Source organism: Brassica oleracea, chromosome C4, assembly GCF_000695525.1.
Source record: "Brassica oleracea var. oleracea cultivar TO1000 chromosome C4, BOL, whole genome shotgun sequence".
NCBI lineage: Eukaryota > Viridiplantae > Streptophyta > Magnoliopsida > Brassicales > Brassicaceae > Brassica > Brassica oleracea.
This window is the reverse complement of record NC_027751.1, coordinates 6,038,492-6,106,361: the sequence shown is the minus strand read 5'-3', so window position 1 is coordinate 6,106,361 and position 67,870 is coordinate 6,038,492. Positions and strand designations below refer to the sequence as shown.

Below are 67,870 nucleotides of genomic sequence, written 5' to 3'. Positions count from 1 at the left end.
GATAATTAAATAAATGTCCCAAAATAATTTATATCATTCTTATAGGTCATCAAGTATGTAACTTGATCATGAAACTCTATAAGTGAAAGATACTATAAATTATTGAGGTCCCTAGTCAAGGTTGTTAACGTGGGACATTAATGACCATGAATGGCTAGTATGTGAGGTGATTGATGACTAAGTTTTATGGAGTCATTCAATATGTGGTATTGAAGTGAATCACATGGATATGTGTTAGAGAACACATGATCGGACTGATCCGCTATTGGAACTCTACAAGATTGTTATATGAGTGTCATAAGAGTTTCTCATTACGACTATAGAGTATAGTCCTTAGACCTGAGTTCGTCATGATTCCTTATTTATGGAATAGTTCGCTTTAACCTTGTCAAACGTTAGCCGTAACTGGTGTTTATAAAGGCATTGATTAGGTGTTCGATGAAGTTTGTAAAGAGCAGGGATGGAACAAGATGGGATACTGAGATAAATATCTCTGGGCCTATCAAAGATTTGATACTGAGAAATGCATGGCCATGCTCAAACGAGGTGAATGTCAGTTGTTTGTTTGATCAGTATAAATCGGAGTTCGATAAACGTGATCTAGCCTAATAAGGATGACACTAGCTCTTGCCTTATACTGAGATCGAGATATAGAGACAAAGGGATTATGAGAATAGATGATTCTAGTACAAGTGGAAGATTGTTGGGAATGTCCTAAAATCATTTGTACTTACTCTTGTTAAAGTCGTAGTGTCGAGGTTGACAATCGTATAATATTAGGTGGTTATAATGTTTTGATAGAAGCCGCTTATAATCTATGAATTTAGAATTCATTATTAATATTATATGATCCTACATGATCACACACCTAAGCAAATTGGATCAATGATAGTTGGTTTTAATTTAGATTAAAATCAATGTTGGATTTATGAATAATCATATGATATATGGAATCTTATACGTGCACATTTATATATATATATATATATATATATATATATATATATATATATGTAATGGGTTACGATGGGAGGAAACTAATTAATTGGCTCAGCTCAATTATTAGACCGTAGTGTAGGTCAACGTCTCCCCCCCTCCCCCCATATATATATATATATGCATGTTATACGATGAACTTTCCAGTCGCTTTTCATTCATAAACCCTAGTACCAATGAATAGTTCATTGGACTTTTGAGATTTGATCTCAACGGCACTAGCATCCCGTATCGATCCAGTTTGTGTGCGTATGGATACCAGTAGAGGCACGACGTTTGGAGTGTTAGAACTCTCGACTTGATTTATTCATCCTTCCGGTACAGAATAACCAAGTATATTCGAAACTCTAAGATTTAAGTTTATTTCAGTATTGACATGAGATTCTAGGCATATAAATTCATAGGTTGATTTATAAATAGTTATAAAACGGTATGAATTCCTACGGCTTCCAAAGGTTGGGGACAATGTCGCTGACTATCTACCAATTCTCAAGACTCGCTTATAATATAACTTCAAACTCATCGTCAACGTGATCCCCATACTGAACCGTAGTTATTTGATTGCTTCAGCTACTGAGCTAAATTTACTTATTCACTTTCACTTGTTTTGAAGATGTAGATTCCACAAGTTGCATCTTGTTACATTTTTTATGTAGAAAATGTCATAATGAAGCTTTTGGACAATCATGCTGCTATAGCTCAGCCTTTTAGGTTTTCTTAAACTTCTCTCTTTTGGGCTTTCCAACAGTTTGCGACAGATAATTAATTAGTGCTGCCTCGTTTCAAAAAATCTATATTTTAAAAAAAAATTATTTCAAAAAAATACACCATCAGTCCTTAATATAAGATGTTTTGCCTTAAACCACAAGAATTAATAAACTTACGTTTTAAAAGATAGTCTTATTAAATAATATAAACTAAACATTAGTTAACTAATCTTAAATAATGCAGTAATACGTAATTGATTGACCAATTTTCAATAAAGTTAAAATATCTTAAAAATATCAAAATATTTTATATTTTGAAACATCAAAACTTCTCCAAAACATCTTATATTGTGGAACAGATGGAGTATATGTTTTACATTTTCAATGCATAAATTAATTGTAAATTGTAAACTTTAAAAAACATAATAGTGTTTATAAAAATTTTACTGGTTAAAAGTTGTGATAAATAGTTAATAACGAAAAATAATGCGGTAACTAAAATCTAATAAGTTTTTAATAAGTGTGCAAAAACTTAAAACATATATCTTTCTGAAACGGATAGAGTATTTGCTAATAGCAATGAATGTGGTCAGCTTTCAATTTGATTTTATAAAATGAATGCCTAAAAATATATTATATTCAAATAGAAGTTATGACTTCTTTCATTTATGATTTTTTTTTTAATTTGGACCATCATTTAGAAATTTTATTAAAACTAATAACACATAGAATCTTTGAACTACTTTAATCATAATATCTTTTGATATCTTTTAATTTTAAATATAAAATATATATTTTAAAAAATCTAACAAATCTGTTTGAAAAGATTTTAACAAGATCTTAATTTTCAAAAATTATATATAAATATTTTCACTAATTTCGTAATTAGTTTTGAAATATTATTATACATTAATATATTTAGTTATCGTTTATAAAATAAAAATAATAAAAAATTCTATCATATTTTTATCTATTATATAACCATAATCAATTGTATTAAAAATTATTATATTGAGCTATATATGGTAAAATTATATTAAACTAATAAATTTATATATAACTTATTTTTATAACTATAAATATTTATGGTCAAAAATATAATACGTTGATAAGACGAGTTAACATTAGCAAACTATATAATACATGTATAAAAAATTAACATATATTTCATTAAAGCTAATAATATAAATATTTGTAACTACTTTAATCATGATATATTTTCATTTTAAATATATATATATATATATTTAAAAAGTATTCTAAAAAATCTGTTGATAAATACTTTAACGATATTTTAATTTTCAATAAGTTTATGTAAATATTTTTACCAAGTTTGTAATTAGAAATGAACTATTATTATGCATTAATATATTCAATTATCGTTTATAAAATGAAAAAAACTCTATCATATTTTTATCTATTTTATAATCATAATCAATCATGTTAAAGTAAAATTATTATATTGAACTAAAAATGATAAATTTATATTAAATTCATAAATTTTACTTTTCATAAATATAAAAATATTCATGTTAAAAATATAATACGATTACAGAATGACTTAACATTAGCAAACTATATAATATATGTATAAAATTAAGATTTTTATATACAATATATTATCTAAAATGAATAAAAGTAAAAATATTGATAAAAGAAAATCTAGCTTTGAAAATCAGGTCAGAATTTAGCTTAAATTAAGTAATATTTTTTAAATATGTTGTTTCCTTCATATATTAATTTTTTTAATAACTAAATGCAAATACAATAATGTAAATATATAATAAAAAGCAACAAATACATATGACAATTTTAAACAATTGATTCACTGCAAAATATAAACTATAAAATTATATTAAATTATTGTATTTAAAATAGTTATATTAACATTTAAATATATGATTAAATCTGAAAATAAACATCCGTGTAGTTGCGCGGATCAAGATTTAGTAATAGTTTAAAAGTCTTTTCAGCCTTTGCTGTAGGCCTGGGCATTCGGGTCGTCGGTTCGTCGGGTCGGGTTCGGATCGGGTCCTTTCGGGTCCGGGTCTTTCGGGTCTAAGAGTTTAGGACCCGATAGGGTAATTTCAAATTCTCGGTTCCGGGTCAGTTCGGATCGTGTCGAGTCCGGTTCGGGTCGGATCTTAGATAGTTAGACCCATTCGGGTAACTAGAATTTATCGGTTCGGATTCGGTTCGGTTTCGGGTCGGGTTCGATTTAAAAAATACCTAAAAATACAAAAAAAATATTTGAAATTATTTATATATCCTAAAATATTCAAAATTTGTGTTTTTATTATATTAAAATGTGTATATATATTAAACTATGCGAGATACAACAACAATTTGTTGTCTCCTAGTGGTTGACCCCCATGTTCTCTAGACAAATAACCCGTCTTCGATTCTCCCTTGATGCATTTGATTTAATTTACATTATTAATTCGGATACCCATCGGGTTTCGGGTTTTGGTCGGATCGGGTCCAAGACCCGCGGGTCCTCTACAACAAGACCTGATAGGGTAATTTGATCGGGTCGGTTCCTACCCGAACCGGGTTTTTTCGGGTCGGATCTTCAGATCCGGGTAAAATGCACAGACCTACTTTGCTGAAAAGGAAAATAAAGAACAAAACTCTTCTGACAAATTTTAAATAATAAAAATACAAAACAAATTAAAAGTAGCTAATAAAGTAGCATGTAGAAAAAAATCAAAAGTCTATTTAAGCCGGAAGCACAGGCTCTTATCTTTTCCATTCATTGTCTGCCACCTCCTGTCCAATCCACTCGTGCAATACTAAACAGAATCTAATCGGAGCGGAAAGACAAAATCAACCAAGAAAGTAGATTAGGGCCTCTCACCGGTCGAGCCTACAATTCTTCCATCGATCTTAGGAAGATGGTGCTTCACAGATGGCTCTTGAAAAGAGAATGATACTTTCTCAGGACAAAGTTAGCTCAGTACTTTAGAAAGTTTTGATGGGCTGTTGGGGGGCGAGGAATGTCCGGGCTTGTCTCACTCCTCTGCATGCGGAGATAGAAGCTCTATTATGGGCAATGGAATGTATGAAAAACTTACGTCAATTTCAGGTTACGTTTGCAACGGATTGTTCTCAATTGGTGAAGATGGTTTTAAAACCAGAAGAATGACCAGCATTTGCAAATTATTTGGAATATATCAAGACCCAGAGAGAAAGTTTTATTAGATCAGAGATCATCTATGTACCAAGGACGCAAAACTCAAAGGCGGATAGTCTAGCACGCAGTGTCAGGAAACAACTGTCTTTCGACGTTCACATGGATCAGGATCTCCCGGTATGGTTCACAGAGTCAGTATGAGTCTGTAATTGATGACAGAAAAAAAATAGATTAGGGCCTCTCTATTTATTTTTCTCATATCTAGGGTTGAGCAAATAAACCGAACCCGAAAACCCGAACCGAATCCGATCCGATAAAAATGAATCCGAACCGATCCGAACCCGGCATAAATACCGAATGGATCTTGTTTTATGGTATTTCGGGTTATGGGTATTATCCGAACCGAACCCGAACCTAAATGGATATCCGGTAGAACCCGAAACATTCAAATTCCCAAAAATAACTTGTGTCAAACATGATCTCAATTCCTAATATGTATTCAAAAGATATTGAACATCTAAAATAATTACCTATTATATGAAGATTGATGGTTGAAGGTGGCGATTGAAGGTTGAAGTTTTTAGATTTTGGTTTTGTTTTCATTGAATATAGTTTTTTATTTCACGAGAACTTGGTTTTCGTTTTATGCTTTCATTTATTTGGTTTTCTTTCGATCAATAACTATGTTTACCTTTCATTTGATTTTGAATGATCACATTTGATGTTCCTTTCTTTTTTTTTGAACCGATTTTATTTATGTTTTGGTTACAAAATAGGTACAAATCAAGTATTTTAAAACCGAAGAACCGATTTTACTTATTTTTTTGTTACGAAATAGATATAAATCAGGTACATTTAAACCGAAGAATCGATTGGGACCCGAATCCGAAAGTACATCGGGTTGTACCGGTTCTTTGAAGATTTACTAACCCCGATCCGAACCCGATAGAACCCGAACCGGTCCCGAACCGAAATTTCATATAATCCGAATGGAGCTGATTTTGATAAACCCGAAAAACCGAAACCCGATTGGGACCCCGAATGCCCATGCCTACTCATATCTACAAAATACTTTTAGTTTAGCAATATTTCATTCTTTCAAGTTTTTGACACTTTTAAACAATATGAAAATGTCTTCATAACAAGTAACAACATCACACTTGTTCAGTAAAAAAAACTCAATCGTTAATTGTCTTGTGTAATTCTGAACTTTCTAATCAATATTCAGAATGATATCAACACATTGTGCTTAACTTTAACCAAAACCGGAATGAATGTACATGATATGAAAATATTTGTTAGCTCTCCATAAAAATGAAAAACTTTATAATGAATATTCAGAATGAAAAACTTTTTCAAAAAAATATTCAGAATGAAATCAATACATTGTGGCTAACTTAATCCAAAACCGGAATGAATGTGCATGATAATAAAATAAGTATTAATGAGCTCTCAATAAATACCACGCCATAGCCATGTGCTGTGATTTTGACTCTTCCTTCGTCTTCTGTCGTTCATCCTTTCCCTGAATGTTTGGTTTCAGTTCTTCTCAAGTCGTTAAAGTCTGTCCACGAAGTCCGAAAACAACCATTACAATGACATTATCACCCTTTGACATTCAACCAAGATGATATGGAAATATGATGGTGATTAGGTAATTTCTGATGTCAAATCATTTGTTGTGTTATAGTCGAATGGGCCCTCAAAGGTTACTTGTGGGTTTAGTGGGGTCAATTTGAGATAACGAGATTCCAAAGCGAAGATAAGGTATAAATTCTAGAAATTTTAATGATTTTAATGGAAGATACAATGTATGTAGAGTGTAACTCGTGAATATATACAAAAATGTATTTTTCTAAAATGTAATTTTTATACAAAAATATATTGATTCATTGCATTTATGCAAACTAATAAAATTATGAAATTTATCATCATTAAATTATACAAGTATAAACTTATAATATGAAAGGCCTAATATGAAATATCTTTGAATACCAAGGCCTAACTTTTTCTAATACGGAGGTAATCCAAAAATGTTCCACTCAACTCATTCTTAAAAATGAAAACATATTCTATAGAATAATCCATTCAACACGTTTTTAGTAAATCTAATTAGTGTAATTACTACCAATTTAACTAATCACATTTGAGTAAACAAGTTTCCAATAGAAATTGCTTCCAGAGAAAATTTTCATATTTTATCACTAGAACGTCACTATTTTTTTGTATATCGGATAATGGAAAAAATCGAACAAATCTTCTAAGAAGAGGTAGAGGTGTAGTGTAGTTCATGTTTAGTGTTAATATCATCTGACCCTGCACAATTAACATCACACACAATGCCACTATATGTTACTAACACTCATTTAGAGTAGTTAACCTCAATTTTTAGATAATTGGTTAATTTTGATTTTATTCCTCGTGATTATCTTTTTTACTAAATTTATCTTAATCCCTGTCGCAAAGACTCTCAAAAAAAATAATGAGAAACGACTGAAATTATTAGTACTAAAACTTTGAACATATGTGGATTATAAATATGTAGTCCCCACTTACCTACTACTAAAAGATGAAAGAGCACATTTATTCTCGATGAGAAACACTTTTCTTCATTTCAATTTTTTTTCTTCATAATGATGTTTATTTAAACTTCTTAATATTATTTTGTTGTTAATTATTATCTTGACCCTACACAATTAACATTACACACAACACCACTTTTGTTTTAATGGTCCTTCTTTTACGCCCCTCTGCAATGGATATTTAACTAACCGAAGGAATATCTTTTAATTCTCGTAACTTTGCAAAATTAAGCCCAGCTCATGGTTAGGTTTATTTCCTTTTCTCTGGATACACCCATAAATAAAACATTAGACCTTATCATATAAAATAATATTAGGAAAAACATTAAGAAATAGCTTTTGTTTAAAATTCTAACGTGTGTAATTATATGATTTTTTGGAGTTGGTTAGGAATTTATTAGAAAACGAAAGGTGGTGGCCTGATGCTCACATAGTCACATGAATCCAACTAGTAATTCAAAGGGTCTTTTGTTGAAATTTTACACAAGAAAGCAGGTGTGTACTCTTTTTAGTTTTTGTTTTGTTATCTCCGTATAGCTGTTTTAATTCTGTTTATGACCTTAAAGCGGGGTTTGTTTTATAAATAATAAGATCTAAAGCGGGGTTTGTTTTAATTCTGTGTACTCTTTTTAGTTTTTGAACGTTTTTAGGGGCCTAAGGCAATTTTTTTCTTTTGACAACATCTGAAGCAAAAAAAAAATTTCAAATGATCTCTTCATATAAGATTTCAATATGTTCACAGAAAACTAAAATGGTAGATATAGTGACTATGTTTATAACTGATCTAAAAAGAGAATCCAAACTAAAATCTAAAAAAAAGATATATACAATCAAACTCTTTATATACATACTAACATATATAACACTAACTAATGCATTTTATATATAAAATGGGGCCTAAATATTAACAAAAAATTATGGGGCCTAAGACCCGCACCTTGCACGGATTGAACATTATATATAAAAATTATTTTATGTATTATATGTTTTTACATATTATGAAAAAATAAATATATATTAAATAGTTAAAAGTTAGTAACTATTACGTATATAATTAAATTGGTGTGAACATATAAATCAATTTTATTAATCCAAAAAATAATTTTTTTTCTATTTGATAGGATATGTAATTAAAATTTAAATGATATTAACATACATAGTATATTTTTAATAGTAATGTCTATTAAATGATGCTTTCTACTCATATTATTTTTTGATCATTTGTATCTTTAATAGCAAAAACTTTATATTACTGATAACAAAATTTTCATTGTGAGATTAATAGTTTTAGTAATTTATAATATTCTTAAAAAATAAGTTGTTAATATTCGTTCAAAGCTTTATCAAAAAAATGTTCAAAACAAAATTTTGAGACTAAAATATTTATATATTTATTTTTTTAATAATTAATTAGATTAGAATTTTTACTTATATGATTTTGTAATCATCAGTATTTTGTCATAACAAAAATTTTAAACCATGGATCACAAAATTTGAATGTGCGACTTTTAAAAAGTTTAGTAATTTATAGTCCTTTTTAAAAATTCAAAATATAACATATACAGAAAAATCTAATTTTTTATTATATGGTTACTGTGTTTGTTTAATTTATTTTAATATTTTAAAATGAAACAAATATGAAAAAAGATACACTATTTTCTTATCAAATCTTTATTATTCAAAATCATTAATTGTCATATATAGGGGGTGATTGGTTGAGTTGTAACTGTAGAAATTTACTTTAGAATTTAGTCTGTAGAATTTTTTGATTTAGCTTTAAGAGATGTAACTTTAAAATTTCCTACAGCCAAAAATATGAGGCTTTAGAAAATAAGAATTTTACAGCTATATTTTTGTTTTTTTGGCTGTAGCTTTAATTTTTTTGTTGTATTTTTAAAAACTAATATAAAGCATGATTGGTGGTTTTAAAGCTGTAGATAAAAATTAAAGTTAAAGCTACTTGCTACAGCCCAACCAATCACCTCCATACTTTAGCCACATTAGGTAATTATGTAACTTTTATTTAAGAAAATAATAAAGAACATTAATAATGAATTTATGGTTAGTTTAGTAAAAAACTTATTATATAATTAGATGAACCAACCTATTTTTTTAATGATTCTAAGAATCATCCTAGTGATGACATGTGTATAAAAAAAATTGTAATCAATTAATATATAAGGGATACTATATAGCTAAATTTTGGAAAGTAACATAGAATATCAATGAATGGCACTACTATGGCTGGTGCTTTTAAAAATTATTAGGCATACTTCTTAGGCATACAATATCAATTAATCTAAACTCTGTTCTTTTATATGCTTACATGGCTTATTGTATAAACACCAACCATGCCTTTAATTCTGTAGTCATCCAAGAGACCAAGACCATACTGTTTTGTAAAATCCATTATATCAAAAGTTATAACGTGGATGGTTACATATGCGTGCGTTCTTTCTATTTATCATCTAACACGACAGTCTGACACAGCCATTTCTTTCCGTGAAACCGAATGCGTCCGGCAGTAACACCAGAAAACAATTTACGAAGAAAAATCTCCTTTTTTATGGAAAAGTGTCATGGACTTCATGGGAGAGGGTTACTTCAGCTTGTGGAAAAAAATCCAATCATTTCATAACGACGGTTAGATTCTAACAATCTATTATAATTTGCAAAAAAAAACAAGTTATACGTTGATCTTCAAATTTGCAAAAAAAAAAAGAATTGTTTATCAATTTTTTTATTGAAAATCATTTCCAGCTTCCAAAAACTCAGGCCGGATAAAAAATCATGCAGTGAAGTTCATATAATATGAAGGAACAATAATAAACTAAGCACCTATTGGTTCAGAAATACATGGGACCAGTGGCGGAAGCAGCTCTTTGGTAGGGGGGTCACATGACCCATGTTAGGCCTGGACATTTTACCCGGACCCGAAGACCCGAACCGGAACCGACCCGAAAATACAGGTTCGGGTCCGGGTCCGGGTCCATGCTAAGTACCTATTGGGTCTTTTTTTTTGGACCCGCGGGTCTTGGTTCGGGTCCGGATCCTACCCGAGACCCGTTCGGGTACCCGAAGTACCCGCAAATAATTGTATATACTAGGTATATTTGGGTGATTGGGTATATTTTTGGTATTTCGGATTTTTTTAAAAGTTTCGGGTTTGGATTTTCGGGTATAATTGTAGGTTTTTGGTGAAATTTTAGATTTTTAGAAAATATAATTTGGATATTCAGGTAAAATTTGGGTATGTTTTGGGTTTTCGAGTCTGATTTTTGATAAATTTTTGGGTATTTTTGCGGTTCTTCGGGTATTTTTAGAGTTTTCGGGTCCAGTTCGGGTATTTCGGGTCTATTTCGGGTCCTAAATATACGAACCGACCCGGATCCGAAATATACCCAAATATTTTGGGTATTTTACGGGTATTGAATTTATAAACCCGAACCGACCCAGACCCGACAAGACCCGACCCGGAACCGACCCGAAAAGTTATAGGTACCTATATGGGTCTAAATTGCTAGGACCCGAAGGACCCGGACCCGACAATACCCGACCCGAAGATCCGGATGCCCAGGTCTAACCCATGTCAATTTTTATAAACAGAAAATTTTACTTGAATTTTGGAAAGAAAACTGAGAAATGTTACCAATTGACCCATGTAATATATGTATATATGATGAAATTGACCCCTCTAGAAGATTTTCTTGGCTCCGCCTGGGACACATATAAATCTCGAAATCATATTCGCATTTATATACAGTATTACCCAAGCCTTAACCCCAGCTTACAGAGCCAAAGACTATTGTCGATTGGCTTTCTAAGGAAACATAGCCCCCATGCAATATGGTTTGGCCAGGGAAGTAAAATAATTGATTTTTAATAATATTTTTATTTATTTATTTGATCTAAAATTTTATAAATATCATTTATATTCATAATTTTGATGAAAATTACACTATATTAAGTTTATATATTATTATTTGTGTGTTTTATACAATCTTAAACATGAAAATGTATTAATGTTATACACAATTAAAGATTAACATGTTTTATAACATAGTAAACCATCTAAAAATTCCGCTCCGCATAATTTCCGATTAGTCCCCGATTTTTTCTTTAGGCGCTAGGCCCAACCCGACCGCCCGACTAGCGCCTAGCGCGTTTCCGAACATGGGTCTTTGGGTATCAATTATTTTTCTCAAGCACGTCGAACCCTGGTTGCAAGCCACAACTGGCATTTGGTGCCTTGGTGGTACCTCCACCACTCGATCGATCCTATCAATATTAGTGTTTTTACTATTCATTGTTTTTATTATATGCTTTATTTGTAAAAATTATTCGGTGGTTCTATAAATACCAGCGATTTTACTATTCATCTTTTTTAAGCAAAAAAATAAATAGTAAAGTCGCTGGTATTGATAAAACCGACTGAGTAGTTTTTACAAATAAAGCATTTAGTAATTTACTGCTACTACCCAAATATATATATATATATATAACTATTTTTATTTTATCTTTTAGTGGAAAACAAAAATATTGGGTGACCACAGAAATTATCTACGTTGGAGTAGTGGAGATTAAAAAAGATTTTCGACTTATTTATTTTGTTCGCCTACATGTGATGAAATATAAGACTATGAATAATGGAGGTGTTGGATTTGTTTTTCAACAAACCCTACAATAAGGATGTTGAATAAAGAGAGTAATACATGTGGATTCAACCTTGTTGAAGAAATTCAACTAGTTGAAATACATGAGAGAATGACAAAAATGACATATGTCACTAATTGGTTGGATCAAAGAAAAATGATTTGAAAAAAAGAAGTTATGAACGTGTTGTTTTCTAATTGGTTAGACATCGCTTTTTATTTATTTTTTTCACCCCAATTATTTAGAATCAATCATATGATAGTAAAATATTATTTTTAATTTCTATGTCAAATTTCGTCATTTTAAAGCTCTATAAATAGATTTTTTTTTTAATTTAATTTGGATATATATATATATAACGATTTCTCTTTGTTATGAATAAATTCCAAAAATAATGTTTCATCATTTTTAAAGCTTTATAAATAGACATTTGTTTCATTTAATTTGGAAGCAAAAAATAAATTTGTCTTTGTGAGAAATAAATTTTGAAAATAATAATTAATTAGATAATTTATATTGTAGTTACAATCAAAAATATTATTAATATGTAGTTATTATAGTAAAGAATAAAAATATAAATTAAAGTGGTGGAGAAAAATGTTGAATTTTATCAAACAAACTATTGTAGAGAATAAATATGAAGTGGGTATTGAATAATTAGGTGGAAAAGAAACAAGATGACGTGGAATGCTAAAAAAGAAATAAAGAAATGTTGAATTGTTAAAACCATAGTAGATAGTCTAAGACGAACGAGGAAGGTTAGGAATCTGACATTAATAATCCAAAATTATGTATTCATATGCAGCTTTGTGTCTTGATATTAGTCTGATCAGTGGGCATTAATTTCTGCAGTTCCATTTTTCTTTTGGTGAATCATTGTTCATATCATTGCCTTTGGTTTGTTTATCAGCAAGGAGCGTATAATCATGGGTGCGATAAAGATACCAAGTTTTTCTGAGAAAAAGGCATATAAAGATACCAAATTTATTAATTCAGAAAATGTTATGTACTTGTTGGTATTGGCAGGGGTAACAACATACTCAAAAGTCAAAACTAGGCAACCCAAAAGGGAAAAACTTTTAAACTTAAGAAGACCAGAATTGTTATTAAGAACCACTCTTTGTCCCAAAAAAATAATAGAACCACTTCTTTTACGTAATACTTCAATGATCACTTGTTTTTATATATCCAACACGGAAGCTTGCGAATGTTTCCCTTTTGTTCAGTCAGTAATTATTACAGAACTTCCAAAAAGATAACAATTCTAGAAGCTTACACAAAAGTTTTTCATTTTTACATGGTAAAATGGTGAAAGATCAGAACATCGGTAGAATAAAAGGATGAAAACGAATTGTCCAAACAAAAATGTTCTGTTTGTAATGTTTCAAGTAGAAGTTAGAACCGCATACTCTTTTTGTTTTAGTGTTTTTGAAAACCGATATCGTTGCAAAAATGGAACTAAACTAACTAACATATCATTTTCAACATGATTATTATTATTCCATCTACATGATCGTGTCCATACATAATTTTCACCGTTCCATAAATATAGCAATTTTCAATGAAAGCCAAACTCATGTTAGTTTATAGCCTTATAGGCCTCTATCATTAACCGACACATCATATATCATTTAAAGAATGAATTACATATGTTTTCAATTAGTTATACATATTATTCTCTAAACCAGACTAACGCTTTTTGGTTTTTAATGAAAATTTAAATTTAGCTTTAAATTATTATAAGAAGATTAGAAGAAAGCTTTTTGATAATTTTATGGACATTTGAGTTAATTAGCATAAATTTTTAAACTCTTTTAAGAGTTATATTTTAGGTTAGTAAGAAAATTAAAATAACTTTATAAATGATATCCAATCATTTGTACTTTTTGTCACAATCATGTGTGCCTAGAAATGATTTTTGATTGTTGACAAAATGATTAATGTTATATATGAATGTTTACTGCTGCTATAAATAATAAAATATGTGCTATGTTACACTTATTCTATGTTTTCCTTACTAACGCGTAACTAAAAGCGTAGGATGAGGTCAAAATGAGATTCTTAAAGTTGTAAGGTACAATTATCACAAGTGCTTCATGCTTGGTCTAAATGTATTATTATGCCGACTCATGATTTTAGTTTACCGCATTAGTTTCATGTTAATGTAGTGCAACATGGAGCCCCTTTGAACTAAACATGTTTCTGAGTCATCATCCATTTTAACAACATATCAGACAATATCATCAGAAATTTCACCTCATTTTGAGCCATTTTGTTGACTAGATCTATCATCTTGAAAAAAATGGTCATCTTTATCGAACTTTATAAGCAAATTTGGTACGTGGAAATACTAAAATATATCTGGGACACGCTTATAGAGCTATGTACATCTGAAAAGCTAAAAGAATATGGCAGGACAACTTAGAGCATCATTAACCCTAGCAACTCATTAGGAGTGCTTAAATTTTTTTTTTTTAGTTTTTTTCTTTTCTGACTAAAAAAAAAAATTAAAAAAAAACCAATCGCGGGCCGCCGCGTGTCGGTGGGATCCGCAAACAGAACAAAACAACGACGCTTAAAGAAGCATCAGAAGCACCGCTGCTTCTTCTTCTTCTCTTTCTTTTTTTTTAATTAAAAAATTGTTAACCACTCCTTAAGCAACAATGGATAATGGTGGTCTTAGTATTCTAAATAATGGTGTGGAGTTTTCTACTAATAGTTAAACGCAGGTTCTGTTTTTTTTTGGAACTATTAAACACGTGCTCCTTCGTATTAAAAAAAAGTTTATTTGTCAAATTAGGTCTGAGCATTTTAACCTAGACCCGAAGACCCGAACCAGAACCGATCCAAAAATATCTTACCCGGAACCGGACCGAAAATTTACAAGTACCTTTTGGGTTTAAATTTTTTTTACCCGAAAGAACCGGAACCAAAAAGGAACCGACCCGAATAGACCCGGATCCGAAAATAACCGACCCGAATAGATCCGACCCGATAAGAACCGATTTGTACCCGACTTAAAAACATGTATATCTAAAACTATGATGTTTTTGTGTTCTATTTTATATATATTATTTTATGATTTACTTGAAATATCTTTTGTTAACAACATTTCTTATTATTTTTTAATATTTTTAAAGTAATATAAAGCTTTAAAATGTAAAATTTAGAGTTTTAAAATGTTTTATTTTAATTATTAATAGTTTCATTTAAGTTGTTTTGTAAAATTTTAGATATATATGCAAATATTCAACTAAAGTTGATGGAATTGGGTATATCATGTACTTTTCAGATCCTAAATACCCGAACCCGATCCGTACCGGATATGGACCCGAAAAATTACAGGTATTTTATGGGTATTTTAATTATAGACCCGATCCGATCCGGACCCGAGAAGAACCGACCCGAACCCGAACCAAAAATTTCTAAGTATCTATTGGGTCTAAATATTTAGGACCCGAAAAGAACCGGCCCGAATCCGACCCGAAGACCCGAACGCCCAGCCCTATGTCAAATTACCAAAAATAAATAAAAAATTAGATTTTTAGAAAGAAAGCAGAGAGAAATAAAAAAGGTCGAGAGTTTGAGTTTTAGTTAGTGTATTTATGTTTTTTTTATTGTATATAGAGTGCAATTTCTCTTAAAAGTATATTGAATTGGATTCATTTGCAAATTACTATCCGAAGTTAAGGCCGAATAACGGGAAACTACTTCTTTTATTTTTCTTAATCTCGATTCTTAAATAGTTCTGTCAGCATATTTCACAATGAATCATTCCTTATGTATGTAGATTGACCACGTCATGCTGCTGTCATTTTCGCACCTGATGTAGTTTGTTAGTAATTTGTTGAAAGTACACGTAGAAAAATCTTCTAGGGATTTAGCGAATCACTTTATTATTCCACTAGTTTTCTATCAGTTTACGAGGTTTTGTCTTTATTTGTGGATTGTTTTTAATTAACTTACTAGTATAATGTATTACGAAGATTATTTAATAAAACTACAAACAGAAATTAATCTGAGAATGATTGTTTTCTTTAGAGTATCAAATGTCTGATTTTAAATCATGGGAGATTGCTCTTAAGTCTTAAACATAAAACTAGGTTTGGATCCGCACGACCGTGCGGATTTTATAATAAAGTTTAAATTTATATGAAAAATGTTCTTAATTTTATTGAGATATTTTTTATTATATATGTTTTTTAAAAAATATTAGTAGAACCTATTTTTGTCATAATATATTTTAATTTTTTATTTCTCTTTAAATATATAATTTTCTTATATTGTTAATAAATCCGGTATGCTAAATATTTGACCGAAAAAATCGGTAAAAAGTGTAGAAAAATCAGATTTAGTTTGAAAAATAAAAGGGAATATGTATAATTAAATTTTTTAATAAATGTCGCATATTTTTGTGATAACAAAATTTGTGAACTGGGCTGGTATTCGTAAAATATTTTAACATATTATATTATCTAACATGTTAGCAATATTTATAACAAAGATTTGATGCTAGATCATTATTATGATCTCTAATTGTTATTCATATAAATTATGATAAATATAAAATCAAAGTAAATATCTTTTGTTACTCACTACGGTTACAAAATTTATAGTATAGCAAGTATGTAGGGATGGAATAGTTATATTTCATATGTATTATATTTTAAAATTTGAATCCATTAAATAAAAGAAATCAATATATATAGCAGTAGCACCGATTTTATCATGTTGCTCCAGCTATGGGTTTAATAATGACAGATTTTAAAACCTTTAAGGTGATTCATTGAGAATGGTTTTGTATGTATTTATTAGGTGATTCAATATTGCTGTTATAATAACTTTTTCAAGATGATAAACTATGGATCATTAGAGAGCTCGACAATGTTACAAATTTCATATATGTTACAAAGTCTTGGTATCGTTAGGAGTTCACTCATGATGACAGATTTTTGATTTCTTTAATGTGCTACTTGTATCGTTTAATTTGTATGTAGTATATATTAGGAGATTGTTACTGACGTCAATCTGTTACACAAAACGAACCGGTTTATAGGATAGAGTTGTTATGAGGTAAAAACTGATATATTATTGATTCATTAATAATTGATAAATGTTATTAAGATAAAAATGAAATATAATTTCCTAGGAAAGATCCATTTAAAAAAGTCACGTGAAGTTGTGACTTCTATTATAATAGAATACTAGATTCGAAGTGCGGGTTTTGTTTGGGTTAAAATAAAGTTGGATATGAATTAGTATTTTAGGTATTTTTCGTCTTTCGGCTTTTCGGGTACTTAAAATTTTTTTTTTGCTCCTAAATATCCAAAGTGAGCTAGACTATTACGTACCTAAATTACATGTATTTTAGGGTTATTTGAATTATGGACTCGAACTGACTCGATTCCAAAAGGAACCAAACTGAACCATAACAGGAAATATTTCAAATACCTAATTGGATCCAAATGTCGAGGACTCGAAGAATTCAGATTTAAAAAAAAAGAAAAAAAATTACCCGACCTAAACCGAAAACCGAACGAGTATTCTAAGATATCCAGAATGTAAATATATATTAGTTATATTTTAAAATTAGGTCGATTCAAGTATTACAAACATGACAAACATGTTTCAGATACATTGGTTATTTGGTTATTTTCAGGTTCATATACATCAGAACCGAACATAACTGTATGGGAGGACCGACTCGAACCCTACCCAAAAACTCAAAACTATAATACCCTAAAGAACTGACTCGTACCCAAATGGGTACCCGAATGCTCATTCATAAACTTAGGCCTGGATGTTTGGGTCTTTGGGTTGGGTTTGGTCCAAAAATTTTCAGGTCTGGGTCCTTCGGATCCTAGAAATTTGGATCCAATAGGTATTCGTAAATTTTTTTTGGGTTTGGGTCGGTTCTTCTCGGATTCGGGTCTGTTTTTTTCAGGTCTGGATTAGTTCTGGTCTATAATTAAAATACTTGTACAATACTCTTAATTTTCGGATCCAGATTGAATTCATGTATTTTCGGATCTTAAAAGTACATGATATACCTAAACCCTAAAAAATTTAGTCAAAATTTGTTATATATATTTAAAATTTTACAAAATAACTTAAAATAAACTATTAATAATTAAAATAAAATATTTTTAAACTCTAGATTTTACATTTTAAGCTTCATATTACTTGAAAATGTTACAAAATAATAACAAAGATTGTTTGTAAAAAGATATTTTAACTAAATCATAAAATAAATATAGAAAATAGAACACAAAAAAAATCATAGTTTTGAATATTCATGTTTTTAAGTCAGGTATTAATTGGTTTTTATCAGGTCGAGTTTATTTGTTTTTTTTTGGCTCATGTTCTTTTGGATAGAAGAATTTCCGATCCAATACATACTTTAAATTTTCGGTTTGGTTTCGGATCGAATATTTTTGAATCAGTTCCGGTTTCAGATTTTCGGGTCCGGGTAAAATGTCCAAGCCTGTTTGATTTTGATGATACAATAACTTCTTTAAATTTTATACTAAACCGTGGCAAATCTTCACTAATTATAGAAAATTTGTGGTAGTTTGAAGTTTATATGTGTATATTTTGGTCTATTTCATGTATAATGAATATGAGACTATATTTCACATATATTTTATGCTTCTTTATATTGAAAAATAATGAGATCATGCAAGTATATTATAGAGTTACGTTTACCAAAGTTGTTAGATATTTGGTAAGATCCAGTAATCTTAGTTTAAATAAAATCCAAATCATATCTAAAGATCTCAATTAAATTCAAATATTCAATCATTTGAAAATTATAAGAAATTATTTGATAAATAAGGTAATAGTAGATTTTAAGCTTTATATTAAATTATTGTAGTTAAATGGTCTGTTACGATTTTTTTCCATATCATACCAACATGAGCTTTTTTACAGTTTATCCAAATCTTCTCTGTTGATCTCAATTTTTTTTTTGGGTTTTATCATCATTTAGAAAACAAAGTAAACATAGTAATTACTGTAGTTTGTGTTATACCAGATAAACCTATATAGTATGATGCTAACATGTTAAAAATATGGAAATAGAAATCTACTTATATAATGAATCAAAATGTGATAACAATGTGATTATATGTATGCATTTTATGAACGTAAATACATTACTCAAGCTGTTAAAATGACGGATGGCATAATAATTTATCGGAGAGCTGATACAATTATTGTTTTGGTTCGTGTTTTAGTCGACCAAACCATTTTGTATAATACGTTAGCAAATTTACTAAAGTAATCTTAGAGAAATATTTGGTCAATTATATGATAACTCAAAAAAGGGAAGGAGTAAAAATCGGTAAATCTATGGTATAAAGTTATTGACTAACTTATTGTTACAAATATATAAGGTAAGACCAAAAAAATATCTAAGTCTAAGGAAAGGATGCAACGACCTTTTTTAAGTAGATTTTTTCAGAATTATTCTCTTTTAATAGTATAGATAGATAACAAATAACGTGTATTTCTGAGATCGAGCATACTGCTTTTCACTGATTATTTTCTGATGAAAGTCCAGACATTTTTCTTCTGCTAGTTTGGGTTTTTGGCGTTTTGCCAACACATAGTTAATTTATTTATTTTATCTAATTCGTTATTTTGTATCAAGTTATTTTTAGTTTTATATATATATATATATATATATATATATGTCAATAATGAAAATGATATAAATCTTATTCTTTTAACCAAAGTCGAATAATTATTATTGTATTAGATCATTATAATGTATAAAACACTCTATATATATTATACATGTACTCAGATTAATTATTAGCAAGACATCACATTCTTATGAGCTCTAGTAAAAAACAATATCCTAATTCCTAAACAAAATTGATTCGATTAAGATAAATGTTTCATGTCGTCCGATCTCAAAGATCTAATATCATCATTAGTTCATCAACCAAATCTTGCAAAATCGACAGCACCTTGAACATGATATCGTCCTTGATATCTTCGAAGCCTTACACGTCTCTTCCTTCTTTTCATATTTCTAAAATCTTTTAATCACTCATTCTATATCATGATTTAAATAAAGAGTAAGCTGAAATTTAGATATTTCAAAGGTTTGATTATAAGGTTTTAAGTCACGGCATATAACGAAGGAAAAGTACAATTGACACCTTAATAACATATTAAATCATGCTGCATGTCTCATGAATTCATTGTTTATATAAATTAGAGGTTAATAATCGGTTAAAGAATGGTAAAGTAAAATCCTTGAAAATTTGGAAAACCATTGTAAGTTTAATTGTGTCATGTTGCAGTCCCATTAGGCCATTACCCACAGTACAGGTGATCGATTGAGAATCTACAATAGATTCAAAGCTTTTGTTGACTTCTTCAAATCGCTCAAACAAAATATATTCATTAAAACCACTCAAAAGCCAATTCAACAATCCGTAAAGTAAAGCACGAGAAAATGATAAGATGTTTGTTTCTTGGTGTCGTTTCAGATAAATCACATGCACACAAAAACAATTTTCCAAACTAAAATCATTTTTCTGCACTCTTCCTTGTCGACAAACTACTTTATTTTCGAATGGTAAAGTACTAGTCTGAATTTCTCATCTTCTCATTTTGAAGGAAATTTTGTGAAAAATGTTTTTATATTGTCCACGTTTCTTACACTCTTTGTGTTTTAGAAAAAACAAAAATCTTGACTTCTTTAACTAAAATAGCTGAATTAAATGATTATTAGTCTTGTAGTAAGTACCAGTCTTCAAAAACCTTTGGCCATCAAGGCTGTAGTGGAATCCAGTAAGGATTCGTGTGACAATCGAATACTACTTTCAAACGATGTGGCGACATGTACAAAAAGTTACTATGGCTTGTTTTTTCTTGAAAATATGTGCCAAAATCAGTACGTATACACACCAGATCAGGGTTTGTGCTTTCAGATTTTGCAAATAATTTTTTTGCTAGACATAATTTTCTCTCAGATAACTGGGATGCTATTTTGAAATAATGATAATCTCACAAGTAATCTTCATTCCGATGTAACAAAATCATCAAGAGAAAATACTCTAGATACAGTCACATTTTGGCTTCACTTACTAATACACAATATAGACCATTTAGTAGTGGGATATGCTAATAAATCACTTGAAATGGAGAGAAAAACGTTATTAAGCACATGGAATCATAAGTAAAAATTGGTTGAGAAGAAAATAAAGAACTTTATGGTAAGAATAGTAATATTTTAATAAAAGAAAATAAATCAAAGAAATAGGAAAGGCCGCAAAAATAAGGTGGGGGCGAAGAGAATGGTGCAAGAGGGAACAAGGTCCGAAAGTTGATCCCCGTTGGAAGGACCAATCTCAGCTCTTGGTATCGTTCTTCTGTTCTCATGATTATTTCTCCCACTCTTCCATTCCTAATAACTTTTTTTTTTCTGGTAAACAGGGAAGCGATTTCACCTTTTTTGCCGGAAATCCAAACATTATAAATAATTTTTCTTATTGCGAATCGAGCCAAGATAGCAGTAGTTTCAGCCGGAACTTTTTTTACCACTTGGTTCAGCAGGTCTGGTTCCATTTCTAATCTTCATTACACCTTACTGCTTTTTGGAGTATTATATTTTTTAACAAAAAAAGATTATTCATACCAAAAAATTGCTATACTCTACTATGAAAGCGTAGTACTCCGTGCAGTATTTGTATATATATAAAGTATATGTATATATCTACTACGAATTACCAAATAATACCGTACCTTGACAATATAAGACCATCTTCAATGGTTTACTCTATTTTCTACTCTAAAATAGAGTAACCTTTTAATAGAGTTTTAGTTTGATCCAATGTTACTCTAGTTTAGAGTACAAAATAGAGTGATGAACAAAAAAAATAAGTTACCGTAGATTTGGAGTAAACCTATTTTTCACTCTATTATAGAATGAAAAATAGAGTATCATTGAAACATTTTTACTCTAAACTCTATTTCATAGTGAAAAAATAGAACGGGATTGGAGATGCTTTTAAGTAAGAAAAATAATATAAGCTCGTACAAGCAAGGGTTTTGTGGCGTTACAAATGTATAGTTCTCGTGTTCTTTCGTATTTTCAGTTTTATTGGTTCGTATATATTCGTTTCATCCGTGTTCTTGATTCAAGCTTGAACAATGTATAATGTACAAAGTTTTGAACCAACAAATATATGCTTAAACAATACAATAGTTTACTACTAGTTGTTGTTTTGAAAACTATGTAGCTAGAAGTTTCATTTTGAACTTCTGACGATTCCTTAATTATAATATATATGTATATATTTTCTGTTGGTATTATTCAAGCCATGGTCTGCTACTCTGCTTATACTAATATTGGTCCCCGGTTTCTATCTGTGCAAATATATGACTTGAAAGAGACAAATATCGAACAGATGTAAATGGTCAAAGTTAAGTTTTCTTAAACTAACTTAACGACAACTCGGCCCATACGTCTTAATTACTAGAGTGTAGTTAATATGATAACGTAAGCTCGCATAGTTTGTGTTAGCTGAGACCAAAGCCACACTAAACAAGGGGTTTGGCAGATCTGACTTGTAATAATTTGGAAGGAAATAATTATATAGTGTTGGTGGCAATGTGGCTCCACCATTTGAGCTTTAGTTAGGAGTGTAGTCTTTCCCATGTGACCAATGATACGAGTATATACAGTGCTAAAACATCAAATATATCTATCTTATTAAAGTAGAAATACATTTAGTATTTGTTTAGAAACATGGATAGTAGTAAAAAAATAAATATAATGCTGTTTGGAAACATGGATACCAGTAAATTAGGAAAAAAAAAGTAATTAGCTTTACATGGAGTATGTTTCAAAAAAAAAAAAAAAAAAAAAAAAAAAAAGCTTTACATGGAGTATTAAAAAGTAATGATATTATGTTACCTGATATACATATTCAAATTAAAATAATAATTTAAAATTGATTTATATCAAAAATTCATTCAAAAATATACATATATTCAAAAATTGATTTTTACTAACATATTTTCCAATAAGCATTATAAACATGTTTTCAATATATATAAGAAAAATATAATATATGTGATTATTTATATGATTGTATGTATAAAATATTATTAATTATATGATTACTTATTTGATGGTAGATATAAATTACGATTAATTATATGATAACACATATTATATGAGTCTGTAAAAGTCGATGACAAAAAAAAAAACACATATTTTTGTAACCTACGATGACACATATATGATACTCCCTCCGTTCCTAAAAGATGTATGTTCTGAAAAAAAAAATTGTTTCAAAAAGATACATTTTTTACTTTTTCAATGTATAATTTTATGAAAAATTGTAAGTTTCAAAAAAATTAATGGTGTTTATTGAATTTCTAGTGGCTAAAAATTATGAAAAATTGTTATTCACAAAAAACAATGCATATTTAATGAGTTTTCTTAATATATGTGAAAAGTCTAGAATATGCATCTTTTAAAAACAGAGGGAGTATATAATAGTGATTAGGGGTGGGCGTTCGAGTTTGTTTTCGGGTCTGTTTGGGATTTCGTGTTCGGTTCAGATCTTTGAGGATTCGGTTCAGATTTGGATAACCAAGTTAAATTATTAAAAAAAAAATTAAAATTTATTATATGCTTTAATTTTTAAAAAATCTATAAATAATAGAATATATTACATATAAATTTGAATAACATATGTCAGAGTAGCTAACTTAACATATAAATTGGTTTGGTTTAAATATTGGGCAATTCTCTCAAATAACCATTTTTAAGTTTTTGTCACAAAAATAACACTCAAGAAAGAAATGACCAAAATAGCCCATTTTTATTTTGAAATATTTAATATTTATTTTTTATATTTTAAAATTTGAAACTCTATCCCCAAAACCCCACCCCTTAACTTTAAACTCTAAGTCTAGATTAGTTAACCCTTGGGTAAAATATATTTTTACCCTTTAATAAAAATTATTTTGGTCATTTTCTTCGTTGAGGGCTATATTTGTGACAAGATCTTTAAAAAGGCTATCCTAATGAATTTCTCTTAAATATTTGGATAGAGAATTAATAGTTATTTAAGAATTTTTGGAGTTTTGATTATATTTTAACTATTTTAGATATTTACGTTTGATTATTTGTATATATTTTCAAGTATTTAAATGAACTTAAAAGTATCATATATATTTTTTGGATGTTTATATATATATATATATTAAATCTAAAAATAATTAATATATATAAGTATATAAATCTATTTTGGATATCCAAAATACTTCGGTTCGGATCGGATTAGGTTTCAGTTCTTCAGATACCAAAATTTTGAATAATTCGGATATTTAATCAATTTCGGTTCGGGTTTGGTACAACTTATTCGGATTGAGATCGGTTCGGTTCTTCGAATTCGAGTTTTTTGCCCAACTGTAAATAGTGACATAAAAAACAAATAGTCTCATATTTTTTAAAAAATTACATCCGCGCGTACGTGCGGATCAAAATCTAGTTCACATTAAAGAAAGGAGCCTCACTAACAAAATCTAAGGATTTGTAGAATTAAACACAAATAAAGATTCCCGAGATATGTCTTCGTGAGAAATGGACCCAATCGATTTGATATCTGTACAAATATATGACTAGAGCAACTATGTTTTTTTTTTTTTGTCACTACTAGAGCAACTATGTTAATGATCAAAAATTGTTGAACAAAATAAGAAATTAAACGGGGGTGTTCTAATAGACATACATAAAGCACGGTGTCGTGTTTTGTTTTATAATTTAATAAAAATATTTTTGTCACAATTTCTAATTCACATAGTACACATGTGAAAAAACGTATTATATCACGAGGGCGTGACAAAATTTGTAACATGATTTTATCCTAATTCCGTTAAAAATTAAAGTTTGTTAGAAGTGGTCAATTTAAGGTACCTAAGGAAGAAAAGTTAAAACTATGGGGAAAACATGGGAAAAAAGGAAAAATATTTGACCTGGACATATAAAAAAAAAAAAAAAAGGAAATGGACCTACTCGCCGATAAGGGGCTTAATGGAAAATCGTCCGATAAAAAGAAAGTATCTTTATAAATGATGAAACGGCGGCGTGTGGGGGCGCAGGTGTTCATAGTGCGCATGTTTCTTTTGTAAAGCCTCAAGCGTGTGAGTTCGTGGAGGGTCCGTTTCCGGCTTGGGTTGGCTCATCTTGTCTCGAAGCTCGAGTGTTTCGGTTCGGAGGCTAGGTCGATTAAGACCTGATTATATCTATTTGAAATTTCTTTTTTTTTTGTAGGAACATGAGATGGGAGAATGCCTTCTAATTTATTTAAAAAAGAAACTCAAATTTCAGCGGGTTTTTATTTGAAATTCTGAATGGAGGGTGCAAATAATTTATGTTCTTTTTGTTTTTAAAAAAGTTGAGATTTAGATTCATAATCTTTCCAGGCTAAAACTAGTATTTATTTAAGTATAAGGTGATGATTGTTTCTATTAGTTTTTGGTTTTTAGATTTTGGTTTTAGATTTTGGTTTTTGGTTTTGGTTTTTAATTTTCAGCTTTTGATTTTGATTTTTGGATTTTGGGTTTTAGATTTTGGTTTTGTTGTATTCTTATTTTTTTTCATAAAATAAGCAATACATTGTTTTAAAATAATAAAAAAAACAGTAACAAAATATTTTAAAATTACCATTAAAAATTATCAGAACATAGTGGTTGTTATTTAAAATAAAAATATTACCATGTTTTAAATTATTTTATTTTGAAGTATTATACTTAAATATAATTAATAAACTATCTATAAATTACATAAAATATTTTTTTTGTTTTTTAGAACTTGAACGGCTATTTTTTCAAATTAATATAAAATATTGTATTAATAAAATATTTTAAATTTTATAATTTTTAGTTGTTGTTTAGTGTGTATAATAATTATTAAAATTATTCAATAATTTTATTTATAGATATTAATAACTAATTGGCTACAACTAATACTAAAATTATCTATATTTATTTACATATATGAAGCACATAAATTATTTTACATTAATGTTAAATGATAAAAAATGTATGAGAATTTTATTGTTATGAAAATATTATTTATTTAATTATTAATTAATTAAAATATAGTATTTTATACAAAATAAACAAAATTCGTTTTTATATTGAAAACCCACAAAATTTGGTTTTTGGCTTTTTTTCACAAATTAGTTGAAATTTTTGAAAAACTAATTTCCCTAAATTTTAGGGAATCTATTTGTTAAAAAACTTGATTGACAAGTGAAATGGTTTTTGCAAAAACAAAAACTAAAAACTAAAACTTGATTGGATAAAAAATAGTTTTTACAAAAACAAAACCAAAAACAAAAACAAAAACAAAAACTACAAACAATCAACCTAAATCATTCATCATGCCACAAATTTAGAACCTATATGAATAAAGTGTGTATAATAAAGAAGAGTTTTGGTCCATAACAGTGTAAAGAAAAATAAATTTATGCATATATATGCATTATAATCACGTTTGATCATTTTATTTTATTTTCTTCAACGAGATTTGATCATTTTCATATTTTCTATCTATTTTTGTTATTTTGTTCAATGGTTAAAATATAATAGAAACATAATTTTGTAAATACAAAAGTTAACAGAAATAGAGTAATAATGTTAGTTATTAAAGGTGAAAACAACAACCATCCAGATACATTTATTTCAAAATGGAGATGAAACTGGAAATGCTACTCCCTCCGTTTTTTAAAGATACATATTATAGAGAAAATTTTTGTTTCTAAAAAATTCATTTTTTACATTTTCAATGCATGTTTTATTAACTAATTGCAAACTTCAAAAAACTTAATTGCACTAATTGATTTTTTATTGGCTTAAAATTATAGAAAGAAGATAAACACAAAAAATTATGCAAATTTAATGTGTTTTATTAAAATGTGTGAAAAAACTAGAATATGAATCTTTTAGGAACAGAGGGAGTATAATATAATACAATTTAAATTTGCGTTTCCTGGAAACCAACTCAGGCTCCGAGTGGTAACAGCGTGTTGAGCGGTGCGGATAAAGTGAAATGCATACTGCGGTGCGGTTTAACTGCGGTTTGTATAAGAGAAACGCATACTGCGGAACAACTGCGGTTCATCTAAATAAGCGGTTCAAAACAAAATATGAATGGTGACTATATGAATAGTGTAACTGCGGGAGACATATAATATATTTATATTTTAGAAACTAAAAAAATAAGTGATACTAATATAACTTTATATATATATAAATATATTTTTTTATTTTTAAAAATATTGTATTTATCTGAAATATGAAATGTAATATTATATTATTAAGATTTTATGGCCAATATTATATTTTATTAAAAAAATAGAATTGCTCTAGTTGGGATATTTAGAAAATTCAGTTAATTTTTTGAGACTCGGTTTGGTTTAGTTAAAAAAGTTAGAAACCGACTAATATTCGATATAATCTTGGATACCATTTGGTTTCGATTCGGTTACAGTTTTTCGGGTAATTCATGTTAAAAGTAAGAAAATTTGAGGTTTTATGGATTAAATATTAGATTTTTCGCATTTTTGATTAATTTTTTTAGATAATTCAGATAATTTTAAATGTTCTTAGATTAAAAAAGTATTCTGGTAGTTGTTTTAGGCATTTTAATTTATAAATATTATTTTTAAATTATTTGATTATTTTAAAAACTAAATATAGTTAATATTTATAAATATATAAATTAAAATATAAAAAAAATTGGATATCCACTCGGTTCTTGATTTGGTTTCAGTTTGATTTTAATTCTTTAGTTCTAGAGTTATAGGATCTGCTTGGATAATTGGTATAATCCAAACCTGAACCGAATCTCTTTTTTGGTTTGATTCTTCGGTGATCAGATTAATGTTCCAGATAATAAAATTATTTTTAGCATTATTAATTTTGTTACCCAAGTATTACTTATTTAAATTTTAGTTAAAAGTATGTTTATGTATATTATATATATAAAATATTAGTAGATGTATTTATGCTTTCGATATTTTAATAACTAAAACCTGAAAAATAAATTTATCTACATTAATATGTGTAACCACACCCCATTACTTTCTTTTCGGTTTAGGGAGCGGTCCACTAACAATTATGTCCCGCACTTGATTTTTACTTTTCTTATTTATTTAATTTTGACAAAAACAGAAGCAAAATATTTAGGCTGAATGGTAAACAAATTTTCGTCCCGCGGTGCGTTCTACTCGGACCGCAAAATATTTATAACCTCAATACTTGTTTTTCATTAACCAGTAAAAGTATAAATTTACATTAATTTTGCGTGAAACAGAAGCAAAAACAAGCATGTCCTTGGGTAAAATCTGTAGTTTCTGCACCAAATTAAAGAAGACCTGCAACATTGCCGCTTTTACATAAATTCACTCTGTATACACATTGACATAGGCTCTATCTATATTGTTTAAAAAATCTGCAAGTTGATTAAATTTCATGGATCGAGAGAGTTGTTGATTTTCTAAAGTTCCAAGAATTAGTCAAATTTCGCTGTTTACAAATAATTATACCGTTGCTTAAGAATGGGAACATTTATACAATAATCTATCCAAGATTTCAGTACTATCGATCGTGCTATATAATTAGAGATAATGAGAAAACTGAGAGGGATCAAGCGGTTTTCAACTTTTTAAACAGCTGAGGAAGCAAGTTACTTACAAAACTTAGAAACAAAGATTGCCACACTCGAATAAATAAGTGCATACTCGTCGAGTCCACGAATTTTTTTTCTAACTATTTATATATTAGACACAAAGTGTTCTACATAGGTAGTTGGAAGGGATCTTAAGTAATATATAAGATAGATGTGCCACTCCACTTATCACCAATTGGTTTCAGGTTGGAAGCCCATCTAGCTTAACATGGTATCAGAGCCCGATCCACGCAGTCCAACCCGATCCACATCGACCCGGCCCAAAGTTGGCCTTCGATCCTTGCCCGAGCATTCCGAGATTGACGTTCAAAGAGCCATCATCTCGAGGGGGCGTATTAGACACAAAGTGTCCCACATCGGTAGTTGGAAGAGATCTTAAGTAATATATAAGATAGATGTGCCACTCCACTTATCACCAATTGGTTTCAGGTTGGAAGCCCATCTAGCTTAACATGGTATCAGAGCCCGATCCACGCAGTCCAACCCGATCCACATCGACCCGGCCCAAAGTTGGCCTTCGATCCTTGCCCAAACATTCCGAGATTGACGCTTAAAGAGCCATCATCTCGAGGGGGCGTATTAGAGACAAAAGTCCCACATCGGTAGTTGGAAGGGATCTTTAGTAATATATAAGATAGATGAACCACTCCACTTATCACCAATTGATTTTAGGTTGGAAGCCCATCTAGCTTAACATTATAATGATATTGATATTTTAACTTATAACATTTAGAAAATAGTTTTTATATATATTAATTAAAGACATATTTTATGACTCTATCCTGTGAGAATAAAATGTTCAGATACTAATAAATCATATGCGTGAGTTGTAAACTTGAAAATAAGTAATCATGATTGAATTGCAGCTATAATAGAACCTCTATAAACTAATAATGTTAGAATTTTGAAACTTTATCAATTTATACATATATTAATTTACAAAATTTTCTCATTTAAATTTCTTATTTCAAAATATATTTATTCTATGATAAAAAATATTTGATTTTTTTGTGTATAAACATTAATTGTTATTTTTAAAATTTAATATTTATATTAATTTTATTTTATTATTTGGTGGATATGTGGTTTTAGATATAATATTATTAAATCTCATCAAAAATATATTAAATTTTAAGAAAATATAAAAATAATTCAATTGTGAATATACAACAAAAAATATAATAACATGTTCTTACTTATATAAAATATGTATACATATAAATTATTAATTTATAATTTTAATAGGACTATATATTTACATAATTTTTTTTAAAAAAAATTTATCTTATTATTTTATCGATTTGTATCAAATTTTGAACCGGACCAAGTTGAGACCGAAAAAAATTATTAATTTATAAATATTATTAATTTATCGAGTATTAATATATAGATGTTCTACTGTATATGTCAATTATCAATTATCTTTTTTTTTTGTCACCTGCCCATTTACGCTAGATCAAGTGGTGGTGAGACGAGCCGATTCTCCGAGGAACATCTTCGTTTGGCCGGATCTGATCTATATGGAAAAAAATAAAGCCTCTGATCCTTACTTATTTTGCTAACGCGTCCGCCTGACCATTCCTACTTCGAAGAATACGATACATGCTCACATCCTCGAAATCCTTTTGTAATCTCTGGAACACTTCGATCTATGTCGCGAATATTGGCCAATCCACCGGGTTTGTAGTCATGTCCACTAGGTCCGAGCCGTCCGTCTCAAACCGTATCGTGGTTATCCTCGTGTCTCTCATATATGAGGCTTCTATAAGTAAACCTTCCATCTCAGCATGTAAAGCTGAGAGGCTCCTGATGCACGTCTGTAATCCGAAATATTCAGAACCCATTTGATCCTTAAGACTCAACCCTAAGCCATTGACACTGCCATTATCGATCCATGACGCATCAATTTGATAGGTAAGGATTCAGGTATCCAAAGGGGCACTGTCTCAACCTCTGTAGTAGGAGGGTCGTCATGATCTTCATTTTCTTCCTCATTTTCGTTAGCCTTCCTCCAACATTCTGCCTCAATAGACGCGTGTTGGAGAGTGTCAATCAGGGATACGATTTTCCCATTAAAGAGTTTGTCGTTCCTCGTCTTCCAAATATACCAACAAATTCATGGAAATGTATCAAATTGTGGTCTTAATGGAGCCACATCTTTTCTCTTCCAATACAGAAAGTTTTTTTTTGGTATATAGATGTACTTAGAAAGTAACCCGGAAGAGACAGATAGTCCGATAATGCCCAAACCTGCAGGCCTGGGGGGCATTCAAAAAGAAGATGATTAATCGACTCCACTGGGCCAGCACATCTAGAACAACTCCTATCGGTGCCCAAGAGTTTATAAGTGAGCCTCTCTGTCGTCGCCACACAGCCCGAGATAGCCTGCCACAAGAAATGTTTCATCTTACTCGGGACTTTTAACTTCCACACATGGCTTTGAAGACACGTGATACTCGGTTCTAGAATCCCTTCATGTGTAAGACTCAGCTTGGTCGATCAGAGTAAAGTCATGACCGGTTTTAACTGAATACACTCCTGATTTTGTGTGGTTCCAAACATATCCATCTGGAGCAAGAAATTTTTAGCCCAAGTATCAAAGGGATATCATCTGGGTGAAAGAATTCTCATAAAAACTGTATATCCTACTCTTTGGTATCATTCCTAATAAAAAACTGAACAAGAAGTTGGGGTAGTCTGTAAACAATGTGGTCGGCAGGTCTAGGTGGTCGAGCCACTGAATCTGGAACACAAGACTCACTTCAAACCCTTGTATCTCGACCCGTACCAATCATTTTCCGTAAACCCAAAATGAGTAGCAGTTTTGCTGCCATGATACTACGCAATCCATATGATAGTGAGTATGTTCGTCAATCTTCCAAAGAAGATGTGTGATTATAGTACCTTCTTTTTAAAACACGTGCCAATAAAAAGTCCGGGTAATGAATTAGTCTCCATAATTGTTTTGCAAGAAACACTATATTGAAGTCATGGAGATCTCGAAAACCTAGTCCCCAAATAGTATTTGTATTTGGTAATGAGTATTTTGCATACTCGTCATTCAATACATGAAGCCCTTGGTCCATGATCAGGTATCTTACAGAAACTTGATTGCTCCTTAAAATTAATAATATAATAATATAAGCTGGATAAGATAAAAATACATATTAAATTTGAAATAAACACTCAAACATAAAATAAATATATTATTTTGTTATATGTTTTTCATAATTAATAGTTTATAATTTTAATATAATATTTTATATAAAATAAATACATAAAAAATATAATATTGATAAACCAAAAATATAAATATAAATAAAGTTTATAAACATAAAAATTACAAAATTTTAGTAAACATAATGTCTAAACGTGATAAACTAATTATTTATCTATCACAAATAATAAAAATATAAAAATTATTTAAACTAAAAAATCAAATAATATATAATATTATTTTCGATGTTATGGTTGGAGATGATAAAAAAAGTATGACACTAATGTACTAATTCTGGTGTAATTTTAATACCAAATTTAGTATTATGGTTGGAGATGCCCTTACAAATCTGAATTTCGGATCATATGAGATTCTAAGGTAAGTCGAGCTAGATTAAAATTTACGAGTTATTTTAATCTGCTGGTTAAGCATGTAAGTATATCTCACATGATTACGTTTTTGTTTCTTCAAAATTGATGGTGTAAAAACTAAAAAGGATGCTGACTATTAGATAGCTGTTGAAAAAACTAGATCTCTAAATCTAAGATGCTACAAGTCAAATAAATCCTTAAACTTTAATGTATTGCACTATTAATTTTGTCATCATGTCTTAATTTTTTTAATTGATAATTTTTTTTGTCATTCAAGTACAACCAATGATTTGTTAGATGAAAATGTATACTTTTTTGAACCCATATGGGCTTTATCAAATTGGTTTTATTTTATTAATCGAACCCGGAAATTCTGGATGTCAATGGTCACGTTAATTATGAATGCGAAAACGTAAAAAAAGGTTAGATGCTACCGGCACCTAGAAAAAAGTTAATGGCAGTGTGATTTCACAGCAGCTGTTTAGGCTTCGAATGGTGACTGCGGTTTGAACGGTACGAGACAAGCGGTTTGAGCGGTGTGGGACAAGCGATTCAACTATAGTGCGGTTCTAACAATTATAAAAATGTATAGATATATAGTATATGTAAAGATTTTTGTTACTGTTAACCGTGGGACGGGGGACGATGATCACCGTTTGAAGCCTAATCTATTTATGTTTTTATAAAAATAATAGTATAAAAGAAATAAAAAGAGAAGATATTGGTAAGTATATAAAAAGGAGAGGGGGTGAAGTTCGAAGCATCTTATAGTTATTTTAGCTACTTCATTCCTTTTTTTGCTCTGATCAAAGAAAGTCTTTCTCCTTCTTTCCATAACTCTCTCTCTCTCTCCTCTGCTGCCATCTTCTGGGTTCATGCTCTGTTTCTTGAAGTCAGAGAAAGATAGAGAGAGTGGATATTTGTTTATTTAAAAGAAAGAGCAAGTGAGAACTAAAGGACCCTATCAGTTTTGGTCTTTGTTTGCTTCTGATTCCTTCTCACCTTCTTCTTCTCTTCTCTAAAAGAGATAACGTAAGTCACTCTCTTTCTTACTAAAGAAGAGAAAAACGTGAACAAAGAATAATCATTTTACACTCTGCTTTAACTGATATTCGTCTCCCAAGTCTTAGATCTCTCTCACTACTACTCTGTTTCTTCCCGTCTCTTATGTTTAGTGTTCACTTGGGTTTTGATTTTTCTTTCTATAAGGTGTTCAGACATTTTTTTATTCCTTCATCAGATCTAAAGGCAAAAATGTCGGCGGGAGTGAGTCATGGTGAAGAGGCGATAGTCTCAAGCGGAAATGACAACGAAGGAGAACAGATCACCGGCAACCACACCGGAAAAACCGACGAGTACGACCCCTCTAGCGGTTCTGCACTAAGCAACTTCCTCTGGCACGGTGGCTCGGTCTGGGACGCTTGGTTCAGCTGCGCATCTAACCAGGTACAAGCTTCAATAACCCTTCAAAAAAATTGAAAATAAAAACAAGAAAATCTTTGATCAGAAAAAAAAAAAAAAAGATAATCTTGATTTTCAAGAACCATCAGGAGAGATGTATTTTTTTTTTCAGGTGGCCCAAGTGCTTCTGACGTTGCCTTACTCGTTCAGTCAACTAGGGATGTTGTCAGGAATAGTGTTACAGATCTTCTATGGTTTACTCGGAAGCTGGACTGCTTATCTCATCAGTGTTCTCTACGTTGAGTACCGAGCTCGTAAAGAGAAAGAAGGCAAAAGCTTCAAAAACCACGTTATTCAGGTTATAATACAAAACTTAATCACTCACTAATCGGTTATTAACTTTGACTAAATCTTAGTACTTAATAAAATACTACCAGTGGTTCGAAGTACTTGATGGACTACTCGGTTCATACTGGAAAGCAATAGGACTCGCATTTAATTGCACTTTCCTCTTGTTTGGATCTGTAATCCAACTCATTGCTTGTGCCAGGTCTCTTTAATCTCTCTTTTAATGATCTCTCTCTCTCTCTCTTTAATTATTATTGGATGATTATAATAAAATGATGATTGGTTGGTTGCAGTAACATTTATTACATAAACGATCACTTGGACAAGAGAACATGGACTTATATATTCGGCGCGTGCTGTGCAACCACTGTGTTTATACCATCGTTCCATAACTACCGTATCTGGTCATTCCTCGGCTTGGGTATGACCACTTACACCGCCTGGTACTTAGCCATCGCCTCCATTATCCACGGCCAGGTATAAATTATAATTATTATTTATGTATTTAGATTTTTTTTTTGTGCAACCTATTTAGATTTCTTAGAAAATATAATAATATAGATTATTACATTGTCGTTTTCATAATTTTATGCTTTGCAATGAAGTGACAGTATATGCCTTCATAAAAAAGAAAAAAATATATTCATTAAAAGGAAAAAATATTCGCATTTCTCTTTATGGCTAGGGAAAAGGAATTGAATTATTCTGTGCATCTAAACCCAAATTTGTATATATTTTTCTTCTAAAACTAGGCAATTTTAGCATTTTCTTAATATTCTCTCAGTCTAATCACTCTTTAAGATTTGTTTTTAATTGTTAATTTTGAATTTTTTAGACGGAAGGTGTGAAGCACACAGGTCCGACGAAGCTAGTGCTTTATTTTACCGGAGCTACCAATATCTTGTATACCTTTGGTGGTCACGCGGTTACTGTGTAAGTTTATTTCTTCTCATTTCTTAATGATTACTAATTAATTTATCAATTTTCTTATAGATAATTAGAAAAAATCATCAAATCCTGTCAGACGTATAGTTGAATAACTATTTAAGTTTTTTTTTTTTTTTGACAATGAATAGCTATTTAAGTTAAAAGCTCAAATAGCAGGAAAATTATATGATAAAATTGGTGAAATAATATTAAATTCTGAGTGCTGTATCGTTTCTTCGCCGCTTCTATTGCAGCTTTTGCCGGCAAATAAGGTGTAACTATTATTACAGTCATCACGATTATCATTATTATTTTTCTATCCTTAAAGTAGTAATAATATGTTATCTAACTTTTAATAAATAAGATTCTATGGAACTATAATAGTTAATATTCCTACCCTACACTATTGAATGCCATTTAAGCACTTCTACTAGTAATAGTACCCCTCTCTGAAATGTCAAATACACCCTTTTATGCCTTTACTTATCTGATAATTTAAGATCAATTATAGATATATCATACTTTCTCTCCCTCTGTTCCTGAAAGTAAGATTTTCTATACTATGCACGTTTATTAAGAATTTAATAAATGTTTATAATTTAATTTATTTTTTACTTTATTATACACTTTCCAATAACTTTCCAACAATGAAATTTAATCAATTCAAATATTCTCAATTAATGTTCCTCAAAAGTATAAAAATTTACTTTAACAATATAAAAAATATATCTTTGTGGAACAAGAAAAAAATCTAAAACATCTTACTTTCAGGAACGGAGGTAGTATATATTATTAACGGTAAATTTAATTATGCAGTGAGATCATGCATGCAATGTGGAAACCACAAAAGTTTAAGTACATTTACTTGATGGCGACGTTATACGTTTTCACACTGACGATTCCGTCAGCTTCCGCCGTTTACTGGGCCTTCGGAGACGCACTTCTCGACCACTCCAACGCGTTCTCTCTTCTCCCCAAGAACCGATGGCGTGACGCTGCCGTTATCCTCATGCTCATTCACCAGGTATGATATATAATAACACACCTTTATATTTCTTTCTAATTTAGTAAATTTAGATCATGATCAGGTTAACTAAGTTATTGTAATATGTTCATGCAGTTTATAACGTTCGGATTTGCTTGTACCCCGCTCTACTTTGTGTGGGAGAAAGTGATAGGGATGCATGACACAAAGAGCATTTGCTTGAGGGCTTTAGCTAGATTGCCTGTGGTTATACCGATATGGTTCCTAGCTATTATCTTTCCGTTCTTCGGTCCAATCAATTCAGCTGTGGGTGCTCTTCTGGTTAGCTTCACCGTGTATATCATCCCCTCCCTCGCTCACATGCTCACTTACCGATCTGCCTCCGCTCGTCAGGTAAATGCTTTTACAATGTGTTATCCAATTATACTCGTAGTTAATAAAATAAAATAAACGATCGGTGGAGCAAAATATTAAATAGCGATCAACTATGTAGTTGTGGTAGGGTTGTGAATAGATTATTGTCATTGGAGGGCATGAATGTCTTTGTCTGAAGATAGATGGCGTTATGTGTTCCGTATCTTACGGAAGATACGATCATCATTCATCACCCACATTCCTTGCTGGCGTCCTTCAAGCTCATTTTTTAATTATACTTTTTTATAAAAAGTTAAAATCCAAACTCGTATTTTCTGGTTAGGTTAGAATTAGTAATTGACTATGAATTGTTTTTGTTTTTTTCCTACTTTTATCAAACTCGTGTATATTATATTAACAGTAGGAAAATTAAAGTTAGAAAAGGAATAAATTGTGAGGAAAATAAGGATAGGAGAATAGGTAAGAGTCATAATCAGACATGAAAAGGAAGCTGTACAATAGTGACTCTCTGCCTAACATTAATCTAAAGTGAGAGTCTGAGTATGACAAATCATATCTCTGTCTTTGTCATGGGTCAACAAAGCTTTGGATTTTTGTCCATAACTATACGACAATACCCACAAACTCATACACTTAATCATCATCATCTCTCTCTTCACTGGTTCTTGATTTTTAATATTTGGTTTTGGATTTTTCTTGTAGAATGCGGCGGAGAAGCCACCGTTCTTCTTACCTAGCTGGACGGCGATGTACGTGTTAAACGCTTTCGTGGTGATATGGGTTCTAATAGTTGGTTTCGGGTTCGGTGGATGGGCTAGTGTAACCAACTTTGTTCGTCAAGTCGACACTTTTGGTCTCTTTGCTAAGTGTTACCAATGTAAATCACCGGTTCCAGCTGCAGCAGCTGCGCACGCTCCGGTCGCCGCTTTACACCACCGCCTTTGAGAAATCTAGCCTGCAGGGTTTGATGCTTTTGTGAAGTTTTATTATAAATTATTTGTTCTTCTTTTGTGTTTTGTGTACGTATACGGGAGGGAGTAAAAGTCACGAAAATAGTGTACTTTTTACGCATCCCCTTTGCATGCGTGTTAAAGCTCTTAATTTTTTTTCTTTGAGGTTTTGTATGTTTTCACTCCTTAGGTCGATAATATAGTAGCGTGTGATTTCTTAATTTGGTATTGTGAAAACAATAGGCTAAAAGAAATGTATCGTCTTCTCTTCTTTTTACTTGGCTTTATTACTGTTTTAGTATCGCATAACAAATCTTATGATGCATTTTGTTGTTACCTAATGTTAAAAATGAATAATGCTTTTATTCAACTCTAAATTGATTTAATTAATGGTTACGTTTTAGCAGTATATATATTCTTTAACATTTCTGGTGCGGCTTATGAAATAAGACTAAATGTCATATTCTTTCAAGCTCAACGAAGTATTAAATATGACCTTTTATATATATATATACTTCAGACTAAAGTTAACTATACTTATATCAAAACCTACAATCTTTTTTTTGGATCAAATATCAAAACCTACAATCAAACCGTGATAATATTACATAGTATTTGTTTATCTAAAACTATTTAGTAAAAAAAAGAAATTTTAGTTTTTGAAACTTTTACTTAATTGGGAAATAAAATGGGAACATGGACAAGTTGGACCGAGGGAGCCGGTCATTATACGTGGGGCACATGGGTGTGGGGAAGAGATCGCACGTGGCTTCATGGTCCGAGTCACGTGCCATTATTTACTTCTCACTCTTTCTCTCTGATCAGACACTTTGAAAGAATGGGATCAGAGGACCATTCTTGTCTCTCTTATTAAATATGGCATGTGTTCATAACACTACTCAATCGTTACCCTTATCATATGCTCTGGTTTCACATGTACATTGGACAAAAACTAACTATATGTACATATATGTGAATTATTAACTAATATTCTCGTTTGAATCCAGTGACCATTCCTGTACTTTCAATCTGACTTTTTTTTATTGTTATTGTATTTTAAAAAATAAAGAGCTTTGGGAAAATGTCTCTTCTAATAGCAAATAATCGTTTGTTCAGAACTAAGAAGAAAAAAGATGTGACGAATGTATGTAGGACAATGACAATGTGAATCTGAATGTGAATGTGAGTGATCTTCGTTTGCTGCGAAGTGGAGCGGGACCCTTGACGTAGGGTGAAGTTAGTAACGCTGGTTAGGGAGTGGGGTCGTCAAATAGTTATAACTATGTGGCCAGAGGTGAATCGTCTTTAATTTATTCTGGTCCTGGGCCACGCGACTTTATACTAGTTGAAGATGGACTATTTGTACACATGAAATCCTGCTAACATGGACTTCTTTTCAGAGATGGTACCTGTCGACTGTATATGTAGCTTAATAATTTCTGCAAGTGTTATTGTCGTGGCATTAATCAAACTCAAAGATGCGTTTTGATAGAAATGTCGAATCAATTGATAGACGGCAATTATGCGCTTTATAAAGATTTAGTATATTAAAATTAGTAATTATCCATATTGATAAAAATGTTCAAGAAATCAGTAAGCGGTAATTATGTGCTTTGTAAAGATTTATCAATACTATTAAAACAAAATCATTCTAAAAATTTACTGTAAAATGTTGTTGGACCTATTCATCAATAATTTCACAAGTTTTATTTCATATTTAGCAAAAATATAGCCAAGTTAAAATATAAATAATATTATAGAAATTAACATACATTTTTAAAAAATCTTGTGGACATTCTAAGTAATTGAGAAATTTCATGGATTTTGCATTTTATATAAACAATAATTTAGGTAGTTAAATTAAAATTCGCAAATGAAAAACAGTTTTTTAATTGATATGTATAATCATATACTATATCATATAACCATGAATAGACCAATTGTTCTATATTTTTTTCTTAACTTGAGTTTATTATGTATGGTATAAAACGCAATAATTATGTGACACATGAAGTGAGAAGCCTTAAAAACAAAAAGACACATGAGATATGTCTTTTTTAAACGTAAGAGAATTATGAGATATGTTTTTTGTATTGTGAATAGATTGGTTATTTTCTATAACTATATTAGGTCACATACCATTCTATTCATTATTGAATGAATATATTTTAATAATTCTAACCTCATGTCTTAAACTCCTGTACCTTATATACACCCGTAAAACATTAAATTTGTACACACACACACATATATATATATATATATATATAAATATAAATTTAGAGAATATGAAATTATTCGAGTTTTGATTGGTATATTTAGGTCACACCGAATATTTGTTTAGTTTTTATATGATTCTTTTTTAATAGTATAGATTAAAGAATCACAAATTAAATAGTTTATTCAAATTTATATACTATTAAAAATTATATCATTTTTCCTAAAGAAATATTATCAGATTTATATAGGTTTTTATCTGATTAACCATTATCATGGGCTTTTGAGTTTTTATTTATAAGATTTTTATTTATGACGTTTTAACTAAATCTGAACCGGACTATACATAAATCATTGAATTTACTGGTTTGACCACGAATCTGGGTCGTGTACAAAAATACTGATAAAAATTGTTAACAACCTTACATATCTATTTTAAGTAAATTTTTTGTCTCACCAACTTAACAAATGTAACTCTTATAAAATATATACAAAATATTAAAATGACGTTGTAATATAAAAATGTGCATAAAATCTCAAATAAACTAATTAATAAATTATATAATTCTAAACAAAAATCATTTTCTTCTTTGATATAATACAATTTTGTAACTTAATAATGTATATAAAAATCATAAAATCTAAAATAAACTAATTTATAAATTATATAATTTCAAAATCTAGTTATTTTTAAAACTCGGTAATTATCCATGTTGATAGAAATGTCAAATGTCAAATGCAATGAAATTCATTTCCATAACATTTTTCAATTCAGTGATTCAATAATGTATTTTTATCCCACTTAAAGATATTTTAGGTTTTTATAGTTACTAAAGTAAATATAAAAGAGACAATATATAATATGCAATTATAATTTTTCTATCCAAAATATGACCACCGGTTTTAATGATTGCATATTGTTCGAAAAAATAAACAAGTTTTTTTTGTTGTTGTCCTGAACAAAACTTTGGTAATTCCTTAATATGAAACAGAAGATAGTCTAGGTTATGTTCACTATCTGGAATACAGAGAAGCAATACAACATCTTCTTTTCCATGGCCTCAAGGTTGAAACTATGAAAAGGAAGTGATCGGGTTTGGTCATCATGTCATTTCAGTGACGAGGCCTTGGGAAAATCTCATGCTCCGGCTTGGTTTGTTCCTCGGAAACCATTTGAGGAACATGAGGCCTTGGGAACAAAAGCTTAAGCCGAAAAGCATCCATCCCATTCAAGTAATAGTGGTGTAGCCGTTTGGCTTTTATGAACCCGAGTCTCCCATATAGAGCCAGCGCTCCTTTGTTTGACACTTCTGCCTCCAATGTTACCTTCAATCATACACAGTTTCATTGATTGTTGACTTACTACTCAAATAACAGCTAAGCAAACACATATACAACAGAAACAAACATGGTATGGTTCAAACTTTTAGCAATACGATTAACCATGCGGTAACTAGAAGCTTTTTAGGAGATTATTGACTAGGTGAGCGCCTAGACCAACTTTTTGAACTTATTTTTTAAAATATTGTTCTTAAAAATTCATTTAGTTTTAGGACCAATTCGCTGCCTAGATGGGCGCTTAGGCTTTAGAACACTGCGATTAACTACTACTCTAGTAGGTGAGATCTTATCTACAATTCTCCTACCAGGTAAGGAACTCACTCTAGTGCTACAAAAGTATCTTAAAGTTCTCAAGAGAGCAGAATAAAGAGATGAATGAAACATGCATATACCTCTTCACAGCCTGATTCCATCATCACTTTTATTGATCTTGTTACAAGCTCTGTGGCTGTAAAAGCAAAATAAACAAAGGGTTAGCACAGCAACATCCAAACTTAAGAGAGGCATTGCTTTGCAGTGGATCAATCACAATCGGTAGCTAGCGAGAAAAATTACCTAAGCCTCGACCACGATACGGTTTGATGACAACCAACATGGCGATGTACCCTCTGTAACTCTGCCTATGCTCCCCCATCTTACACACTACGGTTCCTATGCATTTACCTTTGTGAAAGGCCTTAACCAGAAAAAAAGAAGCTACTCATCACTCAATTCATTAAAACAAGAACTAAAGAGAGTATTGTTAATACCAGGAAGCAGAGCTGAGGCCAGAGGTAGACGAAGTAGCGATAAGTGAAGATGGAGTAAGGCTCGCTGAGTTCTTGATCCACGAGAGACATAATCAAAGGCAAGTGATGCTCGCCTGCGTAGCTAGTGTACTCAATCTCACCCTCATCGAACTCCTCTTTATCTCCCATCTCAAATATACTGAAGATTGTTACAAAAGAGAATCTATAGTTCATTAGTAAATTAAAAAAATCAAATCTTTTTGGCTAAAGCAAGTTTCTTTAGGGAAAAAAGAGAGAGCGTTTACCGAATATAGTTATGCGATTGGGATTAGTGAGAACCCTATTCAAAATCAAAGATCAGATAAACCCGAGGTGAGAGGATTACAAAAGAGGTGTGGTTATTCAGAATCCAAAATCAATGGGGGTGTGATGATTCTTACCGAAGTGTATTTGTCCGAGAGTTCGAACATCAAAAGGGTTAGCGATTTGGTGACGTCAAGAAGCTACGAAGGCGAAGAAGCAGAAGAGGAAGAAGAACGATTAACACGTGACAAGCGCATGTAGGGTTTTAGAATGGACTTGGGCTTTTACAAAGCCCAATTAGAATACAAGCCCAAAAAACGAAGTCTTAAAAACAACTTGGGATAACGAAAAGCCTATCATTCATTTCTTCAAACCTTATCTTTCCTCAAAAACACACACAGACGATGGCGTCGCTGCTAATCGGAGCTCCTCCGCGAGTCACCGTCGCATCATCTTCGAGGCTATCATCATCTCACTCGGAAACCGTCGGCGTCTCTCTCCCTTGCTTCACTCAGCAGCTGTCTCTCTCCGCTTCGTCATCATCCAGCTCAATTCCACTTGGTAAACCAGCTCAAAACTAAGCTCGCTCCTTTCTTCTCTCTTGACTCGTTTAACGGCGTAAAGCTTTCGAATTTCAGTGTACTGTGGCCGAGGCGACCGCAAAACAGCGAGAGGAAAGCGTTTCAATCACTCCTTCGGGAATGTAAGTAACAAACTTTCGATTCCGTTAAGTCACACTGAGAGAACTCGAATGTTGGGTTTTTGAATGTTTGTGTGAGCAGGCGAGGCCACGGAACAAGGATAAAGGAAGAGGGCCGCAGAGAGTACCAGTCCCTCCTGCACCACCGAGGAAGGATAAGTTTGAGAACGACGAGAAGATCAAAATCGACATCGACGAGTCCCTCTTCTCCAACTAGAGTCTTTCTTCACTTCTTGTCAGTCACTGTAATTTTATTTGAGTAGAAGATGCTGCTGCTCTTTCTTGTTGTTAAACATCTCCTCTTTCTATGAAAAAATCTGCTTTCTTGTTTTCATTGGTAATGTTTCTGTAATATGAGTGATTGACTCTTAACTTTGTTTTATTAAGAGACATTGAAAGATAAAAAAAAAACAATAATCACACTAGCGAGAATCTCTACTTTATTACATAAGAGTGAATCTTTGTCTCTCTGTTTGAATCTTCAAGTGTGATAGTCTGTAATGTTTCCACAGACTGTGCAGTGTGTGGAGATGAGTTTATGCATGACGCTTCCTTCTTCAATCTTCATCTTCCTTGTAACCTTATTCCACAGATGTATCATGTAACTTCCTTTTGTCATGTCCTGTACCGTCTTCTCTACCCATTTTACTTCTCCTGTCGTTGTGGGTTTCTTGAACAGCCTTGGGATCTTAAGCCAGTTCACTGGATAGAAACCATTCGGTGGGAAGATTGTTAGGTTGTACTCAGGTTTGTGTCCTAACCTAGTGATAACTCTAGAGACTAGGTAAGGACTGTTGTATCCCCATCTGTTCCCATCAAAAGTTGTGGAGTATTCTTGCAAGAACTCATGCATGAGGGGATGGTAGATGTCAAAGACCATCACCGCGTTGTTTAGTCTTGTCCATCGTTTAGTTTCTGGATCCAAACTCTGTGCACCTATTGCGTTTCTCAGCCCAGTCACGGAGTTGAGGAAGATGATGTCTGTGTCTAGATAGACTCCTCCGTATTTGTAGAGCACGGCGAGTCTCGTTAAGTCAGAGAGGTGCATGAACAGAGGGATGGAGCCAGGATCCATCTTACCACTCTTTAGCTTTTTCAACCAAGCTTCTGCTGGAGTGTTCTTGACTAAGAACGGGATGTCTAAAGTCACAGCAACGAGGTTGAAGCCTTGGTCAAGGAAGAGCTTAAGGATGGTGTATCCTCTTGGTGAGTCTAAGGAGTTGGATAATATCACCAAGCAAGCACCAGCAGGGTTTGTGGTGAATAGGGTATCAACAGCTAACATCTCTCTTGGCCCAAAGGACTTTGCTGGAGATAGCCAAACCATAAAGAACTGAGCTGAGCAGTTGTTGTTGTACAGCTCTAAAACTCTTCCGTGGAACCTCTTGCTCTTGGTTGTTGACTTAAGTATCTCCAGCTCAGGCAGGTTTCTCCTGAACCAGCTGATTCTCTCGCTCTTGGTAGCTTTGGGAGGAGGTAACAACGGATCTATCTCCTCTTTTTCTTGCTGATCTGAGACCACAACAGAGACACTGCTACTACTAGTACTCATAGGGACAGTGGTTCCGGGTAGAGGAACGTTTGGTTTGAACGGTGGTTTATCGTCAGAGAGAGTACATGTTGGAGATTCCATGTAGAGGAGATTTAATAAAGCAAAAACCGCAAAGATAACCAACATCGCTAACTTCTTTGATCCCATCTTAATCTTCTGAAGACAGAACAAGAGTTTCTTCGTTGCAGATGCACCTTAGGTGGTTTAGTTTATATAGAAAGTTGTATGTTGATTAGTTCCTAACTCAAGACGGAGTAAGATTCTATCTGTGATTGGCGGTTTTGAAAATTAATTCAATATAACAAAGTTGTTTTTGTATAGGACACCGAGAACGCAAAGGTCCTAGTAGAAGTAGGAGTTAGATTTGCCTTAGGACACAAGTAAGTTTATATATCTCTTAGCCAATCACTTGGTGCCACGTTTACAGAAATTTTGGAAATTTTACTTTTTTAGTGACTCCAAATTCTAAAAAAGGAAAAACCCTAAATCCCAAACAATAATAGAAAAAAGGAAACTTGTGTATAGCTGTTTCCTTTTCTCTTCATATATATTTTGTATAATATATGTTTTAATGTTGGTTAAAACTTATCTGTTTCTAGCCTTCATCAATCACACAACACATATATAGGCATCAAGACAAAGAGAGTTCAATGTGGAGTATTGAGGTTGTGATACGTGTGTCACAAGAAAGTTGAGTGTAAGATATCAAACATCATGTATTTGACTATGAAGTGAAAAAGAGTTTACCATTTAGGGCTTAGGACAAAATCTTACACAAAATTAGACAATCAAGATTAGAGTTAAGAGTCCTAGACATTGATTTGATTCTCTTCATCTTTGGATTCCTTTGCAAACAACACAATGGTCTGAAATACTGATGTCAATGGCACTGCCTTTTTCTATCTTAAGCTTTTTGGTGATCTTGTTCCACAGATGCAGCCCATAGCTTATTCTGTTCAGCTTGATCAGATCAGCTTTGAGTAATGTAGTCTCATTCCTGCTCCTTGGCGTCTGAAACAGTCTTTGAATGTCTATCCAATTAAATGGATAGAACGCTACTGGTGGCAATACTGTGAAACTGTTCCCTATCGTCTCTTCTACTCTCTGCACTACTCTTGTTACCAAGTAAGGACCATTGTGTCCCCATCTGTTCCCATCAAAAGTGGTAGCAAACTCCTCCATGAAGCTGTAAACAAGAGGGTGTTCTTTCTCAAAGACAAGAACCGCATTGTTCAGCCTTGTCCAGTTTTTGGAATCTCCTTCCACCACTGTTTGCGCTCCTATTGAGTTCTTCAGCCCTTTGAAGCTTCTGGTGACAATGAAGTCTGTGTCTAGGTACACACCTCCGTACTTGTAAAGAATCGCTAGCCTTGCGAGGTTTGAAAGGTTCTGAGATAACGGTATCCTCCCTGGATCTCTTTTGCAGCTTTTCATTTCTTGAAACCAAGTTTTGGCCGGTGTGTTCTCAAGAAGGGATGAAACGTCTGGTGTGGCTGCAAACACCTTGTAACCAAGATCACTTATTGGTTTAAGGATGGTACTTCCTTGTGGAGAGTCCATGGATCCTGAAACGATCATCAAGCAGCCTTGAGGATGAGATTTAAAGACGCTTTCTACAGCTAGAAACTCTCTCTTGCCGAAATAATCTGCTGGTGAAAACCATGTCATGAAGAATCTAACCTCACATTCATCATTTAAAGACTCAAGAACCCTTTGGTGAAACTTCTCTGAAAGGTTAGTTGACTTGAAAGCCTCAAATTCTTCGAGATGAGAACGAAGCCAAGCCATCCTGTATCTGCTTGTACTGTTCTTAGGAGGAGCCAATGGCTTCCTCTCCATTGTGATCACCTCAGAAGTTGGTGAAGTCCAGAAGAAAGTTGACTCTAATGACATGTTTGAGAGTATTGTTCCCACCACAACAAGCAGCATTATGAAGGCGAAAATGGCGGTAGAGAACATCGGGGAATTCGTGTGCTTGAGTTGTTCAGAGAGACTCTTCTTGTTGCTGTTATCCTTCTCCATTGTTACAAGAATGCCTTAGAACAGAGAGGGAAAGTCAAAAACCTCACAAAAGATGATAAGTTTTAAGAGTTGTAATATTAAAATGTGTTTAAAGGTGTTTTGGTGAGAGGTAGAATTCATAGTTCCTATTTTCTGTAGGCTATTCTTGATTTTTATGGCTTTAAACAAAACTAACTATACCAAATATGAAATAAATGTACATTTTTATAATGTTGTTAGGTCAATCTTATGTGGGAGTTTGGTTGTCATATAGATAACATATGATTCAACTTGTGGGATATGCGGAAGATGTGCGTACCACTAACTTGTAGGAATGCCATGTTGAAGATTTTTAGTACCAAGACATATCTAAAAATTAAATATCTATTATATACTTTTATAATGTTACAATTATTAGACTTCTATAAAATTATTCATCAGCATAAACATGTATATAGTTTTAAGTGCATTTTCATTTTTTTCACAAATGCTATTTCAGATTTTTCAATGCCATACTGTTAAATAAACTAAGCCACTTGAACTTATAAATCAGCGAGATTATTAATTAGTGATTCTTATTAGTAAATAATTTTGCCAAACTCTTTAATGATTTTATTTTTGTTGTTGCCAAACTCTTTAATGATTTAGTTGATTTTTTCTTTGCCAACTCTTTAATGATACTAATAGATTTGTCCTAAAGCAAAAGTGTTGCATGCAGCAAAGTTAACAGAAATTTCATTAATTGGAAAGCATAGTATATGTCATGGTCATCAAGAAGTTGACTCGTTCTTTCCATAGAGTTTGTTGGAGCATTACTTGTTACCCTCAGATTCCCTGAACTTCTATACTTTATGTTCTGTACACGGAAAAAAAAACATTTGTTGTTTGGTGAGAAATTAACAAGAACTTACAAGTTACAACTAAAAGGAACAAGAATCTGTACCATGTGTCTCAAGGCCATGTCTAGAGACGACCTAGAGAGAGAGAGAGTTCTCCCAAAGCTTGAGCTAATGCTATCGTCTTGTTTTGGAGGTGGAAGTTTCCTCATGTTCACAACTCTTTCCACCATTTGTGTCCCCATCAACACAGGATTCACATCATTGTAAGCTGAACTGCCACCATAACTGTATGTTCTACCTCTTGAAGTTGAGACTGGTCTAGCCGGTATTTCACGTATTGTTAAAGATGTCGACTTAGCAGCAGTAGGAACTGACTTCCCCGCAGATTCAAAACACTAACACGAGAGATAACACACAATCATTCTCAAAATTTTACAAAGCAGAAAAACACTCCAAAGAAGAAGTACCACTCGTAATCTGATTTGTTGTTCCTAGAGTCCAAGAAGCGCTCTTACGCGGCTGAACACATCTAGTTGTTGCTGACACTAAACTTTTTGTGGTAGTCTCGTCAATACTTCTTCGGTTCTTCCTGTGAAAATTCAACAATGTGATACATCACTAAGCAGATTGACAACAAAATCAGTTAACCGATCACCATGAACAGCTGACGTAGTTCAAGAGCTGATCAAACACGAACTGTTTCAAATTTATAATCGTATCAAACAAGCAGAGACCAATCCAGTAACTCACCAGGCTCTGGAAGAGAAGATACGCCTTTAGCTTTCTCGCGCCTTCGCATCTCCAAGAATAGAGTGAGTTCCTCATCTACGTCTCGAGCCACCATTATTGAAACCCCTTCTTCACACTAACAAGAAGAAGAAGAAGAAGAAGAAACTGAAAGTGTCGTATGTTCACGAAACTGCCACTTTTCTGTTTTTTGTCAGTAGGTGCTGTGTTTTTTTTAAGGAGATGAGCGTTGTAGCCTTGTAGGGGAGGATAGGCATGGGCGTTCGGGTACCTGTTGGCGTTCGGATCGGGTTTTTCGGATTTCGGCTCTCTTTTATAACACCTCATAGGTCCCATTCTAGTAAATTTGCAAGTACGGGTCGGGTTCGGATATAACACATCGGGTTCGAGTCGGTTTTGTATCACATCATAAAACCCATAAAGTAATCATATATCATTCGGATTCGGGTTATATCGGATCGGTTCGGATATACCCGAAATAAAATCTACAATTTAAAAGCAAAACATAAGAAATATATATTTATTTATATATAATTAAGTGTTTAAGGTAGTTATTTAAATTATAAATACTTATTGTTAGATAACATATCAAAATAAATATGAAATTGTATATTTGAAGTATATATTCATGTTTCATATAATTATATTGTATATTATTTTGGACGTTCGGATCGGTTTCTTCAGATATTTTTTCGGATTTTTCGGTTTTTTTTTTGTTTTTCGGGTTACCTGTTCGGGTTTGGTTAATAACACTTCAGGTTCGGATATGTTTTGTACCACCTTACAAGACCCATTCAGATATTTTTTACATTTCGGACCGGATACGGATCGGGTTTTTCGGTTCGGGTTCGGTTTGGATTTCGGGTTACGAATATTATGCCCAGGCCTAGGGGAGGGTATAGATGTAATTGACATAGACCCCAGTCACTGGATTTAAATATTAACCGTTGGATGCACATTGGCGATGACTGATCGGACCTTTGATATTTGAATGGACACACGAAGCAGCCTCGTGTACCGTGTTATTATCTTGACATGTTTGATTGTTGATCACTAGAAAGAAACTTAGTAACCCAATTATTCATAATTTCATAATTAACTGCTCAGAAAAATGATTAATCATAGAAAAGAGAACATAAGAATTAAAGATGGGACATAAAAAGCATACATAGAGAATATAGTCCATTGAAAACCCAAAAATGAAATTTCTCCAAACTTATCCTTCATCAAGACCCACAACACAATGGATCTCTCCGACAAGTTGTTTTCCAATATTTGAAAATGAATCAAGACATTAGGCAAATTTTTAAGATGAGAAAACGCCTTCGCCCATTGCAGCGGCAACATTGTTCATCGGTTGATGTCCCAAGTGAATAGCATTTGGTTGTTCTGAAAAAAAAAAAAACAATGATGCATTAATTTTGTGCTATCTTATTATTATTAATGTCAAGCTAACTACTAACGTGTATGTATTATGGAATTTAACTCACTCTGAGGAAGTTTGTCAACAAAGAAACAAATGGCAATGATGATATAACAAAGCAAGAGAACCAATCCCTTCATGTAGTGAGAAGTCCCATCCTGAATAACCACAAAAAATAACACAATATTTAATTATTGATGCTTGAAGTTTTGAATCATCCATTGATTTGTATAAATGGATTGATAATCTTTGTAACCTGTAATGTGAAGGCTGTGATGATAATGGAAAGAGCAAGAGAACCGGTTTCAAGAAGATTGAAATTGAGATCCATATTAATTCCTAGAATCCATGCTACGATAACGGTCAATGGGACGACGAATAAACCAATCTGAGTTGCAGATCCTAACGCAACTCCCAAAGATATGTCCTGCAAAATTATTTTCATTAAAAATGAGTTCATGCATTGCATCATTATTTTGGTTAATCCACAAGATTCTTATGAGGTGAAATTAGAACTCACAAGCTTGTTCTTGAAAGCGAAAATGATGGCTCCAGCATGTTCAGCAGCGTTTCCAACAATAGGAAGCAATATAATACTTATGAAACTCACTGACAGGCCCCATGATTCAGATGCGTTCTAACAAAAGTTAAGCCATAGTAAGTTTATTCATATGTTTATTTATATGGCCATTATGTACGAATCTCACTGTAAGTGTGATGGAATCTAAAGTAATGTATAAAAGATCTGAACTAACTCATTCATTGAACTTCATGAGACTATTAACAAAAGTTACCTCAATGGTGGCCACAACATACTCCGATAGCAATGCGATGACTAGTGTCATCCCAACCAACCATGCAAATCCACTCCAAAAGCTAATCACTGCGGTCTCTTCCTCAGCGACATTGTCATCATACTCGTCATCCTGAACCAAAGTTACGTTTTAAAGATTTGTTAGAACAAGAAAATTTATATTCTCTTCTTGTATCTCTTATGTGAATATATATTTTTGTACCTCATCTTGTGCGTCAAACAATTGGCGGTGAGTCCAAAGCTGGAAAACGAGATATGCGATGTAAGCGATCAACATAACAATACTGCTGGCTCGTGACAGATTCAGTGACATGTCTGCAATCAAACCAGCCGGAGTCTCTCCGTTTGCAACGTATCCGAACAACATTGGCAGCAAGTGACACAACAGTCCCATTAGGAGTAAGAAGAAGTTCACATCGGCTTGTTTCTGCAACAATAAAAAAAAAACATCACACAATCAGTTCACTTGGTTCCTCACGTCCATTACTTAAATTTAGCTATAAATATTTGATTGTTTATCAAGCAAAAACTTAAGTAAACCATTTGATTTCTTATTTTTCTTTTACGAAAAAAAACTTAAGTAAACCCTAACTATACCGGGTAAGACTAATTGAACCAAACCTATTACATTTTCGGTTAAGTTATGTTAAAAATAAAAGAAATACTGTAAGTTTTGACTTCTGATATAATCAGAGTACATAGGGAGAGGCTATACCCGGTCGAACCGTTGCTCCCTTCGGAGATTAGCAATTCCACCACAGAAGAGCGAAGTCCCAAGAACCAATAGAAGGTTCGACAAAATGGAACCTAGCAGCGAGTATTTCACCACTGCGACTTTGTTGTTGGTCAATGCAAGAATCGCGATTATCAACTCGGTAGCGTTTCCACAAGTTGCGTTCAATAAGCCACCCACTGCAGTTTATATAAAAACAAACATAAAATAATTGAGTTTCTACTGATAAAATAAGTTAATTACTGTTTGTAATTGGAAAAATATATAGTTGGCAAAGAAGACGTTACATGTAGGACCGGTGTAGAAAGCTAGCTGCCTGCATGGGAAGCACGAGAGATGTTAATGTAGACTAACCACATGAATAAAAATTCTAAATCACCAAGAAATACATTTTTATAAAAATGGTTCGAGATCCTAAACTAGTTGAATATAAAAAGGATAAAGCTTTGTACTATGCTGTCACGTCGACACATGAGTGAGAAATAATTGTATCCGGTCTGTGACTAATACCCAAAAATGCGATGACGAATTCCGAAAGAATATTGGTCCAATTATTTCAAAAAGAAAAGTAATAAACCAACAAATGTATGGTGGATTCGACCTAACTAGAATGAGATTCGTAAAAGTCCTCAAATTCAAATAAAGCACTGACATAGTTGCAGCGGGTTAAATCTTGACATAAAATATTTGATTTAACGCGATATTTTTATCTACAGATGGATAGATTCGATTTCATTCCATTGACAGTAGTTGGCTACGTCTTGTCTTGATCGAAAAGAAAATCGTAACGTGAAGAATTCAAATAAATAAAATAAGTAAATGGATAGGATAAGAGTTAAGTACTTGGATGAGGATGAATGAAGTACTTACTCTGTTAGAAAGCTGACTCGCTCAGCCAAAGGTGTGAGTCCTAACATGCTCAGTCCAAATATCCACGGCTGTAAACATTCGCAATTTAGCATAATGTTAAGTACGTGCAATTGTTACCGTAAATACTCTTTATCAATTACGTTGCACATTACATACCAAATCATTAATCTCAAAACGTTAATGATTGCAGATCCAATCAATTAAATTCTTCCATTGGATACCTAATTTAGTGGCTAGTAATAATTTAAATATTCACGCGAATAATGCCATATATATATTAAAAATTAATCACGATTACCTCATTAATTCCTTACATTTTTGGAGAATGGATTGTTTGAACTAAATTAATTGTTTGATGTTTTGTCACATAGTCAAAAATAATTGTAACTGATAGTATTTCATATTTTTATTCCTACACGTAAAAAAACTGAAGGACTGTTTTGAATGCTACTCTGTTTGGCAATGTTTTTTTTTGTTTAACAGATGAAGAGTTGGGCCTTATGCCTTAATCTCTTCATCTAATCGATAATCATGCAAACAAATCTAACCTGACTGAAGCCGCAATATGTGCCAATAATTGCGGCAGGTATGGCCGGAAAAAGAATAGCCAGCTTCGTGCCGAGAATGACTTCTTGAAGGTTAGAGAGAAAATCTTTAAGACCTTTGTATGGAACCTTTTGGATCACTCTTATGTCAGACTTCTTCCTCAACGAAGAAGAAGACATGTTGTGAGCTGTTCTTCCTCCATGTCTCAGCTCTCTGCTCGATCCTTTCGCTGTCATGTTTGCGTTCCCATTCTCCGCCGCTGACCACTGTTCAACGATCCCCGCCATTTCTACACTTATTCAAAAAATGTATATATACTCTGAGTAACGAATATGTTTTTTGCTTTGCTGGTTCTTATGTTGTGTGTTTATAAATACTGATTAGTTTTGTATTTTGGGTCCACACGAGGCAGCTTCCACGAAATTTCCTTTGATATCTTTTATGTAATTTGGGATTTTATTCTTTATAAAATATGGTAACAAAATAAGAAATGGTAGATGTAGATACCATATCTGGATTTTTGGGAACTACCACTTTAAGACTTATAGCATGATGTTAAAAAATCTATCTTTGGTTAATAATGATTTAATTTAATAGCAGAATATTAAGAGGAAAACGTGATTGTCGAAATTATTTTCTAATCTTTGTTAGGTGAGCAATATGTCCCAAATTAAAATTTGATTTTCAGATTTAATGGCTAAATTGGAAAGGAAATATTCTAAGAGGATATGATCAGAGGACTCAAAATAACTCGATTTTTCCGTGCTCATGCACGGATATAAAGATTTCAAAAGTAAATATATTATAGCAATTTATTAATATTTTATTTTTATTTTAAATATTTTTAGTTATATTTTAATTAATATATAAATGAGTTATAAATAATATTATGTTATTTTAATTTACATATGATTTTGTATATATAATATCTCATCTGTTTGGTAATTATTTAGATATATTAGATAAAATAATTTTCCAGAATCAACCATAGTATTTTTGTTCTATAGATTAAAATTTTGATTATTTTTATTTTCATTTAATTTGATTCTTTTCTTAGGTTGTAAATATATTTAGTAAGATTGTGTATAATTTGATATATGTTGTTTAGAGAATTAAATAGTAAAAATAAACTAAATTGTTGATCAATTTAAAGTTACATAGATTTGTTGATTTAAATTTATTTATTGATATGTTAAGTCGTTCTATAATTTATATGTATACAAAATATTACTATAAACAATAATATATTCTTAGTTAAATTTTAATTTTTGATGAAAGAATTTGGATTGGTTCGAGTTACTCATTTTATGTGTATAAGAGTGTGTTACATATATTGATTAATCTAAGAGTGTGTTACTCATTTTTAATCTAATTCACCTAGATTGATTAATTGTATATTTATTTGGTTCTTCATCTTAGATATACAAGTATATTTTTGATTTTGTAATTATTTGGTATATGTTAATGTTCAGAAATAAAATTAGAAAAAAATAAAGTGATGATCGGTATAAATTTACATAAACACACAACCGATAAATTTTAAAACTGAAAATTATTTCTTTGCTTAAATATCGTTGTAAACTTTATTTTTGAAACCACATTATATATAAAATTACTTTCCGTTTTAATTTTTATAAATGTCTTTTTATTATATATGTTATTTGGAAAATTTAAAAAGGAAACTTAAAGAAAATAAAAAAAAATAAAACGGAAATATTTTTTTTTCATTGAAGATATCTTAGTTTTTGTTATATAAATAATATTTTGTTATAATTTGAGAAATATATTGATTTAAATAAAATACTTATTACTTTTAAATAATATTTTATTTTGGTTGAGATTATCTTTTGAAAAGAAGATTATTTTGTGAAATTTCCTTTTTATAAATCAAATTATATATAAAACTATTTTCGTTTTTAAATTTTATAAATGTTATTTATTATAGTGTTATTTGAAAAAAAGAAACCTAAATAAAATAAGGAAAAAGAAAAAAATAGAATTTTTAATAATGACAATTATATATATTTGATTCATTAAAGATACCACTGTAAATAACCGTTAGAATTAATGTGAGAGCGACACGTAGGAAACTGACTTCTCAAATAATATTATAGAGATTAGGATTCCCGAAACTTACATATTTATTAGGATTCTTAAAAATACAATTAATTTCTTAACCTCTCTCGTATTTTATAAGAGCGTTTCCCAAAAAAAAAAACTTCAAAACTTTGTTTTTGAGGTTTTACCCCACTCTAATTTTTTTGAAAAGATTTTGAATAGTGAAAGTCATTATTCTTAACATCAAATTTGAGATTCCATCCTTCTTTGTATTTTAATCATATCACCCATAAACTCTAGTCTTATAGTATTATATCATTCATTTCTTTTACATATATTTTCATAATTTTTACTTTTACATATAAAATTAAATGAATAAATTAATTAAAAGAAAATTTATAGAGTCTTATAAAGATATAAAACAGAAGAAATATTATATAACATTAAAGGCAAATTTTACATGGCGACAATACTACACTAAGCAAATTTAATACAAAATAAAAACTGTGCAGTTTTGTTATTATGAAGTAATTTTACATTAGAGTGTAACATATTATGAATTAATACTATTTTGGTATTTTAATGTATGTTTGAGTTATTTATAAAAGAAATCAAAACTTTAATGTAAATATAAAAAATATGAGGTTTTTATTTGAAGCCGTTTTTGGAGACAAACATCAAATAATGTATGTTTGAGTTATTTATAAAAGAAATCCTTTTTGGGATTACTAATGCAACGACATGTTTTCCCAGACTTGAAAGTTTCTTTACAACTGCGCAAATCACATGTCTATCATCTAGTATAATGTAATACTTACTATGTTTTGTTGTTTACAATACCTTTTAACTTCTGCACGAGAATGTGCCAAGAACCACTTGGCTTTGGCTGTACCACCTATGCAAATTATCGAATATGAGAAAAATTCGACTCCAAACTCTCTTTTGTGGTGACAAAATTGGCCACCAGGTCCCGGGAAAAGGAAAAAAGTTCTACAAGGCGAGAGATAATAGCTCTACTAATAAAAATCTTAATTGCATTGACAAAGTTTTTGTTTTTGTTTTTGTTTTGAGACACAATTTGGTTAACAAAAATCTTAATTGCATTGACAAAGTTTTTAATTGTTTTGATAATAGCGCTACACAACACATAACAGGAATTTACTCCCTTTGTACATAATATATTGATTTTCAAGGATTTTCATACATATGTAAAACAGTTTAACAGATAATTTCATATTACCTTATTATTATTTTTGATTTTCACTGAAACTCGTGTTATTAGAAGCTCATTAAAAGCATGATGAAGTTCACAAAGATACTCGAGGAATAGATTACCTACTCTAAACGGAAACAGAGCATCACAAAACTCTAAACAAAATAACATACCAAAAACGGATTACTCTAACTACATTATGGCAGTAAGACGTCAACTTCTTTTTGTCAACTAGTATATATATATATATATATATATATATATATATATATATATATAGTCCGGGAGATTGTGGTTAAGTGGTAAGAAGAAGGTTTGGGACGCAAGCACGTTTCAAGTTCGATTTAACTGCTATGCGAAACTAAATCACATTCTTCTTCCTAGACACTTAACATGAATATGGACTTTTGCTTTCGGTCCATTTGAATACTCGGAAGTAGAGTCTATCCATGGGCTGCACCTTCCCTTGAGGATTAGTTTTGGCCCTTCCATAGGCCTGAGATACTCCCAGGGTAATCAAAAACAAAACTAGAATATATTCTAAATAGAAATATTAACACTCAACTTCAAAAAAAAAAAAAAAAAAAAAAAAAAAAAAAAAAAAAAAAAAAAAAAAAATTAATCCCACTGCTTGAACAGATGTGTCGGCTTATTGATCTTAGCCTATAAACGAGATTTTTACCAATGCTGCCAACATGTTCGTTTCATTCTCGCGGCGGTTGCGACCAGTGACTGAAATTTCTTCATTGTTTTTATCTTTAATAGTTGCTTGAAGGGAGGAGGAGAGACGCAGCGATCAAAAACTACACGGATTTGGCAAATTCCGTTGACGCCAAAAATAACAGCGACCAATTACTTTCATTTTCTCTCCTCTGCGTCTCTCCTCTGCATTTAAAAACTGATTCCGCTCAATTTTCTTCCCTCTTTCTTTTTAGAATTGACGTCGCAGCCGCTGGTCGCGCGTTAATGAAAAGAACAGGGCTAACATCGACCTCCTTTCGCAATCAAGACACCATGACTTAGTGTCAGTGACCCGGCAAGGCGGCAAGGAGTTTTTTTTAAGACTTCATTTTTTCAAAAAACATTCTTAACCAATGCGTTTTTTTTCTTCTATTCGCCACACATGACAATACACATATTAGAGACAAGGCTCGTAACTATCTTTCTCTTATAACACTACTATTAGCTATCCTAACAGCTCCATTATATTTTGGCTTCTCATAGCAGATACTCCATCCATCTTGTTCATGAGTTAGGTTTGTGAGTTTTATAGGCCTGCTCTTTGATAGTTTTTCCATAAATTATTATCTTTCCACTTAAAAGTTTTTTTATTCGACGTAATGTTTTACTTGTTATAGAAAAGCATAAAACAAACTCAGGTCTGTATCCAATCGAGATTCGCATAAGAAGAGATAAAGATTAGCATGGGTTTGTATGATACGAGCTTGGAGAGTGTTCTTTGGAGAAAATTTAAGGGCCTATATTGTGTCGTGTAGTACGAAAACGAAACTGCTGATTTTTCCGTGTCTTTTTGTTTAACGAGGAGGTAGCTTTGATAAAAAGGTGGGATGTGGCTCCTGCCGCTTGTCTTGTTTCATATTATAATTTACAAGAATTATTGTTTTAAGTGTACATTATTTTTATATTTCTATAATGTTTATTAGACTAATATATATTCTTAACAAATTATTTTTGAATCCTTATGTTTTTAGTTAAAACAACTTATTATAAAACATATTAGAATATTGTTTAGTAAAGTTACTTTTGGCTGATGTTTATGTTTTTCCTTGAAAAAGTTTATCATTAGAATCAAACAAAAGGACTAGAGGTTGACAAATCAATTGAGATCTCTGGCTAAGTCCAAAAGTCATTTGAATCCATCGATAAATTAGGAGAATAATTTAATGCTTAAGAGAACCCTCGATGATAATAGTATAACTCTATGCAAACAAGTACACACTATATCTTGAGGATAATGGTTATAATCTGCCGACAACAATACGTGCACCACACTGTTTTTGAAAACAGATTGGATGGTGATCCAAAAGCTTTCTATGTCATGGGTCAGCCAAACTCTACCAGTTTAAAAGAGTTCACAATTTAAATAAATAGTAAAAAGGTATATCTTCCATCTAGTGAGCCAAAAATTTCCCTAATATAACAGAGTCTAGAGTTCTATGACTTGTATATGAAGAGACTACTTCACAATATTTATATTTCTATATCTGCTTAAATGTTACATAAAAAATGGAATGTTTGAGAACCTTAGATTTAGAGAAAATAAGTTTGTGTATATGTATTCTGTTAAGCTCCAATAGACTTTCATGACTGGCTGCCACACCGAGCATCCAATCCATATAAACCCCTAAAAAGGAATATTGAAGATTTTGGAAAGATCTCATCATTAAATCGAGGAATGATGAAGTTGAACAAGTGGTAGCGTACGTGGATAAAAGTTTTCTAAAATGATTCCTGATAAATTGCACATTTGATTACACCCCCCACCCCCCATCTCGATCGCTTGATTCTTGTACTATATGGCGGCCACTAGTCCCAGAGGATTGAAGTTTCGTTACAACGTCATAAAATGCTACATTTATGTAGTCCTCTCAATAAATTATATATATATATATATTAGAACTAAATGGTCCCTAAACCATAGTTAAGTATTTAAGCGGATGCTGCCGAAGATCAGAGAATCAGGGAGCCCATGTGGGTAGATAAAGACACTAACAAGCTGAAAGACGCATTTGTCTTGTCCGAACATACCACAACATCATAATTCATGGAATTGCCCCACAAATCTTTGTTGATTTCGGAAGTTACACTGATTTCTTGTTTGAGTTTATATTGGAGCGAAGATCTCACATCGGAAATATGAAAGGGACTTGAGTAATATATAAGGGATTTGGGCCAATCTACTAATTGCCAATTGGTTTTAAGTTGGAAGCCCATGAAACTTATCATAGTATCAGAGTCACGTTAATGGTTATACACACCATTATCTCGAGGGAGGGTATTGAAGAGAAGATCCCACATCGAAAATATGAAAGGGACGTTAATAATATATAAAGGACTTGAGCTACTCCACTAATTGCCAATTGGTTTTAAGTTGAAAACCCAAGAAACTTATCAGTTTATCAACATATACGTATGGGCAAACAATAGGCACAATACCTTGGGGTCACAACGATGAAAAGGGCCAAAACATTTTAAATTGTAATTGACGTTAAAGGAAACTTCCCGGAAGCTGCCTTCATGAGCATACGTCCATGTACTTCTCACATGCATGTGGGAAGATGTATGCTGTTATCGACTCACCCTTCCTGGATAAAAAATAATGACAGTTTTTTTTTGTCTGTATCGTAAGATTTTTAAATCAAATGGAATTAAAGCGCCCTACATTATTTAAAATTCTTCCAGTTTAGCATGTTAGGGCATCTATAGATCACTAGATTGGTCACAGACCATCTGATGAGTAGGTCCCTTGACGTGTACGGAACAAGACACTTAGCGTTATCTTTTAGAAGTAATCATACTCATACCTTCTCAATTTTCACAATGTAAGAATTATCATATCTTCTCAATAAGAAAGAATATGCGGCTGTAACGGTTTAGCAATCAAACAATTATTTGCGGCAACCGCCCACATACGATTTCTACTTGAACGTTTTTAACGATTTTTTTTTTCAACTAAAAGTAGAAGGACGTATACAGTGACTTCAATAAAAATCAACTCAAAAACAGCAAATGAATGGTCATAGAGTGACTAAGCTCAACAGAACCTCCACATCCAATAAAGCAAAACTCCTCTCATGGTGGCAGTAAAATAGACCACTCACCCGGAATCATGAATGGAAGATTAACACTGAAGTAAGAAGGCAGCGATTGTTCAAGAGAGAGAAAGAGAGAGAGAGTAGCCAATCGACCATAATGAGAGAATATTTCTACTGGATTTTATTTTCTTTCTTTTTTAGAATTTTCAGATTATTACACAGTGACAACAATTTTATTACAAATAACTTGATCAAAATCTAGTAAAAGGTGATCTTAACAATCTTAAAACCATGAAAATATCATTCAACGGATTTTGTAAGTAAATAATGGATAAAAGACATATTCAAGTTGTGACTAGAGTTGCTGAAAAACAAACTAGTCTAATTACCTTTTTTTTTCTTATTCTTTATTTCTTAGTATACGCCCAGGCACATGCGAGAATGTAGTGAAGGAGCAAAAATGGCATGAGTCTTGTCCAAAAAGCTATGATGATGGGATCCATTTCACAGCGAAGTCAACCGGGATTGTCATGGAAGAGATAATTGAAGGTAATGAGAGAAGCGAATTGGCAACCGAGTCTTCACTGGAAACCACTAGCGGTGAAGTTTCCCTTTTATTTTGGTGAACTGAACTCCCTTAGCCTTACTAATCTTGAGTTATCAAAACAAGAAGTTGGAACCACCACCTGGTACGGCCGGTTGTAAGAACAAACTTAGCATTTAAAGACATCGTGCTTCTACATTGACAATCATTGTGTACTGTACCTGATAGTAGATAGAATTCCCTGTTGGGATTGTTCTCATTACGTTGGCATATAAAGCCATTGCTGTTACAATATTTGAGGGATTTACAAAGATCTCTAGAACTACCGATATCTACTTGAAATCTATAAATAATATACAAGAGAATATACTCATTCTCTAATACCCTCCCGCAGTGGAAGCGTCGGTGGTCTGACGGTTAGACTGGTCTTGAACTGATTGAACAGCAAGCGAGGCAATCCCTTGGTACACACGTCCGCAAACTGCAGTGAAGATGGAACGTGAATGACTTTGACATGACCCATTGCTACCTTCTCTCTGACGAAGTGAATATCAATCTCAATGTGCTTTGTTTGTTGATGCTTGACTGGATTATGGGCCATGTATACAGAGCTAATGTTGTGGCAATAAACCATCGAAGCTTTGTTAAGGGGGCAGCCAACTTCAAGCAACAAGTTGCGTATACCACAGAGTTCAGCTACTGCATTTGCCACACCTTTTATTCTGCTTCTGCAGTGGACCTTGAGACAGTAGGCTGTCGTTTTGATGACCAAGATACAAGGTTGGAGCCCAAATAGACACAGTAGCCTGAGGTGGAACGTCTGGTATCAGGACAGCCAGCCCAATCCGCATCTGAGTATGCTACAAGATGATTGATATTGCTTTTGAGGAGTTGTAAACCGTGATCTTTGGTACCTTGTATATAGCGGATGATACGATTCAGAGCTTGTAGAAGAGGCTGTCGAGGATCATGCATAAAGAGGCAGATTTCGTTCACCGCATAAGCTATGTCTGGCCGAGTAAAGGTTAAATACTGCAAGGCTCCTGCAAGTTGCCGCTAGCTGGTAGGATTATTCACTTTCTCTCCTAGTTAGCCTGGGAGCTTTGAATTCAAGTCGACAGGAGTATCACACAGTTTACATTCTTCCATCGCAGCTCTCTTGATGATATCTTCTGCCTAAGACTTCTGACGCAGAAATATTCCTCCATTGATGAAGTCAGCTTTGACACCCAAGAAGTAATGTAGTTTTCCAGAATCTGACATTGGAAACTCTTTCTTCAATGTGTCAATTATCTCTTACAGAAACTTGTCATCAAAAGCAGTGAGTAGGATGTCATCCACGTATAGGAGAAGATAAGCATGGCGAGTTTCTCTGCTAAACATAAACAGAGACGCATCGCTTTTGCTAGCGACGAACCCCATAGCACAAACATACTTCGCAAATCTTGAATTCCAAACACAAGGAGCTTATTTCAAGCCATATATTGCCTTGTGAAGCTTACACACATGATTGGGAAATTGCTTATCAACGAAATCCGGCGGTTGGTGCATGTATATGGTCTCCTCTCCGTGAATAAATGTGTTCTTTACGTCCAATTGATCGATTGGCCAATTCCTTGCTAAAGAGACATCAAGCACTGTACGGATCGTTGATGGTTTCACAACTGGACTAAATGTTTCATTGTAGTCGACTCCTTCCTCTTGAGACTTGCCGTTAGCAACAAGGCGTGATCTGTATCTCTTGAAGGTGCCATCTGCATTAAGTTTATGCGTGTGCAACCACATACAAGTAACAACGTTAGTATTGGGAGGACGAGGAACATGATCCCATGTTCGAGTCTCACCAAAAGCATCGATCTCATCATTCATAGAAAGAGTCTAATTTGGATCATTTAAAGCTTTTATGTAAGAAGTTAGAATTGGTGAAACAGAGGAATGAAGAGAAAATTGAGTTTTAGATTTATGAACACCTGATTTGCTTCGTGTCTGCATTGAATGACCTGTGTTAACAGGAGCAGGAGCTAAAGCTACAGGTGGAGGAGGAGCAACAGGGATCGGTGGCTGCTGTATTTGAGCTGGAGTTGGTGTTTGAAGAATGGCTTTTAAAACTGGGGAAGTGTCCCATGTTTCATCAAGGAACTGATATGATGAAGCCTTTGATTATTTAACAGCAGCCAGAAATACATTCTCATCGAAGAAAACATGTCGTGAGAAGATGATCTTGTTAGTCTTTAGATCAAGACAGCGATACCCTTTATTTTGAGCTGGATAGCCCAAAAACAGACTCGGAGTAGATCGAGGTGAAAGTTTTGAGAGATTCGAGTGATTGATGTTGGGAAAACACAAACACCCGGAGACTCTTAAATGATCATACCTCGGAGCGTTGTTGAAGATTTTGAAGAAAGATGTTTGGTTTTCTATTGCAGTACACAGAAGGATGTTCTGAATGTGTACTGCGACATGTAAGGCTTCTACCAGTACCCAGAAGAGAGTTTGGATTGAAAGAGTAGTGCACAAATGGAGTTGTTGAGTGTGCGAATCATTCTTTCTGATTTTCCATTTTGTTGAGAGGTATGAGGACATGAGAAACGGAACTGAATGCCCTTATTGTCGAATATATAGTAAAATTTTTGATTGTCGTATTCGCCTCCATTATCACACTACAGAGCATGAATATTAGTCTGGAATTGAGTTTTGACATAAGCTAAGAAGTGAAGAAATTTGGTATACACTTCATGTTTTCAACGTAATGGATAAACCCATACGAAATGAGAGAAATCATCAAGAAATAGAACATAATATTTGATACCACTCATGCTTGCTGAGAGAAATGTCCAAACATCGGAATGGATTAACTCAGCAGGTTTGGAAACTTGAGAATTTGAAGTAACAAACGGCAGCTTTATTTGTTTTCCTAACTGATAAGGTAAACAAGAAAATGAAAGAGGTTCCTTGTTACAAAAAAGCTAATTTGAAGCAATAACAGAACGCAAAGAGTCTTTATTGGTGTGTGCTAGCCGTTTGTGCCAAGTGTTCGAAGAGATGGTAAGAAAAGCCGATTGTGAAGGTGGGGACTTAAGCAATCCTGGAACAGTGTAGAGATCACTTGAGCTGTTACAGCGGAGCAGAGTTATCCCCGTGAGACAATCCTTCACAGATAATCCAAAAGGGTCAAAATCAACATAACACCAGTTATCCTTCGTGAATTTACGAACAAATATTAGATTTTTGACAATAGCAGGAGCAACAAGAATTTTATTGAGAGCTAAAGGACATGAAGAAGAAGAAATGCAAGAAGAGCCGTAAGCAACAATGGGAATTTTGGAACCATTACCAACCGTGACTGAACGATCAATGTTTGAGGGGAGACAAGAGTTTAGGATACCTGCCGAAGAAGCAAAGTGACTCGTAGCTCCTGTGTCCATGTACCAATCAGCTGCACCCGGATCAGCCAATGTCATAGTATTAAACGCCTTAGAAAAGTCTGTGGTAGACTGATAGTCAGTCTGAGCAATATTTGCTTGATGCTGATTAGTAGGACGTGGACCAAGAAGGCCACGCTGAGGTGTAAGCTGTGTCTTTGGCCCCAGTACAAATAAAGGGTGGAACTGGTACAGTATACAATCATATAGCTAATTTAACATTTGGATATTCATATAGCTAATTTAACATTTCATGAAAACCTTTTGTTGTATTCATTAGGTTCGTTGGGGTTTTTTCGGATTAAAACAAGTTATTCTCACTAATGTGCTTCGGAAATCAGTCCAAATCCACAGAGAAACCAAAGTTAATATGGAAACCCAAGAGTCCTCAGCTCAGCAGCACACACAAACCGTGTGATCACCTAAATAGAGAAAGAAGACACGATCAATCAAGCACAACAAAACAGAAAAGTAATGTTGGCGTCCGTAAAAGTGAAAGCAGCCTAAGCTACAGCTCATCAGATAACAACGGCTAATAGATTTGCTATCCAAGAGGATGAAGTGGCTTAGATCATTTAACCTAGGATACTTAGCTATATAACATAATGCATTGTAATAAGAAATGTTAAGAGAGTTGAATCGATAAGAAAGTTACCTCTTCACCTTTATCATTTCTCTGTTTTCAAGGTATACACAACAAATTGTAGAATCTTTTTTGTTTTGAAACACAACAAATTTTAGAATCTAGAAACTCTGTTTTCGTTTTTGTGATCAGTATTACGAACAAATGAAATCTGATCAATATTCCGATGGATTTACAAATTAAGACTAACCGCACATCTAGATGGCAAGCATGCAATTATAGATGCAACATGTAGCTCACATCATATGTTAGATAAACTAGCCCACACTTTACGTATCTATCAGCATTATGCATACCCTACTTTTGGCATGGGCTGACACAGCAAAAGCAATGGATGTCGCAACATTTTTTGTAATATGCTTCGAAGTTTGAAAGCCAAGAATTCTTATAATGCAGTAGGGAGGTTCAATCTATTAAATTATATACATTGAAGACTTGACCTCTTAAAATTTATAGTGGAGGCATTAGGCCTAAAATGCTTTTTTATCCTTGTTTAGAAATTTGCTAGCAGGAAACGTGCCGCTAATCCGCGGTTCTAAAAAGTTAACAGAAAAGCGGGACAAAATTGAAGAGCTTGAGAGGAAAAAAATTAGATATATTTAACGATAACATACATTGAATATATATTTTACCTATTCTGATACTCAAATTAACGTAGCATACAGGGTAGTTAAGGTGGAAACTGGAAATGCCTTTCACTTCGTGTCTTTGATTCCCATATAAGCATTTTTTTTCTTTTATTTAATAAAGGGTAATAAATTTTTTTTTTTTTTTTTTTTTTTTTTTTTTTTGCTAAAAATAAAGGGTAATATCATAATTAGATTTTTCATCTTTGTCTTCCACTTTTCTATTTAATTTGACGCATATTTTACTATTCCCTAACATAATTCATCATTTTTAATATGACTGTTTCGTTTAAGTTTCATTTTCTTGTTATCATTGGCAAAATATGATCCTTGATGTAAACACCGATTTCAAGCCTGAAATTGTCAAAAGAAATTGTTGACTCCGAGTGGCTGCGTGTAACAATAATTCCACACCGCAAAATCGTCTTCTATAGGACCATATTAGAACAAAGGTTTATACCGAACTAGAGATAGGTTTTCTGTGTGTTATAGATTAAATTTTTAGCATGAATGTGACATTTAATAGATTTATAATCAATATTTTGATAAAATTAGACATAAATATGATTTAAACTATGACCATACAAAAATATTGAAAATTTTATTTGAATATATTTCAGATAAATACATCTCCATAAAATAAATTCAATATGTTATATCTTACAATAACTTATTTTTTTTCTTAAAAAAATCTGAGTTAATCTAGGATATATGGAGCTTAAATCACTTTTTAGATAAGACATTAAAATAAATTTTTACAAAAAAATATTTAAAAACTTTTAGATCAATTCTAATTTATGATGACTCGAGCTAATCAAGGAGTCTTTTCCTTCTTTCCGTTACTAAGATTTATGTATGTTTTGTTGTCTTTCCTTTTTAGTCTAACGAATAAGTTTTTTTTTGTTTTTCGGTTTTTGTCGTTATGTTGTCGTTAGTATTTTCTGTTGTTTAGTCGTTTTCTGTTAATTCATTATCAATGTTGTAAATTTTGTCGAAAGTTTAAGATTTAATGTAAAATTTAATATCTAACGAAATTTTAATATGAAATTTACTTGTGTTATATCTTCTACTATATATTTCAAATAAATACATCTATACTCAATAAACTTAGTATCTAACGAATAAGTTTTTTTTTTTGCTTTTCGGTTTGTTGTCGTTATGTTCTCGTAAATATTTTTCTATTGTTTAGCCATTTTTTGTTATTTCATTATTAATGTTGCAAATTCTGTCGAAGGTTCAAGATTTAATGTAAAATTTAATATTTAACGAAATTTCAACATAATTTACTTGTGTTATATTTTATACTATAACATATTACATATATTTCAAATTCTATACTCAATAAAATTAGTACATTTTATTTTACAATAACTTTTTCTTTAACTCAATTAGTATAAACATGCGGAGATTATATAATGGTGACGATTGGTTGGGCTTTAACTTAGTACTTTAGCTTTAATTTTTCCTAAAGCACTAATCCTAACCAATCATGCTTTACCTTTATTTTTAAGTTAAAGTCTATAGCAAAATTTTATAAAATTTTGCCAATCAAGTTGTAGCTTTATTTTTTCAAGATACATCAAAAATAAAATAAAACTTTAACTTTTCTATTTGTTTAGACAAAAATCGTACATCCTTATTGGTGATGATTGGTTCGACTGTGGCTTTAAAAATTTAGCTGTAGATGATTAGCTCTAGATAAATCGGTTGTAGCTGTAAAGTTGTTATTGTAGACTTTTTCTGCAGAGACTTTTGCTGTAGTTAAATTTGTTGTAGCTGTAAGCTGTAGGCTGTAGATATTTTAAAATAAAATATATGAAATATGTGTTGTATGTATAAAATTATTATTTTATATCAATTAAAATAATTTATATTAATATTTTTTAATAAACTATCAAAATTTATTGTAATTTAAAATGTGATATGTTAATAATATTTATATTATTTAAATATATTAATAATTTAAAAACACTCAAATTCAAAATTAAAATATTTATAATTTTTTTTATTATGATTATATAATTTGTTTGATATTATAGATATTTTTTTTCATTTACAGATTATACAGCCTATAAAAAGAAGATGTAGGGTTTTTGCCTAAAATACATAAGAAAAAACTTTGCTTTATTTTTTTGCTGTAGCTTTAAAAATAAAGTTAAAGCATGATTGGTAAAACTAAATAAAAACTTAATGTATACTTTAATTTTTAAAAGTAAAGGTACAACATGATTGGTAAAATTTAGTGATTTAAAAATAAATAAAGCTAAAATACGGAGATAAAGCCCAACCAATCACCCCCATTATTTGGGCTGTAGAAAAAATAAACTCATAACTGAAAAAACACGTTATATTTTTCATCAACATACGAGGTACGTGTATATATTCTTAGTATATTCGAATCATGATAATCCTTGATCATAAACTAATAATTTAAAGTTAGATAAACTTAAGAACATAAATTATCAACTAAAAACAAAAAGGAAAAATCAATAGATAACTTAAGCAAGGAAAACCCTAACGTAACACTTGATGAGATTGCAATGAATTTATTGAATTCTCGTAGATAAAATTTATTATTATTTAGTTGGTGATTTCCCTTTCACTATTTTTTTTTTTAGATGGTTTTCTTTATTTTGGATAAATTTTATAAATTGTTATGTTTTTAAATTGACAGAAAAGTTTTTTTTACAGCTACAACACATTTTATCCAATCATGTTTTATTTTACAAAAGTACAGCCAATAATTTACAACTCCAGTTATCATAATTACAGCAAAAATCTCTGCAGAAAAATATACTTTAGTAAATGTACAGCTACAGCCAATACACTTACGGTACAAATTCTACAGTAAATTTTTTACAGTACAGTCCAACCAATCACGTTTCAGATTGGTTAATTTTAACGTTTCTTTGTTTTCTTGTTTCGCTCATATAAATAACTAGATGTTTTGCCCGCACATGCGGGCTTAATCGTTTTACAAATATATATTAATATATATATTTTATTAATTCAAAAATCAGCATGATAACTTATTATTTATGTTTTCAAAAACATTAAATCAAATATCAAATTATATATATATATATATATATATATATATGACGTAAATTTAAATAAAATATATATGTTTATTATTGTGCTGAAATTTTAAAAGAAAACATTCACATATTAAAAATATTTTAGTAAATATATTTATACAAATTTAGTTGATTAATATTTAATTATAGATTGTTTATTTGTTATTTTCTAACTTTTATAATTGAAAAAATAAATTTTAAGATAACAACACAATATATAAGAATTATCTTATTTAAAAAAATTTAATATTATTAATAAAAATTCGTTTTTAATTATATATAAAATTCATTAAGGGTAACAATGACTTTAACCGCTTAATTATTTT

The 67,870-nt window shown here is 31.7% G+C and overlaps 6 protein-coding genes across 6 annotated transcripts; 2 read left to right on the top strand and 4 right to left on the bottom strand.

Moving 5' to 3' along the window:
- The first annotated feature begins 33,146 nt into the window (after positions 1-33,146).
- Positions 33,147-37,648, top strand: LOC106342371 (auxin transporter protein 1-like). The gene is made up of 9 exons (XM_013781280.1): positions 33,147-33,417; positions 33,626-33,831; positions 33,959-34,144; positions 34,224-34,336; positions 34,428-34,611; positions 34,970-35,067; positions 35,878-36,085; positions 36,182-36,439; positions 37,124-37,648. The coding sequence occupies exons 2-9, from the start codon at positions 33,640-33,642 to the stop codon at positions 37,364-37,366; spliced, it is 1,482 nt and encodes a 493-aa protein (XP_013636734.1). The 5' UTR covers positions 33,147-33,417; positions 33,626-33,639; the 3' UTR covers positions 37,367-37,648.
- A 2,820-nt stretch (positions 37,649-40,468) lies between these two features.
- On the bottom strand, positions 40,469-42,189 carry LOC106339586 (N-alpha-acetyltransferase MAK3). Its single transcript, XM_013778423.1, has 6 exons — positions 42,098-42,189; positions 41,963-41,997; positions 41,679-41,856; positions 41,485-41,605; positions 41,322-41,377; positions 40,469-40,914 (listed from the first exon to the last, which is right to left on the bottom strand). The coding sequence occupies exons 3-6, from the start codon at positions 41,844-41,846 to the stop codon at positions 40,702-40,704; spliced, it is 558 nt and encodes a 185-aa protein (XP_013633877.1). The 5' UTR covers positions 41,847-41,856; positions 41,963-41,997; positions 42,098-42,189; the 3' UTR covers positions 40,469-40,701.
- A 123-nt stretch (positions 42,190-42,312) lies between these two features.
- On the top strand, positions 42,313-43,071 carry LOC106339613 (30S ribosomal protein S31, chloroplastic). The gene is made up of 3 exons (XM_013778459.1): positions 42,313-42,521; positions 42,599-42,663; positions 42,743-43,071. Exons 1-3 carry the CDS (start codon positions 42,365-42,367, stop codon positions 42,875-42,877), a joined length of 357 nt encoding a protein of 118 aa, XP_013633913.1. The 5' UTR covers positions 42,313-42,364; the 3' UTR covers positions 42,878-43,071.
- Positions 43,011-44,343, bottom strand: LOC106339612 (uncharacterized protein At4g19900). Its single transcript, XM_013778458.1, has one exon. The coding sequence runs from the start codon at positions 44,336-44,338 to the stop codon at positions 43,142-43,144; it is 1,197 nt and encodes a 398-aa protein (XP_013633912.1). The 5' UTR covers positions 44,339-44,343; the 3' UTR covers positions 43,011-43,141.
- A 631-nt stretch (positions 44,344-44,974) lies between these two features.
- Positions 44,975-46,322, bottom strand: LOC106341154 (lactosylceramide 4-alpha-galactosyltransferase). Its single transcript, XM_013779974.1, has one exon. It carries the CDS (start codon positions 46,232-46,234, stop codon positions 45,044-45,046), a length of 1,191 nt encoding a protein of 396 aa, XP_013635428.1. The 5' UTR covers positions 46,235-46,322; the 3' UTR covers positions 44,975-45,043.
- Positions 46,323-48,899: 2,577 nt separating this feature from the next.
- On the bottom strand, positions 48,900-52,532 carry LOC106342791 (vacuolar cation/proton exchanger 1-like). Its single transcript, XM_013781825.1, has 10 exons — positions 52,188-52,532; positions 51,640-51,707; positions 51,057-51,085; positions 50,752-50,948; positions 50,239-50,463; positions 50,017-50,148; positions 49,743-49,859; positions 49,479-49,649; positions 49,290-49,380; positions 48,900-49,188 (listed from the first exon to the last, which is right to left on the bottom strand). Exons 1-10 carry the CDS (start codon positions 52,470-52,472, stop codon positions 49,106-49,108), a joined length of 1,398 nt encoding a protein of 465 aa, XP_013637279.1. The 5' UTR covers positions 52,473-52,532; the 3' UTR covers positions 48,900-49,105.
- Between the last annotated feature and the right edge of the window lie 15,338 nt (positions 52,533-67,870).

Bases quoted from the DNA above. Each gene is read 5' to 3' on its own strand.
- LOC106342371 (XM_013781280.1), top strand. From the start codon at position 33,640: ATGTCGGCGGGAGTGAGTCATGGTGAAGAGGCGATAGTCTCAAGCGGA. The intron at 34,612-34,969 runs GTATAAATTATA...TGAATTTTTTAG, and splicing joins CCTCCATTATCCACGGCCAG to ACGGAAGGTGTGAAGCACAC. The intron at 35,068-35,877 runs GTAAGTTTATTT...TTAATTATGCAG, and splicing joins GGTGGTCACGCGGTTACTGT to TGAGATCATGCATGCAATGT.
- LOC106339586 (XM_013778423.1), bottom strand. From the start codon at position 41,846: ATGGGAGATAAAGAGGAGTTCGATGAGGGTGAGATTGAGTACACTAGC. The intron at 41,378-41,484 runs GTAATTTTTCTC...TTGCTTTTACAG, and splicing joins GTATCGTGGTCGAGGCTTAG to CCACAGAGCTTGTAACAAGA. The intron at 40,915-41,321 runs GTATATGCATGT...GTATGATTGAAG, and splicing joins TGGAATCAGGCTGTGAAGAG to GTAACATTGGAGGCAGAAGT.
- LOC106339613 (XM_013778459.1), top strand. From the start codon at position 42,365: ATGGCGTCGCTGCTAATCGGAGCTCCTCCGCGAGTCACCGTCGCATCA. The intron at 42,522-42,598 runs GTAAACCAGCTC...TTCGAATTTCAG, and splicing joins ATCCAGCTCAATTCCACTTG to TGTACTGTGGCCGAGGCGAC. The intron at 42,664-42,742 runs GTAAGTAACAAA...TTGTGTGAGCAG, and splicing joins TCAATCACTCCTTCGGGAAT to GCGAGGCCACGGAACAAGGA.
- LOC106339612 (XM_013778458.1), bottom strand. From the start codon at position 44,338: ATGTTGGTTATCTTTGCGGTTTTTGCTTTATTAAATCTCCTCTACATG.
- LOC106341154 (XM_013779974.1), bottom strand. From the start codon at position 46,234: ATGGAGAAGGATAACAGCAACAAGAAGAGTCTCTCTGAACAACTCAAG.
- LOC106342791 (XM_013781825.1), bottom strand. From the start codon at position 52,472: ATGGCGGGGATCGTTGAACAGTGGTCAGCGGCGGAGAATGGGAACGCA. The intron at 50,949-51,056 runs GTAACGTCTTCT...TATAAACTGCAG, and splicing joins TTTCTACACCGGTCCTACAT to TGGGTGGCTTATTGAACGCA. The intron at 50,464-50,751 runs GTATAGCCTCTC...TTATTGTTGCAG, and splicing joins GGGAGCAACGGTTCGACCGG to AAACAAGCCGATGTGAACTT.